This window comes from Cucurbita pepo, chromosome 14 (genome assembly GCF_057944985.1).
Source record: "Cucurbita pepo subsp. pepo isolate OVF chromosome 14, ASM5794498v1, whole genome shotgun sequence".
In the NCBI taxonomy this organism is placed as follows: Eukaryota; Viridiplantae; Streptophyta; class Magnoliopsida; order Cucurbitales; family Cucurbitaceae; genus Cucurbita; species Cucurbita pepo.
The window spans coordinates 9365087-9426547 of record NC_141811.1 but is presented as its reverse complement, the minus strand read 5'-3'; the positions used below and the strand labels follow the sequence as shown (position 1 = coordinate 9426547).

The 61461-nt window shown below is 37.3% G+C and overlaps 2 protein-coding genes and 2 pseudogenes across 3 annotated transcripts; 1 reads left to right on the top strand and 3 right to left on the bottom strand.

Annotated features, from left to right (window-relative positions):
• Positions 1 to 9411: 9411 nt before the first annotated feature.
• LOC111809894 (lactoylglutathione lyase) lies at positions 9412 to 12467 on the bottom strand. Its single transcript, XM_023696365.2, has 9 exons — positions 12364 to 12467; positions 12167 to 12288; positions 11356 to 11480; positions 11204 to 11268; positions 10911 to 11117; positions 10191 to 10238; positions 9994 to 10104; positions 9677 to 9829; positions 9412 to 9596 (listed from the first exon to the last, which is right to left on the bottom strand). Exons 1-9 carry the CDS (start codon positions 12424 to 12426, stop codon positions 9555 to 9557), a joined length of 936 nt encoding a protein of 311 aa, XP_023552133.2. The 5' UTR covers positions 12427 to 12467; the 3' UTR covers positions 9412 to 9554.
• Positions 12468 to 29336: 16869 nt separating this feature from the next.
• Positions 29337 to 32802, bottom strand: LOC147789528 (uncharacterized; annotated as a pseudogene).
• Positions 32803 to 52521: 19719 nt separating this feature from the next.
• On the top strand, positions 52522 to 56287 carry LOC111810499 (GDSL esterase/lipase At5g55050). 2 transcript variants are annotated; one of them, XM_087117349.1, is made up of 5 exons: positions 52522 to 52819; positions 53932 to 54089; positions 54256 to 54489; positions 55645 to 55894; positions 55983 to 56287. In XM_087117349.1, exons 1-5 carry the CDS (start codon positions 52585 to 52587, stop codon positions 56201 to 56203), a joined length of 1098 nt encoding a protein of 365 aa, XP_086973475.1. In that variant the 5' UTR covers positions 52522 to 52584; the 3' UTR covers positions 56204 to 56287. The 2 variants fall into 2 exon arrangements, with proteins under 2 accessions (XP_086973475.1, XP_023552975.2); XM_023697207.2 differs by having other exon boundaries at positions 52525 to 52819; positions 53953 to 54089; positions 55983 to 56281.
• A 3076-nt stretch (positions 56288 to 59363) lies between these two features.
• Positions 59364 to 60263, bottom strand: LOC147789527 (18S ribosomal RNA; annotated as a pseudogene; the record flags this gene model as incomplete).
• Between the last annotated feature and the right edge of the window lie 1198 nt (positions 60264 to 61461).

Genomic DNA, 61461 nt, shown 5'->3' with positions numbered 1-61461 from the left:
TTCGTTTAGTTGGTTATTTTGACATTACTTGAATTTCGAAAAAATCGCTCATTTCAGGGCGTTAACTAACATTTCTTGGTGTTTTTCTTTCATATTCCCTTAATTCAAACTCAGCTTAAGATTCATACTAAAATCTAAACAATTTCTACAAGTATTTCTTAAGAAAAGTCCAAGATGGCTACTAACCTTGTCGTCGATGTTGGAGACCTCTACTCTGGAACTTTTGATATTTGAATTATTCCAAATTTTCTTTGACAAACTCTTTAGAGGGCCTAGTTTCTAGAACCATAATTTTTTTTTTTCATAAGATAAGGTTTGGAATGGGTTAAAATTGAAAAAAAATGAAGGAGGGTCAAATTTTGGGTTGACAGGGTCGATTTAGTTGAACCGACCACAACATCAACTTTTTACTCTGGAGGGAAGAACACACGCCCAGGCCTTTGCACCGTCACCTGAAAACCTGCCTCCCCAACTCTGTTTTAAGAGTTTCTTCCCTCCATTTCTTTAGGAAACTTAAAGATGACATGACAGGGAAGAGCTAGAGATTGATTTAATACCTTCTCGTCGATTGTGGCCTGAGTTATACACCTTTAAAATTCACCGAAAAATTTATCCTCTCCGAAATTCAAAATATAGGACTTTTTGTTGGGCACCCGATTTTAGAGCTTTCCATGACCCAATTTCTTCATGAAATTTGTTCCTTATATTTTTGTCTAGCTAAAGAATTTGTTTAGGAGGAATGTCTTTAATTGTGTGGTCTTAACTTTTGGAATTGATCCTCAGCAACTTATCGAGAAATGCATAGGTTTGTTTCCTTGGGCAGTCTAATCTATGACGTATTAGCTATCGATTTCTTCATCAAAATTTATCTTCTTAACCTCTAAAGCTAAAGAAATGTTCAATTTTGAAGGAAATAAACGATTTTCTTGCTCTTACCCCAAAATCTTGCCCGAAAACGATTTTTTTTCAATTGGGCACGCTCCGGGACTTATTAAGCCTTCGTGGTCTTCAACCGAAAAATTTCTCGAAGGTACAGAAACCGAATGAAATAGGTTTCTCTGGATGAATTTGCGTGTAGGCTCGGATTGAATTTTCAAGTTTCAACCTCCTCCCATTAATGGGAGCTTGAATTTGAAATTGGTGTTTGAAGGTCCTTCAGCACTCAATTCCTCATCAAACCGGTGGGTAATCTTATTTAGTAGGTGTAGAAACAAGTTTGAAGAGAAATGGTGGACTATGGCTCTACTTGAATCATGGCCTTGGGTTAGGATATTGATTACTTGAAACTCAAAAGGTACCTAAAGCTTATCATTAGATAACATCATGATTACTTGAAAATCAAAGGCTAACCTTGAGCTCATCTTGAGTTTAGGTAGTCACTTGATTACTTGAAAACCAAGGGATATCCTAAGCATCCTGATTAATTGAAAATTAAGAGCCAACTTGAGCTCATCTTGAGTTAAGATAGTCTCTTGATTGCTTGAAAACCCAAGATTATCTGAAAGCTTATTTTGAGATAGCATCTTGATTACTTGAAAATCAAGAGTTAAACTTGAACTCATCTTGAGTGTGGGTAGCCTCTTAATTGCTTGAAAATCAAGAGCAAACCTTAAATTTTATCCAGAGGTAGTGTCCTAATTACTTTAAAATCAAGAACCAACCTTGAGTTCATCTTGAGTTAGGGTAGTCTCCTAATTTCTTGAAAACTAAGGCTTATTCTAAAGCTTATGTTGAGGTAGGGTCCTAATTACTTGAAAGTCAATGATGAACCTAAAGCTCATCTTGACTTAGGGCAGCCTCCTAATTACTTGAAAATGAAGCCTACTAAACTTAACATGAAGTAACACCTAATGATGATACTTTATAACATTTAAGGACTAAAAGTGAATGCAAATCATATTAAACTTCTGGACACATTGGTATCATTTACATACATAAATCTTAGAATTAACCATTAGAGGCATTTTAGTCATTTCCCTTCCGTCTTGATTTATACCCCTAGTTTGATTTAGGTTCTAAATTTTATCCAAACATCTTAAAAACTTAGGTAAACCTTTTTGTCCTTATACATAGGATTTACTTAAAATCTTAAAAAAAAAATTCACTCTAACTTGGTTTGACCCCGACATGCTAATGATTCTAAAACTTTTAATAATCTTTAGACATCATAAAATATGCCTCTTATAAAGTTTTATCGCATTTAGAGGTCATTTGGGTCATGAACTAAGTTACTTAAGAGGTATTAGGGTCATTTCACACTTGTACTTTATTTAGCTCCTTATCCTTATCCAATGACAAAAATATTTCATATATTATCTTAACACGTCATGTTATACTTAGTAATAAAGAATTAACGAGAAGCAAAGTCATGTTATACTTAGTAATAAAGAATTAACGAGAAGCAAAGTCCATTTAATGAGTTATTTTAACGTTACTTAATTGTGAGCAAAAATGCTCGATTTAGGTCCTTTACTTATTGTTCTCTACTTAATTCTTCTATAATCCTTTAAATCTTACTTGACTTAAAGTTAATATTGAAATCTAAGAGATTTCTACCGGTATTTCTTAAGAAAAGTCTAGTTTGGCTACTTACCTCATCTTTGAAGTTCATGATCTTTATTCTCGAGTTTTCAATATATGAATTATTCCAAATTTTCTTTGGTAGATCCACTTTTGAGTCTAGTTTTGGGAACCAATCAAGAATGTCTTGAGAATCGATTTAGAAAGGGGCTAGTTTTGAGAAAACCGAGGAAGGGTCTGAAATTGGGCTGATGTATTTTGGCCACTTTTAGCTCTTGAATCCTTCATGAAACTTGTGGGAAAGCTCATTTACAACGTGTGAGAATTAATTTGAGCAAAAATGCACACCATACCTCTCGGATTTAGAAGAAATCCAATGAAGTAATACCCAAAAACTAAAATCTTCTATCTCAAGTTTTAGGCATTCTCATCGTTCCATTGTTGTCTCAAAACATTGTCCAAAACTTCTTGTTTATAGACGAAGCTTACACCCATCTTGTTTGTTCCAGAATCACGTTGGTTTCAATCTTGAAACTTATGGGAGGTACATAAAAAAAATCTACTCCGATAACGATTTTGCCCACCTTAATTTTGAATATCAGTAGAGATCTAAAGGACCTCGAGAATTCTTGAACATGCTCAATTTCTAGCTTGACCCAACAATTAAATTTCAAGATATGAATGATTTGGTGTGGCTGATCGATTCTAAAATCAAATATGCAGAAAATCTAATGACGAGCTTCTTTTAGTAATTTTCTAATTTTGAACATTTAACTCTACAAAAATCCAAAATTTTTTCTAAAAATTATTTACCACTTTTTGGTTATTTTCTCTTTTCACCCTCTTGAAATTTCTTACCTGTAACAAAGTAAAAATCTGAAAGTTTTCTTAAAAATTGAGAAAATGACATTTTCGTCGTTCATGCTTACTTTTTCAGTTTTAAACCTTTTCCAAAGCCTTCCGTCTTTATAAATCCTTGTTTGGGCCATGGTATCTCAATTATTCTCCTTGCCTCATTTAAACTTTACTTGGCTTCGGCACCTTAAGCGTACCCAACTATCTTAACTTTACTTGGATACCTTAAACTTACCCGAACTTACCCGAGTATCTAAACCTAACTTGGAGGTCTTACATCAAACATCCATTTATATTTTTGCATTTTATTTTATCCCTTACCACTAATAATAGGACCCGGGGAGTCTCATGGGCATCACTTAACAACTCCATTAGGATCTTCTCTTTCTCGGGGATGCTTAATCGGTCTTGCCACATAAACCATGTTTGATGAAATCGAGAATCCTTCTAATCAATTTGCCTCTTGTTGTTGTAGGATCTTGTTGAGGTATGAATTTTTTCCTTGAGAATCTAAAGGTGGGTTGGACTGTCAACTCAGTCAATCATGTCTTGGTTTCCTTGTCAATGGTTTCTATTATGGCTCTCTACTTATCCTCCTATAACTCCTTCTAACTTATAATGAATGCAGATGAGTTAGTCGCCTTCCTACTTAAGTGCATTAGCTGCCATGTTGGTTTTACCTATAAGGTAGAGGATGTAATACCCGAAGGGAATTAGCTCCAATAAGAATAAGCCACCCAAATACAATTCAAAGGACCTAATGGAAGAAACTAAAGGATTAAGAAAGGATAAGGATCTTAAAAAAGTCATCTCTATCCCTTAGCAAGTAATATTAAGGAGTAAGATCTTTCGAAAAGGATGGGAAAGGAAAAGGATGAAAGAGTCATTTTTCCAATTTTAAGGAACTTCCGGCATTTTTATTTCCTTATCTAGAAGGAATTTCAAGATATTGAAGAAGGGAAAATTGACCAAGAAGGGACGAAGGATTTTTAAAAAAATTATGAATATTTCATGAGCAATAATAATAAAATATTCGAAAAGTGACAAATTACCAAAATACCCCTAGAAGATGGATAATTACAAAAATGCCACTCTGATAAGAATCAGAGCATCTACCGTGACTATCTACACAAAATCTCTTGAAACTCAAATCTTAGTCATTGGATCTCCTCCTAATTTGGATATGATCTCGAACACGTACAAATCATCACATCCAACGGCTAGTATTCAAAATCAAAGTTGGTAAGGCTCTTATCGAAGCTGATGTTTTTGACGAATTATCTAGAAATTTTAATCTCCGAATCACAACAATTCTGGAGCTCTGAGGTTGGAGCAACAATATGGAATAAGAATCAAGCAAGGTCAAGCTCCCAATCGAAGGTAATAAGCGTTTAGATTTTGGATCTTCTACTCTCGTATTTTTTCTAAATTTGAGAGCAATTATCCACCATTTATCTTCAAATTTGTTCCTACATTTGTTTCTAAACAAGATTACCCACAAGGTCTATGAAGGAATAGAGTGCTAAAAGTTCCCAGAAACCATGCCCCTAGTCCAATCTGCCATTGAAGAGTTTTAAGAAAAAATAAAAAATTTAATTCGAGAATACACGATAATTCAACGAGCAAGGACAATCCCAATCAGTTTCTACACCCCCAAGGAGTATTTCCATAGAAAACCACAAAGAGAAATAGCCTTGGAAGCATACCCAATTGAAGGAAATCGATTTTGGGCTTAAATTGGGGGTAAGAGCTGAATACCGATCTACAGTCTCTTTTCCTTCAAATTAAGAATTCCTTTAGCTTCAGAGGAAGACTTTGAGTAACTTTGATGAAGGAAACGAGAGCAGAAACGTCGTAGAACAAGCTACCCAAGAGATCGAAAATCAGGTGTGTGTGGTAACTTGCAGACCGAGAGCGATTTTCTAAAATTGGAGACACACGCTCAAAGAAGTTCCTCCAAAACAATTCCTTTAGCTTAAAGAAAAGATATGGAAGAGGTTCCATGAAGAGATCGGGCCTTGAAAACCCCTAGAATCAACAGCCCAATAAAGAATCTCCTATTTTTGCTCCGGTGAGAAAATTGATTTGGGACGAACTTTGGAGGTGAATATCTTAGGCTACGATCAACGAAAAGATATAAAATCAACCCCAAGATCTTCCTTGTAACACCATCTTTAAGTTTCATAAAGAAATCAAGGTGAGAAACAACGTGATCGGAGCTATGGAGATGGAGTTTTTGACGGCGTCGCGAACGGACGCACGTGTCTTCTTCCTGTCCAGAGGAAGAAGACGGTGACTAGACTTGTTCTCAAGGAAAATATTATGGTTCCAGAAACTAGACACAATAAGAAGTCCGTGGAGGGAAATTTGAAGTAGTTTGGATAATCAGAAACTCAAGAACAGAGGTCTCGGATGTTGACCACGAGGTAAGTAGCCACCTTGGACTTTTTGTTAATATATACTAGTAGGAATCACTTGGATTTTTATATGAACCCTAAACTAAGTATGAATTAAGGATATATGAAAGAAAAACTCAAAGAACTGTGAGTTAAGGCCCTGAACCGACCAAATTGCTCGGGATTTAAGTAACGTTAAAATAACTCACTAGATGAACTCTACTTCCTATGAAATTTTAATGCTGAGCATATTATAGCATGTTGAGGTTATATATGAAATTTGGTGATCATTAGATAAGGATAAGTAGGTAACCGAGAAACAGTGTAAAATGACCATAATGCCCTTAAGGTAATCCACCTTCGGTTCATGACCTAGATGACCTCCAAATGCTACGAAACTCTGTAGTAGATCTTAATTTATGTTTTTTTTGATGATGAGTTGATGTTTGAAAACTATTGGAACTCCTTAAATAGCAAAACCAAGAACTAGAGGGTAAAATGACCATAATGCCACTAAGGAAGACTACCTATGGGTTAAGCCCTAAATGACCTCCAAGTATTATGAAATGTTGTAGGAATTTTTATTTTAGGAGGTTGTATAAAGTCAATGAAGTTTGGGAGTCATTGGAAAACGTTAGGTAGCGAAACTAAGGTATGGGGAAAAACGTACATCACGATCCACATGACTTGACCTCCTAGGATAACTAACGAGGTATCCATGAAATAAGAGATTCCCCACATGTACCCCTGGTTGTTAATAGATACTACGTGTACAAGATCATATTGGCCTATTCCTAAGAAGAACTTATAAGTTCCAAGCTTGACCCAAGACGTTATGCATAAAACCTAGGATCACCAAGAATCCAAGAAAATACCTAGGTTAATGCAAATATCGAGCTTAACAAGTTGCTAGGATCCATGCTCCAAGTAACCATGATCTCCCATCATGAAGGACACCACGAGGCCCCTATTCCTCTTTATGTGGGATGCCCTGCTGTATGTACCATGAGCAGGATGCCATGATGAACTTATTATTTCCCTCACCTAAATGAGATGTCCTGCACCACGATTTGTCAATAGGATGCCACGATTATGACAACGCCACCTATGCAATTCATGGAGAGAAAACTAAGGGTTACTTTGGAAAAGTTTTCAGGGCTAAAACATGATGCATGACATAACAACTTATAAGGCTTAGTTCCTGAAAACGAAACAAGTAGTCATTTCCTAACTCAAGGTCTAGACATGCTCCAAATTACCAACTATCCTCTATAAGGGCTATTCTATATGACATGAGGATAAGTTCAAGATTTCAAATTGATAGGAGCAAGTTTGGAACCTAAACCAAGATAGAACTCAAGAAAATGCCTAAAGGAAACACCCCAAGAATCAAGACCATTCTAGAACCCTCTAAGGAGTCCATTATAAATTTATGGCTTTCCAGAATAACACATGCTAACTATTATAATGGGTTCATAGGATTACGAAGGCATGTTACAATTTAAGCCTCAATAAAATAAGAACCTTAGAAAATTACAAGATTGAGAACTAAGAACAGAACCATACAAGCTCTACAACTATCAAAGTAAGAAGAATGCCAGGTATCACTCAAAGATAAAGGATGAAAGTCCTCAAACACAAAAATTCAAGAATGCTAGGTAATATTCTAAGCATGTCCAATTGTGACTCATTACCTCCCACCACGAGGTGCTTTTAGAGGCCAATGTTTTCGCTTCTAGGTGGGATGCTCTGCACCATGTTTCCTTTGCAGGATGACATGTTTTGTCTCACGTTTCCCTCACCTAGATGAGATGCCTTGCGTCATGTATGGGTATCTAATAATTTGCAGGATGCCATATTCATGTATGCACCGATCACGCGACCTATATGGTCTATGCCAAATCACGTGACCTTTATGGTCTATCATGGAGAGGAATCTAGGGCCACAATGGAACAAGAAGAAAGTAAGTTACCTTAGCCAAGAATCAAGAACCTCCTAAGACCTTCCACCGTACATCATGTTCACGACTTAGACTATGCTGCTTGGAATGCATGAAGCCTTGAGAGTAGGTTTAAGACTGTTATTTGGAACGCATGAAGCCTCAAACACAGGTTGACAAGTTTATGACTAGTATCGTAAATCCTAAGGGGAGTGTCTTGGAGAACGAATTAAGAAACATAACAAGAACTTACGACAAGAACAAGAAAAGAAAAAGTGTGGTATCTTAGCATATCAAGGACACAATTAAGAGCCTACAAGTAAGTTGCTTACTGAGTCTTTATACTCATTCCTTATTCTCCAATTTTTTATGGTAATAAGAAGTTGGTCGAGGTCGGGAGTGGACTCTGGAGCCGGTGCCATAGACTAACCTCACTCGTCGTCCTTTAGCCCTTTTTGTCTTGTGTCGTTTCTTATTTTATACTTTAACTGTTGTGTTGTGTTTTAAATACTTTGTATAAACTTTATTTTAATATAATATAAATATAATGTATGTTATGTTTTAATCCGATTTGTTTTATTTTGTGAAAAATTTTACCCATCTCTTTGAAGTCATTGAGTCAACAGGTCTTTAGAGAGGATTTCTATGTCATAACTCTTTACCAATTCTAACTTCTTCATTTGCCTCATGTTAAGCTCCATTTAAATAAATAGATATTTAAGGCTTTTGTGGTTGGTGTATATTTATATTTACTCCCCATACAAATAGTGTCGCCATATCTTTAGTCTGAATACTACCGCTACTAACTCTAAATAATGAGTTGGATAATTACACTCATACACCTTGAATTGTCAGAAGGTACAAGTTATTACTTTTTCATTCTACATAGGCACGCATCTAACTTTTTTCATTCTACCTGGGCATGCATCTTAGACCTTAATCCAAGACATCATTGTGGACCACAAAGACTTCAAGTTGCCCGGTACTATGAGCTCTAGCACCATCATAGGCTCCTTAAGTTCTATGAAGCTCCTTTACCAGTCTTGGTTAACTATGTAAGCAGTGCTTATATCTTTGAGAATTTCTGAAGGAAATGTGTTAGTATCCCATCACAACTAAGAAACTCGTGACCTATGTGACTGAGATTGGGGAGCCACTTCACAACGACTTCTATCTCGGTCGAGTTTACTGAAATGTCTTCTCTTGATACAATGTGTTCAAGGACAACAACCTCCTAAAGCAAGATTCGACCGAAATAGGATTTTCACACTTAATTATCCTAAAATCAATCCTAAACCGTGCTATATATTATAAATTATCCAAACCAATTGTTATACCGAGTTTTGTTAGCCTCGGTTGAGTAAAAAATACTTCTAAAACAACGAAAAATTACTAAACTACACCGACTGAAGCCAAACTGAGTTGAGAAAGGCAACCTAAAATTTCTTTTTCTTAATTTGACTACATCTACTTTGACTATCCCCGATCAAATTTTCACGCTTAATGTATCTTAGTTATTTTAACTTGTATTATATTTAAGACGTGGCTAACAAATAATTATTAGGAAAGAAAATTAGGATTTGAAATTAATATAATATGAAATAACATTGTAAAATGAGCCCAACTAAATACCTATCTTCATAGTATATAAATTGCATTACAAAAGAAAAAAAAAATCATTCATAAACCAAAAAAGAAAATGATAAAAGAATAATATAAACTTTATTGCATATTATATTAATTTCAAATTACTATTGTGAAAATATTACAGTAAAGGCAGAAGAAACTGTTAATATTATAATGATCTCATGGATTTGAGCATTCTCTTTTCTACCCCTTCTTTCTAAAGCGTTCCTCTTCGGTAATCTTTGTTGTCCACCATGATCTGATACAAACAAAGGTCAATAAAGGAAATAAAAAAAGTTTAAAAAGAAATCAAAGGAATTAGGAAATGAATATAATTACCATTGTCCACCCATCTGGGTCGGTAAATCCAGTCATTTTGACGTTAATGGTAGGCACCAAAACTGGCTCCATGATTAGGTTCCCACCAAGCTCTTTGATTACCACTTTAGCAGCTTCAGCCGTCTTGTTTACGTTGTCAGTACTAATATAAACCTGAAAATACACCAATATGGATGGAGGTAATTTAGGGAATAATCGTCAGATTTATAAGTATGGAATACATCTCCATTGGTGTGAGCGAAGTCATGAGAGTTTATTCGAAGTGGACAATATTATATTATTGAAGAGTCTGATCCCTGACAAGAAAAAGGGTTTACCATTGAATAGCCATCTCGTCCATCATCACGAGAGATGTTATTTCTTTTTTCCAATTCCAGCAATGTGGTTTTACTTTGATTTGTTCCATAGCCCAATGTAGCCAATATAAACTGTAAAAAATAACAATTAACAATTACAAAACTCATTTTATAAGGGATACTTTAAGAAAAATAATTAATAATAAACTTATTTTTACCTCTCCTTTTGAATTGTTTTGCCTCTTAAAGAGTTTCATTCCCAATGCCTGCATAAATTAATTTTTCATTAGATAGAAACACTAAGAAATCCGTTTATTTTTTATTATATTTTTCTAAGTTCAGTTTGTCGAAGGTTACATAGATTTCAGGAGAGACTCTCTGGTGTATTTATTCGAGGAGAGAATTATTGAGGATGGTTGAGAAAAAATATCATATCAGCTAATTTAGGGAATGATCATCGGTTTACAAATAAGAAATACATGTCCATTAGTACGAGGCCTTTTGGATAATCCCAACTCAAAGTCATGAGAACTTATACTCAAAGGGAACAATATCATACTATTATGGAGAATCGTGATTCCTAACATAGTATCAGAGTCATGCCTTTAACTTAACCATGTCAATAGAATCCTCAACTTTCGAACAAAGAAGTTGTGAGCCTCGAATGTGTAGTCAAAAGTGACTCAAGTTTCGAACAAACGATGTTATTTTGTTCGAGGGCACCATAGGCCTCAGGGGAGGCTTTATATTGTACTTTGTTCGAGGGGAAGAGGATTGTCAGGAGAGGTTTTATATTGTACTTTGTTCGAGGGAAGATGATTGTGGGGAGTGAGTCCCAAATTAAAGTCACGGTAGGTTATGCTCAAAGTGGACAATATCATATTATTGTGAATGTCCGTGATTCTTAACAAATTTATATTATAGAATGTAGTGTGTACCTTTGAATAGAAGTTGGCGGAGAGATCCAAATTTTGTACACGAAGCATTATTGGGGAGAGAGGGTCAAGGGGTGACGGGGTTTGGATGAACTTGAACTTATACCCATCGTGATCTTGCACGAATGCAAATATAGTTTGGTTAACTTTTTCGGGTTCATGAATTACCACTGCGCCATTTGCTCGAGCTTGCTCCACAGATTTGTAGACCTACAACTCATGGATAATAGGCCATTAATGAACTGATCTAGACACTCAAATTATGAAAAGTTGGTACACTAAATAATAATACCCACATTTTGAGTAGCAATTCCAAAGTGCCCAAACTCTGTACCTATAAATACATTGCTCAATCCATCCCCTGCAACAAATGGAATCATGAAACTGTCATAATTTTTGTGTATCAAAATGGATTGAGAACAATAAAAACCAAATCTTTTTTACTCACTTTGTCTGAGTTCCAACAAAAAGTGGGTGTTTTGAGGTCCAAATCCAACAAGTGCATCTTTATAGCCACGATCTGGAAAGTTCCTTCTCTTCAAAAGCTTCATTCCAAACCCTCGCGTGTAAACTCTACAGATTTACAAAATAGAGAAGAATGTTAGGAATCACGACTCTCTATAGTTCTTATGGGCTTACTTTGGGTTTACCCAAAACACCTTTAGAAATTATGACTCTTCACAATGATATGATATTGTCCACTTTGAACATAAGCTCTCGTGGGTTTGCTTTGGGTTTCCCCAAAATGCCTCATGTCAATGGAGATGTATTCCTTACTTAGGCATGATCAGTTCTTAAATTAGCCAATGTGGACTCCCTCCCAACAATCCTCTATAATCTTCCCCTTGAACAAAGTACACTACAGATCCTTCCTTGAGGCCTATGGAGCCCTCGAACAACCTCTCCTTAATCGAGGCTCGACTCTTTCTCTAGAGTCCGCGAACAAAGTACACTCTTTATTCGACACTTCATTTTTTACTACACCTTCGAGACTCACAACTCTTTGTAAGACATTTGAGGATGCTATTAACATAGTTAAGTTAAGGGCATGATTCTAATTCGATGTTAGAAATCACGACCCTCCACAATGGTATGATATTGTCCACTTTGAACATAAGCTCTCATGGCTTTGATTTTGATAATACCATTAAAGATGAATTCTTTACTTATAAACTCATGATCATTCATTAAACTAGCAATTGTAGGACTCCCTCCCAACTATTCTCAACAAAGGAAACTGAAATGAAAATGATGCATACTTGATAGAATGGTCGAGATCGGAGACATGAATAACAGCACGAAGAAAACGACGATGGTCCTTCTTCACCCAATCTAACACATTTTCATTCAAGTTACGAGCTCCCAAACTGGTTTCGATGATCTGAAATTTAAATATATCCACAAATTAAAAAAGTTTCTAAGTAATGAGACGAATTCTAAACGATAAACAACATACCAAAGAGAAGAAGAGAAGCGAGAAGAGGATTGAGGATAGTCCCAAGTTGTTAGCCATTTTCATAGTTGAAAGCTTGCAATGAAAGGGTTGGGAGTGGAGATGAATCTATTTATAATGCGATAGTATAAGATAAGGTGGGCCTTTTACGCGTTTTGACCTGAACAATTGTGGAATGGTCAACGTTCAAGATTTTGGCCTTTTGACCTGAAGAATCTCACATTTGACTTGGTGCTTATCCTTTTATTATTATTATTATTATTTTATTTGTGTTTTATTCTTTATATTAAAATGAAATTGTGGACGATTTTGTTATTGCTTGCTTTTAGACATCAAAAACCGCCGGTGTTTGTAATATATGGTCAAAATTATAACGCGCGTGTATTATTAGAATTGCAATAAATTTTTATATATATTAAATCGGATGATGGCTGACCTACAATTATATCTATAAGTAATATAATATTTTAGAAAATTAAGTTATTCTTAAATTTTTAGAAAAAAAAACTATTCAACTAATCCCTAACACACAATTCAAAATTGGAATACATGTTATTCAATCATTCAAAAACTTACTAAATGCGAAAATTCTTAAATATTTTAGTTAATGCAAAACATTAACTACATGGTGATCACACACTTTATTGATTCATAATGGAATTTGTATAAAATAATTCTCAACTTTTGTTGCTAACCATAAGAGAGAGACTATTGGCAAGATTATTGAGAGTTTTTTATTCGAACGAGGGATTAATAAGGTTTTCTCTATCATAGTTGATAACGGAAGTTCCAATGGTAGAGCTATTTTGTATATTATGAGAAGGCTTAGAAGTTGGAATTCACTTCGAAATATTACGCAATGAGGTATTATGCTCACATAATTAACTTGATTGTGAATGAAGGGCTTAAAAAAAAAATGCATGACTCCATTTCTAGTGTTAGCAATGAGGTGAGGTATGTTAGATATCTCCTAAGAGATTGACAAAATTTAAAGATTGTGTTGAGTAAGAAAAAATTGAAGGTAAAGCTCGTGTATGTGGCAAGTCGATGGAATTCCACTTATTTGATGCTTGATTATATCTTGAAATTTGAAAAAAGCCTTCTAAGTATTAAAGGAAAAATAATTAGATTATGTTGAGTACGGTTAAGGATATTTAGTACTGAATTATAGTTTACCATATATATCATATTTGATACTTTATTATAGCTAAATATCTAGATATTTGCTTTCTTAGCATATGTATCTTTCTATTTATTGCTCTTTCTATTTATTACTCTTTCAATATCCTTATAATTTATTTGATTATAAGTAGAGAACTTTCACACCATTTAGGTATGGGGGTTTCAGCAAATATCCTCGTGGTATTAGAGCCTTTTGGGTTTAGCAACCCTGATCCTTTATTTTCAATGGCTTCTGGATCGTTTAATCATCTTCTTCTCCACCACCACGGTTGGCTTTGACGCCGCAGGGGCAGTCTGCATGGCTGCCCCAAGTGGAGTCGATTAATTACTATTCGACTCCACCTTTTTGACCTCCAAATCACCATTCGTCATACTCTGTACATACAACCTCACATTTTCCAACACAATCGGTTTTCCCTTTAGCCAACATATCCTCTTTCATTTTCTTCCTAATCTTCCCTTCATCCTTCACAGAATTTCCCTTAGCCAACATAGCCTCTATCATTTTCTTCCCAATCAACCCTTCATCCTTCACAGAAACCCTAATCTCAGGATGCTCATCAGCGTTCTCTTCGAAAATATATTGAATCTCGATAAGCCCATCAACCTTATGCAGAGATTTACCTTTTGAATCTGGGTGTCGCACTGACCTCTTCGCCAACCAAGTCGCTGCTGCCCTTCTCGCCAAAATTGGCTCCTTCGCCCATTGTGGCGACTCTTCCAGCTTCAACATTGTTTTTGTCCCTTGCTCTAGGTTTCTGTTGAGTTATGGAGTCTGCTCCCTGTATTTATAGCTTGGTCAACGGCTATATCCGGTAAACCTATATTTGGTAAAGCCATATATGGTAAAGCTATATCCGGTAAAGCTATATATGGTAAATAGCTATATATAGTAGATGGTTAAATTTGGTACAGCTATATTTAGTAGACTGAACCATATATATATCCCGTCCAGTAAAGCTTTGGAAATGTACTTTCTATTCTCTGTACTCTCTCTTGTTGTACATACCTGAAGTCATCAATAAAAAATTCTTTTAGCCAGAGTTCTCCTTGCAATTTTCTCTATCCTTTTCTTTGTGTTCATCTAGATCGAGCGTGTGCGTGGTTGTGTGATCCTAACAACTGGTATCAGAGCTAACGATTGATATTGATCCTAACAACTGGTATCAGAGCAAGGAAAAATTCACCACGATCTGTGAAGATGGAAAGTTCAAATATTGGAATTGAGAAGTTCGATGGATCCGATTTCGGTTTCTGGAAGATGCAGATTGAAGATTATCTGTACCAGAAAGATCTTCACGAACCTCTGTTGGGGGTGAAGCCGGATATCATGACCACAGAATAGTGGAAGCTCAAGGATCAACAAGCCTTATGGATGATCCGGTTGATGCTATCCAGAAACGTGCGTTTAACATCATCAAGGAGAAGACAACGTCAGATCTGATGAAGGCGCTGTCAAATATGTATGAAAAACCGTCGGCTATGAACAAGGTGTATTTGATGCGTAGATTGTTCAATCTACAGATGTCTGAAGGTGGACGTGTTGCTGATCATATAAATGAATTCAATATGATCATAAGTCAACTGGGTTTGGTGGAAATTAATTTCGAAGATGAAATTAAAGCGTTGATTTTGATGTCATCCTTACCCGAATCATGGGATACTGTTGTTGCCGTAATCAGTAGTTCCCGAGGATCTGATAAACTGAAGTTTGATGAAATTCGAGATGTAGTTCTCAGTGAAAGTATTCGCAAACGGGAAACTGGAGATTCATCAGGCAATGCTCTCAGTGTTGATCGAAGGGGAAGAAGCAAATCAAAGAGCTCAAACAAACATGGGCGTTCAAAATCAAAGAACCGGGGAAAATCTCCAAACAAACCCAACGTAACGTGTTGGAGCTGTGGGGGAAAAGGACACTTTCGGACAGATTGTACAAAACTAAAGAAGAAGCAGAATCATAAATCTGAAGATGATGATGATTCTATATACACAATAGAAGATGCTGAGGACGTTTTAATCCTTAGTGTGGATAGCCCAGCTGAATCCTAGATTTTGGATTCAGGTGCATCATTCCATTCTTCTCCAAGTAAGGAATTGTTTCGAAATTTCAAATCAGGAAATTTCGGGAAGGTGTATCTTGCCGACAACAAAACCTTGGAGATTGAAGGAAAGGGAGATGTCTCCATACAAACTCCAGCAGGAAATCAATGGACATTACAAGATGTCAGATACATTCCTGGTCTCAAGAAGAACCTGATCTCTATTGGTCAGTTGGATAGCACAGACTATGCAGCAGAGTTTGGAAAGAGTTCCTGGAAGATTGTGAAGGACGCCATGGTTGTTGCGCGTGGCACAAAATCCGGAACCTTATACACTACTGCAGAGTGTATAAACATGACTGCTGCTGCTGAGAGTGCTTCCAATTCAAGTCTATGACACAATAGACTTGGACATATGAGCGTCAAAGGAATGAAGATGCTGACTGCCAAAGGAGCTTTAGAAGGCTTAAAATCTGTTGATATGGGTCTTTGTGAGAGTTGAGTTATGGGCAAACAGAAACGAGTTAGTTTCACAAAGGCTGCTAGAGAACTGAAGAAAGTGCGGTTGGAAATGGTCCATACAGACGTTTGGGGACCATCTCCAGTTTCATCACTTGGTGGATCAAGGTACTACGTCACCTTCATCGATGACTTCAGCAGGAAGGTATGGGTTTACTTTCTAAAACACAAGTCAGATGTGTTTACCACCTTCAAGAAGTGGAAAGCTGAAGTTGAAAATCAGACCGGCTTGAAGATCAAATGCCTGAGGTCTGACAATGGAGGAGAGTACAATAAATCAGAGTTTATAACATTTTGTGCAGCTAAGGAAATTAGCTTAATAAGAACAATTCCCGGTAAGGCAAGACAAAATGATATTGCTGAAAGGATGAATAGAACATTGAATGAGCGAGCAAGAAGCATGAGGATTCATTCTGGACTGCTAAAGACATTCTGGGCTGATGCTGTGAACACAGCAGCATATTTGATTAATAGAGGACCATCAGTACCCTTGAAGTTCATACCCTTGAAGTTCAAATTGCCCGAAGAAGTATGGACAGGAAAAGAACTCAAGTACTCTCACTTGAGAACCTTTGGTTGTACTGCGTATGTTCATGTTGATCCAGAGAAGAGAGATAAGCTTGATGCCAAGGCTATGAAATGCTACTTCATAGGCTATGGCTCTGACATGTTTCGGTACAGGTTTTGGGATGAGAAAAATATGAAGATCCTAAGACACTGTGATGTGACCTTTGATGAAAATGTCATGTACAAGAATAGAGAGAAGATAAACTCTGAGACTACGAAGCAAGTGGGAGTTGAACTTGAATGGCAAGAAAATTCACGCAGTACAACAAAATCTCAAGAAACTCCTGATCCTATTGCTGAAGAACCAGACGTGGTGCAAGTTGCACCTGAGCAGGTGTTGAGAAGATCATCCAGAACTACCAGAGCACCAGATAGATATTCAACCTCATTACATTATATGTTGCTGACTGACGAAGGAGAACCAGAGTTCTTTGATGAGGCCCTACAAGTGGAAGATTCAACCAAGTGGGAGCAAGTCATGGATGATGAGATGAGCTCACTTGAAAGGAATAATACGTGGGTGCTGACTGAGTTGCCTACAGGAAAGAGAGCTCTGTTGAACAAATGGGTGTTCAAAATCAAGGTTGAACCAGATGGTAGAAGGAGGTTTAAGGCCCGGTTAGTAGTTAAAGGATATTCACAAAGAAAAGGCATTGATTATGCTGAGATCTTTTCTCCAGTTGTGAAATTAACTACTATCTGAATTCTGCTGAGTATTGTTGCATCAGAGAATTTGCACCTTGAGCAAATGGATGTAAAAACGGCATTTTTACATGGAGATCTAGATGAGGAGATCTATATGCAACAACCCGAAGGGTTTGCAGCTCCAGGCAAGGAGTACATGGTGTTTAAGCTCAATAAGAGCTTGTATGGACTGAAACAAGCACCGAGACAATGGTACAAGAAGTTTGACTCCTTCATGAGCAAGAGTGGTTTCCATAGAAGTGAAAAGGATCAGTGTTGCTACCTCAAGAACTACACTGATTCTTATGTGTTTCTACTCCTGTATGTGGATGATATACTAATTGCTGGATGAAGTATGAGGGAGATAAACCACCCGAAGCCAAGCTTGTCTTCAGTATTTGAGATGAAAGATTTAGGTGCAGCGAAGCAGATTCTTGGGATGAGAATTTCTCGAGATAGATCTGCTGGCACATTAAATCTATCCCAAGAGCAGTACATTGAGAAGGTGTTGTCCAAATTCAAGATGAATAACGCTAAACCCAGAACTACCCCCTTGGCAAATCATATTAAATTGTCAAAGGGGCAATCTCCCAAGACAGTTGAGGAACGTGAGCACATGGCATCAGTTCCGTACGCTTCTGCAGTTGGGAGTTTGATGTATGTTATGGTCTGCACTAGGCCTGACATAACACATGCAGTGGGAGTTGTTAGCAAGTACATGGCAAATCCAGGGAAGGAACATTGGGAAGCTGTGAAATGGCTTCTGAGATATCTAAGAGGTACATCCAATACTACACTTTGTTATGGCAATGGCAAAGTAGTTCTACAAGGTTTTGTGGATGCTGATCTGAGTGGAGATGTAGACTCCAGCAAGAGCATATCTGGGTATATCTACACTATAGATGGAACAGCAGTGAGTTGGATGTCCAAGCTTCAGAAATGCGTTGCTCTTTCATCTACTGAAGCTGAGTACGTGGCCATAGCTGAAGCTGGAAAAGAGATGATATGGATGACAGACTATCTAGAAGAATTAGGCCGGAAGCAGTGCAAGAAGATCCTTTATACAGATAGTCAGAGTGCCATACAGTTGGTGAAAAACCCAGTCTATCATTCAAGGACAAAACACATTAGAAGACGGTACCATTTCACTCGCAGGTTAGTGGAAGAAGGCGATATGTGTTTGGAGAAGATAGAGGGTGCAAAGAATCGAGCAGACATGTTGACAAAATGTGTTGATGTTGGAAAATTAAGGTTATGCAAAGCCCTAATTGGTATGGTGTAGGATCAGTCTCCAAGTGGGAGAATTGTTGAGTTATGGAGTCTGCTCCCTGTATTTATAGCTTGGTCAACGGCTATATCCGGTAAACCTATATTTGGTAAAGTCATATATGGTAAAGCTATATCCGGTAAAGCTATATATGGTAAATAGCTATATATAGTAGATGGTTAAATTTGGTACAGCTATATTTAGTAGACTGAACCATATATATATCCCGTCCAGTAAAGCTTTGGAAATGTACTTTCTATTCTCTGTACTCTCTCTTGTTGTACATACCTGAAGTCATCAATAAAAAATCCTTTTAGCGAGTTCTCCTTGCAATTTTCTCTATCCTTTTCTTTGTGTTCATCTAGATCGAGCGTGTGCGTTGTTGTGCGATCCTAACAACTGGTATCAGAGCTAACGACTGATATCGATCCTAACAGTTTCCCCTTCTACTTCTTGGATTAGACATATTCTCGCTAGAGCCAAGGCAGCATTGTCGCTGAGCAACCATCCCTCTTCATGGGTTAGACAAATTCTAGCCGAAGTCAAGGTAGCATCGCCGCTGAGTGTCGATCCCTCTGCAGTTTTCGATGGCCAAGAAAGTGTTTTTCTACGCCTCCTTCGAACCAGGTTGTCGACATTTTCACAAAAAGTGTTTCTCGATCTCCATATTTCTTCCATGTACGTTTTCTTAAACTTTAATTTTACTTAATTCTAAATATAATCAAAGTCGATTGTAATACTTTTTTGTCTAATTAAACGTTCATTAAAAAAAAAAAAAAAAACCTCCTATCAAAGTTTTGAGATAAAATGCTCATATCCTACTCCAACATGGAGTCTACAACTTATATGCAGAAAAACTATCTTATTTGGATTCCATGGTCTCCTCTATCTTGTATGGGTTCCATGGTCTCCTCAACGGAGCCCACTAAGTAATTGATGATCAAGATCAAAAATAAAAAAATTCGTGATTCGAATCACTCTACAAGAGGTTTGATCAATACTACTGTCTAGCATGCAAGTTATAAACACAAGAATTTATAAATTAAAAGTTTATCTCTCAACAAACCTAAAATAGAAACTCTATTATTTTTAATTTCAAAATATGATGTCTACCATGAAAGAAAAGAAGGCTTTATATAGTATTTGAGAACCTTAACCTATGTGACACATAATCTCCATATTAAATTGGCTAGTTAATGAGAAATACGAATAATCTCTTATTAAAATATCTAGTTAATGATGGAATTTGGTAACCTAGGTGGGTTACAATATAACTTTAACTCCTATATTAAAACTAGATTAAACCTGACAAATAAATACTTAAATTATAATTAAATAATACAATAAATGAAATGTGCTTATTAACTCTCTTTGGACTAATTCCATAAATTCAACTGAATTCATTAAATACAAATTAAAATGCATTGAATGCATCTCTATCTTGAAACTCAATTTTGCACAACATATAACGAAGGTCTCTAACGTCTTCTAGAATTTCTTTTGACGAGCTCACCATAGCTTGAATATAAGTGTACAAAGCTTGTTGTAACTTCTTGACTCTCGTTCTTGTAATTGAATCTTGAGGTATGGAAATTCCTTGGTCATGGTTCATATCAGTAAATGACTGTACAAAGATTTGGGGAATGCAATCCGATGCAATGTGATTCATGGTGAGACCTACTTTTCGTGACTATCTAAAGAGTGAGTTGCTTTTTATTTTTTAGTAAGGTTTGATAAATAATACTTGTAACGACCCTAAATTTCCACATATCTGGAGTCGCCACTAACGTCTCATGCTCATCTCTAATGCAGAATAAAAATCTAAGAATGCTCATCTTTATTAGCGGAAAAATTTAAAACTTCAGAATACATTTAAACATTGGAAAACACTGACGGACTTACGTGTTTCAAACATTGTGCTGGAGTTCAAAAGATAAAATAAAACGATTACAAATTAATTAATATAAATGAATGAAATGCAAACGCCCTATCTTAACCAAGCCTAGGAATTTTAAATATGCAACTATCCTATACACGCGCCACAGTCTCTGATCACGATGCCACCGTCAACCGTACATAAAAGCCTTGCCTTTACCTGAAAAACAATATGGCACACGGCTTGAGTATTTCGAAGAAATACTCAGTAAGTGACCCCACTATAGGGGCCATGCTAATGCAAACACATGCAATCATGAATAGGGACCTATCTCTAATCATCTTAGGGGTGGCCTCCAGTCTCGGACAAATTGGATGTGTAGTACTTCCCTACACACGTCTCACACGTGCGAGTGTGAGTTCCCAGGGCGCTCGCACACCCCCTAGACCTTCTGGTCAAGCTAATCTGTAGCGACGTCCGGAGGTCAGTGGAACCCCATAGTGTCATGCGCCTCATGAACACCCTCATCTGTGTGCTTTCGCACTTGTGCGCATTCGCGCTTATCATAAGGTGCGCGTCCGCACTCATCATCTCTAGGGGAAGTAGCCCTATGCTTATGAACATACATAATGCATGAGGTCCCTCTAAATCCATTGTAATGTCTCTTCTGACACAACCCTCTAGTCTCATCTCTTTGTTACTCTAGGTAACGCATACTCGTGGATATTTATATTAATATCATTTTCATGCTCTTAGGGTTGTGTCCTATGTAGATCTAACGACATGATGCAATATGGAACTCATCATCATCTAGCATGCTCAATATGGAAAACATCATCATATTGAGGTAAAAATCCTGCAATCATCATGCTCATCATAATGCCGCAACGTGCGTCAAACATATCAAGCGTCACTCAACAAAATATGTATATATTGCACATATCATCAAGCATCATAATCCACACATCATCATAACTCATACAATTTATTTAGCCTATCCTATTGTAAGGCCACTTACTTGGTTGGCCTTGGCCGAAGTACTCCCTAAATAGCTAAACGTAAGCTCCCGTTCCGTGAGAGCTGCTTCCTACGTCGTCGGGGTTTATTTTCTATCACACCGTTCACCACTTTTCGTTAGTATTTCATAATTAATTTATCTATATTTAATAAATGTGAAATACGGCTCTAAAACGACTTCGGATACCTTAATCGGGGCCAAAAACAAATCCGGGAGGGTCGAAACAGTAGAAATTGGGCTGCAAACAGGTGAGCCGAGCCGAACAGCTGCTGGAGGAGCGGCCGAAGCGTCGCCGGAGGGAGCCCAATCCGTTTGCGCCGAGCCGAGCCGAGGGACCGCCTACGCCACTATGTGACATGTGGCAGCAGTAGAGCGAGCCACGTCGCGTGGTAGCGTTGGGTCGAAGCGAGGGTCGTAGTCCGATTCGGGTCGTGGTCCGGATCGCGGGCTGCGGAGGCTACTGGGCCAAGACTACAGTTGGGCCTCGACTTATTGGGCTGGGCCGAAAGTTTTTTTTATTTTTTGGGTTGTAGGGCGGCTCGATTGGACCGTGGGTCTGGTCTCGGGTTGGTTCAATTGAACCGTAACTTCTGGGCTGGTCTGAGGTTTGGGCCGCTGTAGTTTGGCTGGGCCGAAGGCAAAGGCCGAGGAAAGAATGGGCTGACCCTCTCAGGTTCTGGGTTCAGGTCGACCCGGATCCGTGGGTCTCGTCTTCCTTACCTGACTTCGGCCGATTTTTCGACGAGCTTTCTCTCTTTCCTTGCCGCGGCGTTTCCGTTGCCGATTTCGGTCCTCTCTCTTCCTCTTCCTCTTCCTCTTTATTTGTCGTCCTTCTTTCTTGATATGAACCAAGAGACATCAATCATACAATATACTTCAATGAAGATGTGAAGAAAAGATTGTCAAAATTATCAAAAGATGTTTCAATTCATGCTACATTGAAGAAGAATGAAGTTTGATTGTTGTAAATTTTGGGTGGGTTACAATTTAGAATAATTTAGAGTTATTGTATTTTAAGACTTTTTTATTTACTTTAGGTTACATTTACATAATTGCTAATTATGGTCATTAAGTATGAATGTTACAACTTTTGGTATGCCTTTAATAGTTTCATTTTGTGGCTATATAAAGCTATGTATGTTGTATTTGTAAGCAGACTTGGAAAATATAGAAAGAAGCATTTGTGCTTTTCTTTAGCCAATGGCTAAGTTTCTTTGCAATTCTATGTAGTTTAGATTGCATGTAGAATCATTCAAGCTCGACATGATCAATCTTGCTTGTGGAGTGATTCGAATCTCAATCAAGTGTTCTTGCGTTGAGATATTTGATCAACAAGAATCATTCAAGCTAGACATGATCGATCTCGCTTGTACAGTGGTTCGAATCTCAAACAATGTTCTTGCCTTGAGATATTAGATCAACAAGGTAATCCGAATCTTATTCCCCTTGTATTGATTCCTTATCTTATCATTTCTTTTCTGGAAGTCTTGCAGCCTAAAGGTTCCTAAAACCACAGATCTATGAACGATTAGGAAAAACTCAATTTTCCGACCTCGGTTACCGACTATGGCGTTTACGAAGAAGCACGGAACGCACCTTGAGTTATCGTGCTTTCGTTAGGGACCCTTCTCGTGGTGGTAACAGGTCGTTTGGTGTCGATTTGAGGGTGGTTTGAGGGTTCGTCGGAGAAACTGGACACTCGCTGATTTTTTTTCCAAAATCTCTCTCTCTCTCGTAGTTTCTGTCTTTTCTCTCTTTGCAGGTATCCTGATGGTGCTGGGTGTCGTGGGCTGAGGGCTGGGCGTGCTGTGGGCGCCGTTTCGCGTGGGTTCCCCGAAACTCGGCGGTCGCCGGAAAACTCTTGGGTTTTCCGGCGACTGAGTTTTTGTTTTTGTTTTTTTTTTTTTTTTGTTTTCTCGTTTTCCTTTTTTTATTTATTTATTTTTTTTATTATATATATATATATATTTTTTTTTTTTCTTTCTTTCTCGAGTCATTACATTATCTATCCCTAAAAAGAACTTTCGTCCTCGAAAGTCTCAAACTCTTGTACCAACTCGGGGTATTTCTCTCTTATTTCGTCCTCACGCTCCCACGTGGCTTCCTCACTCTAGTGATTCCGCCACAGTACCTTAACGAACGCAATGCTCCTGTTGCGTAAGGTTCTTACTTCTCTAGCTAAGATTCTTACTGGTTTTTCCTCGTAGCTCAGATCTTCATTAAGTTGGAGTGGTTCGTAGTCTATTACGTAGATAGGATCCGTAATGTACTTCCTCAGCATCGACCCGTGAAATACATCATGTACTCCTGAGAGGGCTGGAGGTAAGGCTAACTTATACGCTACCGGACCAACTCGCTCTAGGATCTCGAATGGTCCAATGAATTTAGGACTTAACTTGCCCTTATGTCCGAATCTTAACACACCTTTCATAGGTGCCACCTTGAGGAATACTGGGTCCCCTACCTCAAACTCCAGGCTTTTACGCCTTACATCGGCGTAGCTTTTCTGTCTACTTTGAGCGGTACGCATCCTCGCTCGAATTTTCTGGACAGCCTCATTGGTGAGTCGAACCAACTCGGGTCCTACTAATTCTCTCTCTCCTACCTCATCCCAACATAGTGGGGACCTACACCGTTTCCCGTACAGGGCCTCAAACGGTGCCATTCCAATAGTTGCTTGGAGACTATTGTTATACGAGAATTCCATCAGGTGGAGTTTGGAATCCCAACTTTTCTTAAAATCTAGTACGCAAGCGCGTAGCATGTCCTCTAGAATTTGGTTTAAACGCTCCGTTTGTCCATCTGTTTGGGGGTGAAAGGCGGTACTAAAGTCGAGGCGGGTATGTTGGTTATAAACTTGTTTTTATTATTTGTTTTTTATTATTATTTTATTTCTGTTGTTTATTTCTCCATGAAAAAAGGTCGGAAATATTGTAAGTAGGGGAAGGAAATAGTTTGTAGGAGTGGAATAGTAGGAGTGGAAGGAGTGGTGGAGTGGTTGCTGATTTGTAGCAGAAATAGGTAAATTTTTTAGTATATAAAGAAAATGGTGCCAAGTTCTAAAGACACCACAAAAAGAAGAAATGATTTGTGTGTCTTCGTTTATTCTCCTCCCCTTCTAATGCGTTTTTGTTTTCTTACAATTGGCATCAGAGCGTTAAGATCAAGGCCAGTTTTCAATCATATCTCACTTAGAGATTGAGCGGTCAAGAAGGGAGAGAGATCAAAAAATGAGACAGGAATCGAGTGACAGGAGCCAAAACACCGGTGCGATAGAAGGTGATGCCTCACATGAGGTGAGTGTACGGATTCAAGAAAATGAGAGATCTGTCACACTCAAATACCCGATGATGACAAAATGCAACTATGTAGCTTGGGCGATTAAGATGGAGGTATTTGTGATGGCACAAGGTGTTCGGGAGGCAATTGAGTCACCCGAAACAGTAGATAACCGTAAAGATAAGATGGCTTTAGCAGCTAGTTATCAAAGTATTGGAGAAGATACGTTGCTACAGTTGGGTGCCAAGAAAACGGCCAAGGAAGCCTGGATCATGCTGAAAAATATGAATCTAGGTGCGGAAAGAGTAAAAGAAGTTAGAACGCAGACTCTCTGGCGGGAGTTTGAAGCGTTAAGGATGGGTGATTCAGAAAGTATTGATGAGTATTCTGGAAAACTCACCATTATTGTCAACAAATTGAGAGGCCTCGGCAATACTGTGGATGATATCCAAGTAGTTAAGAAACTTCTACGATCCACCTCTGCAAAGTTTCTTCAAATTACCCCAACGATTGAGGAGTTCAGTGATCCCAAAACGAAATCTGTTGATGAGATTATTGGATCACTCAAGGCACATGAAGAAAGGTTGCAAGGGTTTGGAGAAAAAGATGAAACCGTTCTCCTCACTCATGCAGAATGGAAGGAATGAGAGACTGCAAAATCCTCAAAGAAAGAATGGAAGGATCAAGGCAGTTCCAGAGGAGGCAGGGGACGGGGGCGCGGAAGATGGAGAGGCTGTGGGAGAAGTGACTGGCATCGAGGAGATGAAGGAGAGTCGCAAACTCAAAAGAAGAGATTTGACAAGAGTAAAATTAAATGTTTCAGGTGTCAGAAAATGTGACACTTCGCATCAGAGTGTTCCACAAAAGACGAACAACTCAACCTGATAGAGATGCAAAAAGATGAGGAGTCTTCACTGCTGATAATAGAGGCGTGTGAAATTAAAACCACACATGACAAAGAGTCTAATTTTGTGATGTTGAATGAAACTATAGTGCTGCCACCAGACAATATTGGAGATGAAAAATCTTGGTTCCTAGATACTGGAGCAAGCAACCACATGTCAGGAGAAAGGAGGGTGTTTCGTGAGCTCGACACATCTATTGTTGAAAGGTACGCTTCGGTGATAACTCTGTAATAGACATTTGTGGTCGAGGAATAGTGCTCTTCAAATGCAAAACGGATGAGCACTTGATCTTATCGCAAGTCTATTACATACCTAAACTCAAGAGCAATATTATATGTTTGGGACAACTGGATGAGAGTGGAAATAAAATTGTCATAGAGAACAGTGTGATGAAGATATATGACAGAGCTAGGAGCCTGATTATTATGGTGACCAGACAATCCAACAGATTGTATGTAGTAAAGCTGAAGCTTGCGGATCAGGTGTGTTTAATGACAAATATCAGTAACAGTGGTTGGCTCTGACACGCGAGGTATGGACACCTAAATTTTCACTCTTTAAAGCAATTAAATGACAAAAGAATGGTTGAAGGGTTGCCGAGAATCACCCAGGTCAATCAATTATGCGATGGGTGTTTAATTGGAAAGCAGCATAGTACTCCTTTTCCCCGAACAACAACATATCGTGCGATGGAGTCATTGGATCTTGTCCATGGAGATCTATGTGGACCTATTTCGCCAATGACGTATGGAGGTAACAAATATTTTATGTTACTAGTGGATGATTGTTCACGATTTATGTGGGTGTTTATGTTGAAAAACAAGAATGAAACACTGCTAGTGTTTAAAAAATTCAAGATCAGTGTGGAGGTAGAGAAATGCAGGAAGATTAAGAGCTTTAGAACGGACCGTGGAGAAGAGTTTGTATACTTCTTTTAAAGACTATTGCGAGAATGAAGGCATGAAGAGACTTCTTACTGCACCATTTTCACCACAGCAAAATGGCGTAGTAGAAAGGCGTAATCGAACGGTGGTAGAGATGGCCAGATGTATGTTAAAGAGCAAAGAGATGCCTGCAAAATTTTGGGGAGAGGCTATCAAAACTGCCGTGTATATTCTGAACAGATCGCCAACAAAAGGAGTTGCAGATGGTACACCGTATCAAGCTTGGTTTGACAAGATACCAAAGGTTCATCACTTTAAAATCTTCGGGTGTCTTGCTCATGCCAAGAATACATATTCACACCTTCCTAAACTTGTTGATAGGAGTGTGAAGACAATTATGTTAGGATATGAAGATGGAACCAAAGCTTACCGACTATTGGATCCATAAAAGAATAGAATTATGGTGAGCAGGGATGTGGTGTTTGAAGAGGAAAAAAAGTGGTATTGGGAAGAAATCACAAACGGTGATGATGAACAAAGAGGAACTTTCACCGTTCAAATTTCAGAAAAACAGAGTAGAACAGAGGAAAGGAATATTGAAAATATCGAAGTTGATCCAGACGAAAGACAAAGGGAAAATTCGTCCTCAACTTTATCAACATCGGACAGTACCTCAAATGCATCATCGTCAAGCTCATCAACGCCGAAAAAATTCAGGTTTCTAGAAGATATTTATAGAGAACTGAACGAAGTAGAGGAGGAAGCAATGGACCTTTGTTTTTTTTCTATAGAGGAGCCAACCTCATATGAGGAAGCTGCTAAGAATGAAAACTGGAGGAATGCCATGATGTCTGAAATTCTCTCCATCGAAAAGAACAGAACGTGGGAACTCACAGACTTGTCGAAGAATCATAAAGCAATCGGCATCAAATGGATTTTCAAATTAAAGAAAAATCCAGATGGAGAAATCATGAAACACAAGGCGAGGCTCGTGGCAAAGGGATATGCACAGCAGTTGGGTGTAGATTATAGTGAAGTATTCGCACCAGTGGCCAGGTTAGAAACAGTGAGATTAATTCTTGCCTATGCAGCCATTAAGAACTGGGAAGTATATCATATGGATGTAAAGACAGCTTTTCTGAATGGCGAGTTAGAAGAGGAGGTGTATGTTGTTCAACCAGAAGGGTTCGTTGACAAAGAAAATCCAAACATGGTGTTAAAACTACGTAAAGCCTTGTATGGATTAAAACAGGCTCCAAGGGCCTGGAATTTTAAACTTGATCAATGTTTGCAGTCACTTGGTTTTGTTAGATGTCCACAGGAATATGCTATGTACAAGAAAATTAATGGAGTTGAAGCAATGATAATCGGCACATATGTGGATGACTTAATCATAGTCGGCTCAAACAAACAAGTTATAGCTAAGTTTAAGGAAGAGATGCACCAGAAATTTGAGATGAGCGATTTTGGACTTTTGAGCTATTACTTGGGTATTGAGGTACGACAAAGCAGTGAATCAATCACTTTATGTCAGGCCGGATATGCAAGAAAAATTCTAGAGAAGCTAGGAATGGGGGAGTGCAATCCTTGTTCGATTCCCATGGAACCAAGAATAAAGATGAGCAAACATGGAAATGGAGAACCTGCGGTTGACAAAACACTTTACATAAGTGTTATTGGAAGCTTACGCTATCTAGTTAATACCCAGCCCGACATAGCCTACTCAGTTGGTGTGATGAGTAGATACATGGAGACACCAACAACTTCACATCTCACAGCAGTAAAACAAATATTGAGGTATGTGAAAGGTACTCTAAGTTTTGGCTGCGTTTATAAGAAGCTATTGAATGTGGAGCTGGTAGGATTTAGCGACAGTGATATGGCTGGGGATATTGATGATAGGAAGAGTACAACTGGAGTGTTGTACTATTTGGGAGTAAATCCAATAACTTGGATATCACAGAAGCAAAAGGTGGTGGCTTTGTCATCATGCAAGGCTAAGTATATAGCCGCAACTGCTGGAACATGTCAAGGAGTATGGTTGGGCAGGATTTTGAGTAACATCAGTCAACTTCCAGTAAAACCCAAGCTTAATGTTGACAATAAGTCAGCTATAGCGTTGGCGAAAAATCCTGTTTACCATGATCGAAGTAAACACATTGATACCAGATTCCATTTTATTCGCCAATGTGTACAAACTGAAGCTATTGAATTGGAATATGTGAACACAGATGAACAGTTGGCGGATATTCTGACAAAGCCGTTAGCAAGATAACGGTTTCTAGAGTTAAGAGAGAAGATTGGCTTGAAGAAAGTCGATTCAACATAGTTAAACAAGTTTAGAGGAGTGATTGTTGGTTATAAACTTGTTTTTATTATTTGTTTTTTATTATTATTTTATTTCTGTTGTTTATTTCTCCATGAAAAAAGGTCGGAAATATTGTAAGTAGGGGAAGAAAATAGTTTGTAGGGAGTGGAAGAAGTGGTGGAGTGGTTGCTGATTTGTAGCAGAAATAGGTAAATTTTTTAGTATATAAAGAAAATGGTGCCAAGTTCTAAAGACACCACAAAAAGAAGAAATAATTTGTGTCTTCGTTTATTCTCCTCCCCTTCTAATGCGTTTTTTTTTCTTACAGGGTACCAAGTGCTTTTTGAAGTTCGCGCCAAAACGCTGACGTAAAGCGTGGATCCCGATCCGACACTATAGACACTGGGACTCCATGTAGTCTTACTATTTCTTTCACATACAATAGTGCTCAATTGTCAACTGTATATGTAACCTTCCCATGTAGAAAGTGTGCCGACTTGGTCAACCTATCGACAACTACCCAGATCACTATATAGCCTTTGGGCGTTTTGGGTAAACCTACTATGAAGTCCATGGCTATGTTTTCCCACTTCCACTCCGATATGCTTAGGGGCTGCAACAACCCCGCTGCCTTTTGTCTTGGAGCTTTCACTTGTTGACAAACTAAGCACTTGCTCACAAACCCGGCCACATCTCTCTTCATGCTCTTCCACCAAAAGTGTTGTTTTAAATCTTGGTACATATTAGTACCTCCTGGATGCATGGCAAATGGCGAGTTGTGAGCTTTCATCAGTATCTCCTTCCTTAAATCTTCTATTGCCGGAACACATAAGCGTCCCTGATACAATAGTCCTTCATCTGATGACTTCGAGAATCCATCTACTGGACTTTCGTCTAGCTGTCCTAGGACTTTCTGTGTTAGGATCCTCTCGTTGGGAGGTAATAATTCTCTGCCTAAGCGTAGGTTGTACCGTGAGTCGGGCCAGCTGTGCTATGACTCCCTCAGTCGCTACAGCTATGTTGGCTCGCTCGAACTCTCTTTGTACCCTTACTTCCCTCGTAATGAGGGCCGACGAGTGGACCGTCTTCCTACTCAAGGCATCTGCGACCACATTTGCTTTTCCAGGGTGGTACTGGATATCTACGTCATAATCCTTCACCAATTCTAACCACCTTCTCTGCCTCATGTTTAACTCTTTCTGGGTGAAGAAGTATTTCAAACTTTTGTGGTCGGTAAAAATTTGGATTTTCTCGCCATACAGGTAATGTCGCCAGATTTTCAGCGCGAACACTACAGCGACCAACTCTAGGTCGTGGGTAGGGTAGTTCTTTTCATATTCCTTAAGTTGACGAGATGCGTATGCGACAACCTTGCCGTGTTGCATTAACACACATCCCAGTCCTTTCATGGAGGCATCACTATAGATCACATATCCTTCTGAGCTCTCGGGTACTATGAGTACCTGGGCGGTTACCAATCTCTCTTTTAGGTTCTGGAAGCTTGCCTCACAAGCATCATCCCATCTAAATGGCACCACTTTTTTTGTTAACTTTGTTAAAGGCAAGGATATTTTAGTGAAGTCCAGCACGAACCTTCGATAATATCCCGCCAATCCTAGGAAACTCCTTACTTCCGTTACCGTAGTTGGGCGTTCCCACTTTGTGATCGCTTCGACCTTGGTGGGATCTACAGATATTCCGTCCTTTGACACCACGTGTCCTAGTAAAGAGACTTGTCGTAACCAAAATTCGCATTTGGAGAACTTGGCGTACAACTTGTGCTCTCTCAGGGTGGTTAGGACTTTTCGGAGGTGTTCCTCGTGCTTTAGGTCTGTTCTCGAGTATATGAGGATGCGTCAATGAACACAATCACGAACATGTTTAGGCATTCTTTGAATACCCAGTTCATTAACTCCATAAACACAGCTGGGGCATTGGTGAGGCCAAATGACATCACTACGAACTCGTAGTGACCGTACCTTGTCCTAAACGCTGGTTTTGGTACGTCTTTTTCATTAATCCTAATTTTGTGGTAACCGGACCGAAGATCTATCTTAGAGAATACAGCTGCCTCTCTGAGTTGATCAAACAAATCTTCTATTCTAGGCAAAGGATATTTGTTTTTTATGGTTCTCTTGTTTAGCTCTCTGTAATCGATGCACAGACGCATCGATCCATCTTTCTTCTTAACAAACAACACTGGCGCACCCCAGGGGGACACGCTAGGTCGAATGAATCCTTTATCTAGTAAGTCTTGTAATTGCGCCTTGAGTTCCTTTAACTCTGCTGGCGTCATGCGATAGGGTGCTTTGGAAATAGGCCCAGTTCCCAGCTCGAGTTCGATGACGAAGTCGACCGCTCGGGAAGGGGGTATTCCAGGTAAGTCATCCGGAAATACATCCGGGAACTCGTTTACTATTGGCACGTTTACTAGGGTCTTTTCCTTTCCTCTTACGTCTACAGCACATGCTAATATAGCCCATCCACCTTGTTGGACTAACCTCTTTGCTTTCATCATCGAGACTACCTTGGGGGTAATCCCGGTATTTGTGCCTTTAAATTTAAAGGTAGGTCCTGTCGGTGGTGAAAATTTTACTTCTCTTTTGCGACATCTATACTAGCTTGATTTTTAGCTAACCAATCCATGCCTAGTATGACGTTGAAATCTGTCATGTTTACCACCATCAGGTCAACGCTTAAAGTTTGGTTCCCTATGATTACTTGGCCATCCTTTACTCTATCCCTAGATACTAGGTCTACCCCTGCAGGGGTGCTTACAGACATTTCATGCAATAAGGGTTCTAATTCAAACCTTGCTTGTACAACAAAAGGCATGGAAATAAAGGAATGCGTGGAACCATAATCAAATAAGGTAAAAGCGAAATGACCTAAAATGGATAGTGTACCTGTCACCACGGCGTCGGACCTCCCAGTGTCCTTGTTGGTTGACGCGTAGGCCCTAGCTTGAGCTCGTGGTGGGGCTGGTTGATCCGTTTGCTCTACTACTCTGGGCGGGTTGGCTTGTGCTGCAGCATTTCCGGCCGTGCAGTTCACGACGATGTGCCCCTCTTGACCACATCTATAACACGCTCGGCTGCCAGCCATGCACCTCCCACCATGTAGTCTTCCACAGATAATGCACCCTTCCTCTCTCCTCCCTCTGGCCCCATCTTGATTCCTGGGGTTCCTGTCAGTACGTCGGGGAGGGCGTCGCTCATCCCATCTAGGAGCGAGTTTGTTATTGGAACGGTGCCTACGTGTTGGTGGTGGACGGTCAGAGCCTTCTGATTCATGAGGACGCTTCTGCTCAATTATAACTAGCTCTTCACGTCGTTTCTCATCCTTTGGTCTACTAAGAAACCAATGAATGGTCGAGGGTCGTATCTCTTGAAGTCCCTTATCCAGTTTGAACATCTAACAGGTTGTGGAGGGTTTACTGGGGCATTGGCCTGAGCAGTGGCCTGTGCCTGTACCTGTGCCAGTGCCAACGCCTGTGCCTGGGCCTGTGCTTGGGCTTGTTCCTGGGCCTGTTGTAGACTGGCTTGCTGATTGGTTACCAAGGTTTGAATTAGGGCTTGGATGGAGTCACACATTAACCTAGTATTAGCATCTACTCCGTCCGCTGGGGGTGCAGCTTCAGGTGCCACTTGGAGTGGTAGGGTAGGCTGGGGTGGATGTTCTACTTGTGGTGGAGGCTCTACTGGTGGTGGAGGCTCAGCTTGCATTGGAGCTAGAGGAGGTAGCTCAACTGGTGGTAAGACTGGGGGCGGCGTAACTGTTACCGGCCCAGTCTCTGATCTTTCTTGAGGTGGGCCCTCTACTGCCACACCTCGTCCTACTTCTCTACGATGGGGTCGCCCCCATCCTCGTCTTCCTCTTCCTCTTCCCCTTCCTCTTCCTCGTCCTCTGGGCATAGTTCTACAAACCAATATAAGGTTACTTAAGTCTAAGGCCTTAATACTATGCATATATATAAATAACATTACGCACACTATGCAATACATCGTAACGCCAAAGAAGTAAACATTCATCATGCTAAGCATCATATCATGCTACTAACAAAATTACTCAGCATGCAACACATGACATCATACTCTTAAATAAATACGTGAAATATCACAACCATTTCAGTAATGTCAACATAAAAAATGAATGCGAGTTTTAAAACGTTTCTCTTTTCTTATCTTATGCAAGGCGTACCTGACGGTGACGGGGAATCGACGTTGAGATCGTGTAGCGTGCTAAGCCTACATCGTAGGCTAGTCTACAGAATCTAAAACCTAGAGCTCTGATACCAACTGTAACAACCCTAAATTTCCACATATCTGGAGTCGCCACTAACGTCTCATGTTCATCTCTAATGCAGAATAAAAATCTAAGAATGATCATCTTTATTAGCGGAAAAATTTAAAACTTCAGAATACATTTAAACATTGGAAAACACTACCGGACTTACGTGTTTCAAACATCGTGCTGGAGTTCAAAAGATAAAATAAAACAATTACAAATTAATTAATATAAATGAATGAAATGCAAACGCCCTATCCTAACCAAGACTAGGAATTTTAAATATGCAACTATCCTATACACGCGCCACAGTCTCTGATCATGATGCCACCGTGAACCGTACATGGGAGCCTTGCCTTTACCTGAAAAACAATATGGCACACAGCCTGAGTATTTCGAAGAAATACTCAGTAAGTGACCCCACTATAGGGGCCATGCTAATGCAAACACATGCAATCATGAATAGGGACCTATCTCTAATCATCTTAGGGGTGGCCTCCAGTCTCGGATAAATTGGATGTGTAGTACTTCCCTACACACGACTCACACGTGCGAGTGTGAGTTCCCAGGGCGCTCGCACACCCCCTGGACCCTCTGGTCAAGCTAAGCTGTAGCGACGTCCGGAGGTCAGCGGAACCCCATAGTGTCATGCGCCTCATGAACACCCTCATCTGTGTGCTTTCGCACCTGTGCGCATTCACGCTCATTATAAGGTGCGCGTCCGCACTCATCATCTCTAGGGGAAGTAGCCCTATGCTTATGAACTTACAAAATGCATGAAGTCCCTCTAAATCCATCATAATGTCTCTTCTGACACAACCCTCTAGTCTCATCTCTTTGTTACTCTAGGTAACGCATACTCGTGGATATTTATATTAATATCATTTTCATGCTTTTAGGGTTGTGTCCTATGTCGATCTAACGACATGATGCAATATGGCACTCATCATCATCTAGCATGCTCAATATGGAAACATCATCATATTAAGGTAAAAATCATGCAATCATCATGCTCATCATAATGCCGCAACGTGCGTCAAACATATCAAGCGTCACTCAACAAAAATGTATATACTGCACATATCATCAAGCATCATAATCCACACATCATCATAACTCATACAATTTATTTAGCCTATCCTATAGTAAGGCCACTTACTTGGTTGGCCTTGGCCGAAGTACTCCCTAAATAGCTAAATATAAGCTCTCGTTCCGTGAGAGCTGCTTCCTACGTCGCCGGGGTTTGTTTCCTATCACACCGTTCACCACTTTCCATTAGTATTTCACAATTAATTTACCTATAATTCAATAAATGTGAAATACGGCTCTAAAACGGCCTCGGATACCTTAATCGGGGCCGAAAACACATCCGGGAGGGTCGAAACAGTGGAAACCGGGATGAAAACAGGTGAGCCAAGCCGAACAGCCGCTGGAAGCCGCCGGAGTGTCGCCGGAGCCGTTTGCGTCGAGCCAAGCCGAGGGACCGCCTGCGCCGCTATGTGACACGTGGCAGCAATAGAGCGAGCCACGTCACACGGTAGCGTCAGGTCGAAGCGCGGGTCGCAGTCCGGTTCGGGTCGTGGTCCGGGTCGCGGGCTGCGGAGGCTACTGTGCCAAGACTACAATTGGGCCTCAGCTTATTGGGCTGGGCCGAAATTTCTTTTTTGGGTTGCAGGCCGGCTCGATTGGACCGTGGGTCTAGTCTCGGGTTGGTTCAATTGAACCGTAACTTCTGGGCTGGTCTAAGGATTGGGCCGCTGTAGTTGGGCTGGGCCGAAGGCAGAGGCCGAGGAAAGAATGGGCTGACCCTCTCGAGTTCTGGGTTCGGGTTGACCCGGATCCGTGGGTCTCGTCTTCCTTACCCGACTTCGGCCGATTTTCCGGCGAGCTTTCTCTCTCTCCTTCCCGCAGCATTTCCGTTGCCGATTTCGGTCCTCTCTCTTCCTCTTCCTCTTTATTTGTCGTCCTTCTTTCTTTTCTGGAAGTCTTGCGGCCTAAAGGTTCCTAAAACCACAGATCTATGAACGATTAGGAAAAACCCAATTTTTCGACCTCGGTTATCGACGACGACGTTTACGAAGAAGCACAGAACGCACCTTGAGTTATCGTTCTTTCGTTAGGGACCCTTCTCGTGGTGGTAACAGGTCGTTTGGTGTCAGTTTGAGGGTTCGTCGGAGAAACTGGACACTCGCCGATTTTTTTTTTCGAAATCTCTCTCTCTCTCTCGTAGTTTCTGTCTTTTCTCTCTTTTCAGGTATCCTGATGGTGCTGGGTGTCGTGGGCTGAGGGCTGAGCGTGCTGTGGCCGTCGTTTCGCGTGGGTTCCGCGAAACTCGGCGGTCGCCGGAAAACTCGCGGGTTTTCCGGCGACTGAGTTTTTTTTTTTTCTCGTTTTCTCGTTTTCCTTTTTATTTTTTTATTTTTTTTATTATTATATATATATATATATATTTTTTTCTTTCTTTCCCGAGTCGTTACAATACTTCTCTGCACATTGTTCATGTACGCATACATAAACCTACTAAATATGCTCATATACGTGTAATATCAATTTATAGGAAAGATTATGATAATAATGAGTTATATGGTGTTAAAGTTTGACATGCAAGTAATGAATAAATTTGAACGTCTAAAGAGTAGTTTTGAAAAAATAACTTTAAAAAGGTAAAATTGAAACTTTTACCACCTACCGTTCAAATTGTCCATTCTGATGTTTAGCTAAATTTGAAAACAGAACCTTACAATGAGAAAATTAGTTTTGAATGTCAAAGTTAGCAATTTAAATTCCATACTCAAGTGTGGTAATGGATAATTACAAATTTTTGGGTTAAAACTTAAAAGAAAAATGGAGGGATAATCACAAAGGATGATCATTTGGTCACTTGGCCAATGGGGGCTGCTAAATGGATGGAAACACACTCCCTACCCGAATAGTTATATACTGTTCAGCTGTAGTTGTTGTCTTTGCTTGCATGCTATATAACATCGTTTTCAATCTCTCACTAAATCTAGCTTTCAAACTCTCTTTTTAAAATCTCTCTACTCCCATTTTCTAAAACCTTCTTTTAAATCAGGGCTAGAGGCTTGAGCATACGTTGTCTGTCCGTAGGCGACGCGCAAACGAATTGACTTAACTCACTTATTACTGAGAAGTGAGTACCGCACAATCACAAGTCCGTTGCCAAAAAAGGAGCGATTGTGACCCGGGGTCGCCTCCGTCCATTTTTGGGCTTCCAAGACAAGGCCATATACAACTTTCAAACCTTGTGTACTCTCTTCACATACCAAATTAGTGTCCCTAATTAGTCTCATTAGAAAGAGAGGAAAGCAAGGACAAGACACTCATTTGACCATTTTTCATGAGGACCAAAGAATTGCACAAATTCAAAGATTTTTTTTTTTTTTTTTTTTGGTATTTCTATTATTTTTTTCTCAAAATTCTTCTTCCATAGACCGTTTCTAAGTCTAATTTGGACTCGTAGGTTGAGAGGAAAGAAATCTAGCACGTTCAAGAAGGAATCAAAAGTTGAAAAATGAAGGGAATGAACTTTTCATCACTTACTTGAAATATTGAGAGCCATTTTGATTTTATTAAAAATTTTAAAAGAGCAAATAATATGAAATCATCGACTTTACCTTTGTAAAAATTGTGTCTCAGCAAGTCTCTTTAGTATATTTCATTTTATAAAAGTTCTTCCGCAAGATCTTTTTTTGTCGTAACTTAACACAAAGCCAAGACATAAAAGTCTCTTGAAAAAAAATTCTGGAGGTATTGAATAAGGAGAGTTGAATTCCAACAAACAAAAAATTTCAATTTTCTTTTTTTTTTTTTTTTTTCAACACAACGTCATATTAATAGGTGATTTGGCACAATTTTTGACCGATAATATATTTAGATATCTAATAAATTAAGATATAATTTCTTGTTTAAATTATATTTAAATGTCACAAAATATTTCAAAATATATTTAACTAATTTGAATCTTATTCAAATTTTAATTTTTTTTTTCTTTTTTTTAATGTATCTATCTTATTTATCTAATATATAATTTATCGAATACAATAAATATATTTTTCTTTTTTATATTTACTATCTATAATATATTAAATATAAAGAGTCGAAAATAATACTTAATAAATTAAATATATTAAATATAAATAATAAAAATACATTTAATTTGAAGTTCTCAAATCATTATTTAATAATATTAGATATATTAAATACAAAAGAGAAAAAGTATATTAGATTTTATGAACCTACAATATAAAATTAATTAATTAAACAATTTTCATTTCTTAGCCACCATAGACCTATAGTAACATTTTGATGCACGGTAGGAGTGTCTATTGATATAATAATTATAAACAAGTCTATATTTCACGAATTGTTTGTAATTACAATTGGGTCAAAAGTTCGTTTTACCACTAATTCTCTCATGAACAATTTATTTATGACCCAACCATAAATGAAGTGCTTAATTCTCTCATGAACAATTTATTTATGACCCAACCATAAATGAAGTGCTTAATTCTCTCATGAACAATTTATTTATGACCCAACCATAAATGAAGTGCCTCTTGGGCTAATGAGAGGGGGAATACCGCATTGTTTAAGTCCTACAATCAGCATTGAAAGGAACTACTCATCCATTTACCCGATATGGGAAGGAATGAATTCCATCTCCTAAAATTATGTTCTTAGTGCGTTAAGTCTCTAAAATGGTAGGCACATTGAGTAGGCGAAAGAAATTCTCACCCATACAAATCAAAGGATAAGCCCTCACATGTATGAGTTCATAAGACAGTTAAGATTAAGATCAAATCGCATATGATCATCCCAATTTATAAAAAAAGATTACATATTTCGTAGTCCAAACTTATACAAACTCATTATACAAGAGTAGCATATGATCATCCCAATTTATAAAAAAAGATTACATATTTCGTAGTCCAAACTTTATACAAACTCATTATACAAGATACTCTCATTCACATATCCATATGAATGAGATTTAATCAAACTATTAGTAAAAAATTACAAAATGAATTGTATCAATAGTATTACTGGGATGAGGCACCAACCTTATCCATTTATTATGAACAATTTATGTTATTTACGTAAACATGATCTTTTTGTATGTCAACCACATAATAACCTTAGATTTTTTATACCAAGGATAATATTAAATTATAAATAAAATAATAAAAATTATTATTAAGAAATAAATAATTAACTACGAAGATTATGAGATAAATCTCAATAGACAACCTAGAGCTAAAATAGAATAGAAAGAAGCCATTTACAGGAGTTGAAACTTCATCAGGAGGGCGTGCCAATTGGTGTCCTAAGGTAGACAATGTTGACTTGGTCGGTTCGCCATGTCACTTATTTTGACTCCTATTCATTTATTCATTGATTCAACTGGTTCACCTAGTTTTAGACTAGTTCTCATGATAATTTTTTATGCTCCTCAAACTATACTAAATGTAGGACTTTGTTTAAAATTTTTTAGAAAATTCCAGCTTCATAAAGGCCGTGAAAAGTGCACCCAAAGACGATCTTTTAAGTAAGTAACCACCTGAACTGTTTCTCAAGCAAAACTGGTAGGAGTCGATTAGGACATTGGGTTAAATGATTAGAAAGCATCAACGTAGGTCTATTCAATCAAGATATAAGCTTGCATGTTCAGAACTTTGATTAATCCTATGCTTACAAGAGGACTCCGGCATGTCTCTATGATTATTAATCTTTTGGTTGAGCATGTTGGATATTATTATACGTATGTATTGTATATAAAAGCATGTTATAGAGTTTAGAGATCAACATAAGCCCAATTAATATAATGGTTACTCACTATGTTCTTTAGAGTGTCTTTGTATATGAACGATTATGAGCTACTATTTTACATTTTTTCTTAGAATCATAGAATCTATATTTGGATCCCATAGGCATTTTGGGTTGATTAGGTATCAAGTATGGATGATTGGGGTGCAACCCTTAATTAAGTAGTGTAATTAGGGCGTACTTGGTACATAGAGTTTGATTGTCACCCACAAGGGGATTCCAAGAGTCGTAGAAGGTATTATATTGGTGAGCACCTAGTAGACAAACATGTATGAGGTATAGACACTCAATGTACTTGCTTGTTTATAGAGCACGACTTACCTCATATACACGATGCTTACCCAAGCGCCCATTACAAGGTTAAGTCGACTCATGCGCATTTAGCACCTTTACAAGGTCAAGTTGACTCATGGGCATTTAGCACAAGGCTAAGGATAGACTTCTATGAAATGGAAAATATAGAGCTAAGACCATCCTAAGTGCTGCAGTATGTACCTCGAAGAGGTTAGGTATACACCTTTTAAAGTAGAAGTGTCTAGGGTTTATGTGCATATAAGCCTCGTAGGACTAACACAGACTAGAGCCATGTTATTAGCGGTCTTTAAGAATCATATCTGACCATATACTTAAGAATATGTTATATGAGATAAGTCCAACGAGATCATACAGGTAAGTTGCTTAATAAGTATTTTTATACTTGCTCTTGCTACACTTTATTTTTCAGGTGAATAGTAGAACCATGATGGGAGTGTGCTAGATTGTTCGCCTATGGAGGGGCCATGTCCCTAAATCTTAACTTTTGGTTGTAAACATATTTATTTTATAAGCCATATTATTGTAAATCATAAGTGTAAATGTGATGTCCCACATCAGTTGGGAAGGAGAACGAAATATTATTTATAAAGGTGTGAAAACCTTTTTCTAGCCGACGTGTTTTAAAAACCTTGAGGGGAAGTCCAAAAAGGGAAAGCCAACGAGGACAATATCTACTAACGGTGGGTTTGGGCCATTAAAGTTAATATCAGAGCTAGACATCAAGCGTGCCAGTAAGGATGTTGGGCCCCTAAGGGGGATGGATTGGGGGGTCCCACATTGATTGAAGAAGTGCTGGGTCCTGAAGGAGGTGGATTGTGAGATCCCACATTGGTTGGGGAGGAGAATAAAACATTATTTATAAGGGTCAGGTGGATTGTGAGATCTCACATCGGTTGGGGAGAAGAATGAAACATTCTTTATAAGGGTGCCAGTAAGGATGTCGGGCCCCTAAGGGGGATGGATTGGGGGGTCCCACATTGACTGAAGAACTGCCGGGTCCTGAAGGAGGTGGATTTTATAAGGGTCATAAACTTCAGAACGAGACATTCTTTTCTTTATAAGAGTCAGGATTTTATAAAGGTCATAAACTTAAGAAACATTCTTGATAGGGTCAGGTGGATTGTGAGAAAGGTCATAAACTTAAGAAACATTCTTGATAGGGTCAGGTGGATTGTGAGATTATAAGAGTCAGGATTTTATAAAGGTCATAAACTTAAGAAACATTCTTTATAGGGTCAGGTGGATTGTGAGATCTCACATCGGTTGGGGAGGAGAATGAAACATTCTTTATAAGGGTCATAAACTTCAGAACGAAACATTCTTTATAAGGGTCAGGTGGATTGTGAGATCTCACATCGGTTGAGGAGGAGAATAAAACATTCTTTATAAGGGTTAGGATTTTATAAAGGTCATAAACTTAAGAAACATTCTTTATAGGGTCAGGTGGATTGTGAGATCTCACATTGGTTGGGGAGGAGAATGAAACATTCTTTATAAGGGTCATAAACTTCAGAACGAAACATTCTTTATAAGGGTCAGGTGGATTGTGAGATCTCACAGGATTTTATAAGGGTCATATACTTAAGAAACATTCTTTATAGGGTCAGGTGGATTGTGAGATCTCACATCGGTTGGGGAGGAGAATGAAACATTCTTTATAAGGGTCATAAACTTCAGAACGAAACATTCTTTATAAGGGTCAGGTGGATTGTGAGATCTCACATCGGCTGGGGAGGAGAATGAAACATTCTTTACAAGGGTCAGGATTTTATAAGGGTCATAAACTTAAGAAACATTCTTTATAGAGTCAGGTGGATTGTGAGATCTCACATCGGTTGGGGAGGAGAATGAAGCATTCTTTATAAGGGTCAGGATTTTATAAGGGTCATAAACTTCAGAAACATTCTTTATAAGGGTCAGATGGATTGTGAAATCTCACATCGGTTGGGGAGGAGGAGAATGAAACATTCTTTGTAACGACCAAAAAAAAATTAAATAATTAAAATAATTAAAATAATTAAAATAATAATTTTCCCTAAACTACGCTCCACTGACCCCTCCACTGACCCCTCCACTAACCCCTCCACTAACCCCTCCACTAACCCCTCCACTAACCCCTCCTTCCTCTCCCAACTCATCAGTCAATATCCCAAATCAGAATACTGGATCATAGGTGGTTCCTACAATGAAAAAAAAAAAAATACAAACAACCAGATTTACAAGGAGAGCTGGAGGTTTAATTTGGAGAGAGATCGTGTTGTTATTACAGTCATGTTTCAGATCTCTGATCTCTTTTTAAGTCATGTTTCAGATCTCTGATCTCTTTTTCATTCTTTATAAGGGTCAGGTGAATTGTGAGATCTCACATCGGCTGGGGAGGAGAATGAAACATTCTTTACAAGGGTCAGGATTTTATAAGGGTCATAAACTTAAGAAACATTCTTTATAGAGTCAGGTGGATTGTGAGATCTCACATCGGTTGGGGAGGAGAATGAAGCATTCTTTATAAGGGTCAGGATTTTATAAGGGTCATAAACTTCAGAAACATTCTTTATAAGGGTCAGATGGATTGTGAAATCTCACATCGGTTGGGGAGGAGGAGAATGAAACATTCTTTGTAACGACCAAAAAAAAATTAAATAATTAAAATAATTAAAATAATTAAAATAATAATTTTCCCTAAACTACTCTCCACTGACCCCTCCACTAACCCCTCCACTAACCCCTCCACTAACCCCTCCTTCCTCTCCCAACTCATCAGTCAATATCCCAAATCAGAATACTGGATCATAGGTGGTTCCTACAATGAAAAAAAAAAATACAAACAACCAGATTTACAAGGAGAGCTGGAGGTTTAATTTGGAGAGAGATCGTGTTGTTATTACAGTCATGTTTCAGATCTCTGATCTCTTTTTAAGTCATGTTTCAGATCTCTGATCTCTTTTTCATTTATCCAAATCAGATTTCCTTTTCGTTTGTCTAATTATTCAGAATTAGATCCCTGTTCTCTTTGCCCAGTTATTTAGATTTTTGGTTATGATGGTAGGTCATACAAAAATAACTTGAACCTATTTTCTTTTCCTTTGTTTAATTATTCAGAATTAGATCCCTGGTTCTCCTGCCTAGATATTTAGATTTTTGGTTATGATGTTAGGTCATAGAAAATAACTAGAACAGGCAAATATTTGTCAATAAAATAAAATACAACAGATAGAAAAATAAGTACAAAATAGAGAGTAAAAGAGAAAATCGGAACAAAAAATTAACAGGTAAATAAGAAAGGAAAGAGAAAATAAGAAATGAAAGATTTGGAATGAAAATTTATCTGTGAATTTTAGATTTTAACAAAATTAAATGAAGAAAAAAAAACATATAAGATAAAGGAAAGATTTGGAAAGAAGAATTAATTAGAATACAAAAAAAACATGAGATGAGGCTAGAAAGGCCAAAATACTTTTAACAAAATCAAAAGAAAAGACAAAAAAATATATATAGATAGATAGGAGGCCTAAACAAAATCAAAAGGAAAGAGAGAAAAGTAGAAATGCAGAGAAAAGAAAAAAAAAAATAAAGAGCAGGAAGTAAAGAGAAAATACAGAGAGCATGAAAGAAGTAAAAGAAAAATACAGAGAGCAGGAAAGAAGTAAAAGAGAAAATACAGAGAAGCATACAGAGAAAAAAAAAATAGAGAGAAGTAAAAGAAAAAATACAGAGAAGGCATACGGAGGAAAAAAAAAAAAGAAAAGGCAGGGAAGAACTAAAAGAGAAAATACAGAGAAGGCCAGAATAGAAAATCAAAAGAAAAAAATACAGAGGAAGAGAAAAATGCAGAGAAAAGAAAAAAAAAAATAAAGAGCAGGAAGTAAAGAGAAAATACAGAGAGCATGAAAGAAGTAAAAGAAAAATACAGAGAGCAGGAAAGAAGTAAAAGAGAAAATACAGAGAAGCATACAGAGAAAAAAAAATAGAGAGAAGTAAAAGAAAAAATACAGAGAAGGCATACGGAGGAAAAAAAAAATAGAAAAGGCAGGGAAGAACTAAAAGAGAAAATACAGAGAAGGCCAGAATAGAAAATCAAAAGAAAAAAATACAGAGGAAGAGAAAAATAAAAGGGGAGAGTTGAGAGTAAGAATGGATCCGAATTGACCAACAATATGATTAAGTAAGAATGGATTAAAAATTGGTCAAGAATATGTCTTGAACAAAAATGGAGAGAAAAAGCAAGAATATCAAAAGACAAGAGAGAAGTCCATCGAAATAAAAAATAGAAAATGAAATCTTAATATAAATAGAATATATATATAATATGTGTATATCTATTTAGAGGTATATTATAACGTTTCAAGACTTTATCTATGCAAAGTCTTTAATGCTCGCATGAAGTTTAGCACATGAACCATTTTAAGAGTTAGAGAATTTAACATGAAATTGATGTCATGGATTCTTATAGGTTGGCTTGGATACAAAGGGAAAAATCGAACTTTCATTAAAGATAAATTGGTGACAACCGTAGAAGCTAATCAGGTAAGTGGCCTTACTATAGGATAGGCTAAAAATTGTATGAGTTACGATGTTGTATGAACTATGTCGTACGATGCGATATGAGTTATGATGATGTATGACTTATGATGATGTGTGGGTTATGAAACCTGATGATGTGCTCAGTATATATATATATTTTGATGAATGTCGTACTTGATATGTTTGATGCACTTTGTGGCAATATGATGAGTATGATGATTGCGTGACGTTTGCCTTGATATGATGATGTTTTCCCTATTGAGCATGTTATATGATGATGAGTGCCATATTGCATCATGTCGTTAGATCGACATAGGACACAACCCTAAGAGCGTGAAAATGATATTAATATAAATATCCACGAGTATGTGTTACCTAGAGTAACAAAGAGATGAGACTAGAGGGTTGTGTTAGAAGAGACATTATGATGGATTTAGAGGGACCTCATGCATATTGTATGTTTATAAGCATAGGGCTACTCCCCTAGAGATGATGAGTGCGGACGCGCACCGTATGATGAGCGCATATGCGCACAGGTGCGAAAGCACACAGATGAGGGTGTTCATGAGGTGCATGACACTATGGGGTTCCGCTGACCTCCGGACGTCGCTACAGATTAGCTTTTGACCAAAGGGTCCAGGGGGTGTGCGAGCACCCTGGGGATTCACACTCGCACGTGTGAGTCGTGTGTAGGGAAGTACTACACATCCAATTTGTCTGAGACAGGAGGCCACCCCTAAGATGATTAGAGATAAGTCCCTAAATCATGATTGCATGTGTTTGCATTTGCATGGCCCCCTATAGTGGGGCCACTTACTGAGTATTCTTTAAAATACTCCGGCCGTGTGCCACATCATTTTTCAGGTAAAGGCAGGGCGCAATTGTACGGAGGACGGCGACATTGTAAGCAGAGACTATGGCACGTGCATAGGGTAGACTCATTTAAATTTCTAGTAAGTTAGAATAGGTTGTTTTGCATTTCATTGTTTTAAATTATTTTGTATTTGTTTTTGTTTTCTCTAAATTTCAGTATTTCATATTTAAACACTAAGACTATGGCTGTGTTTTCCCGAGAAGAAGTTGTTTTAAACGTTTTTTGAAGTTTATGTTATCAATTATGTTCATGTAAGAGTTATATTTCCGCATTGCAGATGAGCATAAGTCGTTAGTAGCGACTCTGAGTATGTGGAAATTTAGGGTCGTTACATTCTTTATAAAGGTCATAAACTTCATCTTAAAACATTGTTATGATGAAATAAAAAAAATATTAAAATTGAAAAAAAAAACACCCTAGTCTAATCTAAGTCTAACAAAATAAATACAACTACCATATACATGTGTCATGGTATCAAATTGTGATGTCGTTGTCGGCCTTACAATGGAAACACATTGATAGACGTATCATATCAATCTATATTTCTTAGGCGACTATACTAAGCCGGTTAATTGGATGTATATTTAATTTTCTACACATGGTCCCCCGATGCATGAACAAACAATGATGCATGAGGTTTCAATATTTTTCCTTTCATTATCATGTATAACAACCCCTCTAGAATTTTCCTTTATATCATATCATTTTATCATAATTTTTCATGTGTATATCGAGGTTGTGTGTCATACCAATTCATTATATTGCATCCCATTCATATCATATATCATTCATGTTGAGCATATGCCATATCATAAACATGTCGTGTCTTCTAATGTATCATATCATTCCATGCACATATCGTATCATTCATTGTATTAAAATATACGTCGTATCATCCATTATATATATTATAATAGATATCATAATATTCACATATCATATCGCGAGCATGTCATCAAGCATATCATATCTTAACATATTATATCGTAAACATATCATTTCACCATATATAGCATAACATTCACATATCAGATCATACACATATTGTTTCATAATCATTCACATATCTGAGTACATGACATGTGTCAAGCCACGGGCAAGTGTCATCATACAACATACAATTTTAATCAATCTAATACTAAAGTCACTTACTTGCTTGGCCTAGACCAAAGCTACAACGACCCTTTGATACTAGGTTCATGCTGTTCTCTGAAATTTAATTTTGGGTGAGGAGTCCAACAGGAAATATAACTCTTACATGAACATAATTGATAACGTAAACTTTAAAAAAAAAACATTTAAAACAACTTCTTCTCTGGAAAACACAGCCATGGTCTTACGTGTTTAAATATGAAATACTAAAATTTAGAGAAAACGAAAACAAATACAAAATAATTTAAAAAATGAAATGCAAAACAACTTATTCTAACTTAAGACTAGAAATTTAAATATGAATCTACCCTATGCACGTGACACAGTCTCTGCTCGCGATGCCGCCGTCCTCCGTACAAGTGCGCCTTGCCTTTATCTGAAAAATGATGTGGCACACGGTCTAAGTATTTCAAATAATACTCAGTAAGTGGCCCCATATAGGGGCCATGCAAATGCAAACACATGCAATCATGATTTAGGACCTATCTCTAATCATCTTAGGGGTGGCCTCCAATCTCGGACAAATTGGATGTGTAGTACTTCCCTACACACGACTCACACGTGCGAGTGTGAATCCCTAGGGCGCTCGCACACCCCTGGACCCTCTGGTCAAGCTAATCTGTAGCGACGTCCGGAGGTCAGCGGAACCCCATAGTGTCATGCGCCTCATGAACACCCTCATCTGTGTGCGTTCGCACCTGTGCGCATTCGCGCTCATCATACGGTGCGCGTCCACACTCATCATCTCTAGGGGAAGTAGCCCTATGCTTATGAACATACAATATGCATGAGGTCCCTCTAAATCCATCATAATGTCTCTTCTGACATAACCCTCTAGTCTTATCTCTTTGTTACTCTAGGTAACACATACTCGTGGATATTTATATTAATATCATTTTCACGCTCTTAGGGTTGTGTCCTATGTCGATCTAACGACATGATGCAATATGGCACTCATCATCATATAGCATACTCAATATGGAAAACATCATCATATTAAGGTAAACGTCACGCAATCATCATACTCATCATATTGCCACAAAGTGCATCAAACATATCAAGTACGACATTCATCAAAATATATATATACTGAACACATTATCAAGTATCGTAACTCACACATCATCATAACTCATATACCGAATTGTACAACAAAGTTCATACATCATCGTAACTCATACAATTTTTAGCCTATCCTATAGTAAGACCACTTACTTGATTAGCTAATACGGGTGTCACCAATTTATCCTTAATGAAAGTTCGATTTTTCCCTTTGTATCCAAGTCAATCTATAAGAATCCATGACATCAATTTCATGTTTAATTCTCTAACTCTTACAATGGTTCATGTGCTAAATTTCATGCGAGCATTAAAGACTTTGGATGGATAAAGTCTTGGAACGTTATAATATACATCTAAATATATACATATTCTATAGAAATATATATACATATTCTATATATATTCTATTTATATTAATATTTCATTTTCTATTTTTTATTTCGAGTGACTACTTTCTTGTCTTCTGATATTCCTGTACTCCGCTTTTTCTTCCTGTACTCCGCTCTTGTACTCCGCTTTTTCTCTCAATTTTTGTTCTGATGATCCTGTACTCCGCTTTTTCTTCCTGTACTCCGCTTTTTCTCTCAATTTTTGTTCTGATATTCCTGTACTCCGCTTTTTCTCTCAATTTTTGTTCAAGACATATTCTTGACCAATTTTTACTTCCCTTTTATTTTTCTCTTCCTTCTCTATGTATTTTCTCTTCCATTTTATTTTTCTCTTCCTTCTCTATGTATTTCCTCTCCTCTTTCTTTCCTTCTCTCTTTATTTATTTTTTTCTTTTTTTATGTATTTCCTCTTTTCTTTCTTCTTTATTTTTCTTTTAAGTTTGTTAATAGTATTCTGGCTTCTCGGGTCTTCTCTTTTTATTTTTATTTGGTATTCTAATTAATTTTTCTTTCCCCATCTTTCTTTATCTTATCTGTATCTTCTTCTTTTTTTCTTCCTTTAATTTGTTAACCTTTAAAATTCACAAATATCACACATAAATTTTCTTTACGAATCTTTCCTTTCTTATTTACCGTTAATTTTTTACAGATAAATTTTATTTACGAATCTTTCATTTCTTCTTTCCATCTTTCCTTTCTTATTTACCTATTAATTTTTTTTCACCTATTCTTCTCTTTTCCTCTTTGTTCTGTGTTTACTTCCTATCTTCTTTGTTTTTTATATCTGTTTTGTATTTTTTTATTCTGTTCACAAATATTTGCCTCATTTATTCAGGTTATTTTCTATAACCTAACATCATAACCAAAAATCTAAATAATGTGCAAGCGAACAGGTTATTTTCTATAACCTAACATCATAACCAAAAATCTAAATAACGTGCAAGCGAACAAGAGATCTAATTTTGAATAATTAGACAAAGGGAAAGAAGATAAATGAAAATGAGATATGAAATATGACTTACAGTAATAACAAAGCAAGATCTCTCTCCAACAATTAAATCTACAGCTATCCTTGTAAATCTGGTTGTTGGTATTTTTTTCTTTCATTTTTTTTTTTGTAGGAACCACCGAATGCATCCTGTATTCTGGATTTGTGAGTTGGTTGAGGAGAGATAGTCTATGCATCATGTATTCTGGATTAAGATTTTGACTGGTGAGGTGGTTGAGGAGAGATAGTTTGGGAGGGGAGGAGGGGTGAGTGGAAAGTAGTTGAGGGAAAATTATTATTTTAATTATTTAATTATTTACTTATTATTATTATTATTATTATTATTGGGTCGTTACATCATACCATAGAATTCTACTCTGGAAATTGGTTAGTTTTGCATAAAATAATTTAAACTTACGCCTAATAATTTAAACTAGTTAGGCTAATTATGCATAAATACTTTAAATTTGACTTCAAAAATTTAAACTAGCTAAAAGGTTGCCATACTAACCAGATCAGCCAAATGCTAGTCTTGAGTGTATCAGGACCAAATTGGATCAGCCAAATGCTAGTCTTGAGTCGTCAGAAAGTGTATTCTCCAACCAGCTTTGAACCATACAAGTGACCTCCCTTTTAATATTGCTCTTTGTAATTTAATTTTGCGTCAGGAGTCCAACTCAAGCCTCATGCTACTACATTTTTAAGATAAGGCAAGACACCCCTGTAAGGCTGACAGAGACACGCAACCTGACAGAGACACGCAACCTGATCGCTTGTGGATGTATATAATAAAATGATGTAAAATTCACAAGAATAAGTGCAAGTATATGTTGGATCGATATGACAACCCTAGAGGAGGTGAATAGGGTTTAAATCATGTAATTATTACTTTCTTTTTTTTTTAATAACAATAAAACTTATACCATGCAATAAAACATAACAATAATTTAGAATTTAAATAGGAAAATAGTTAGAAAATATAACACGTTAGTATTATAGTGGGTTCGGTCAAACTCGACCTACTCCACTTCCCAAGCGCCTCTTGGAAATTTGAATAAAACTTTCTGACTTTTTCCTCGGATCAGAGCCAACCGCTACACTGCTCTTTTTACAAGTGCAAGAGCAAACTCAATCCTTTCCACGGCTCAGGATCAAACTGGTACACCGCTCTTTTTACGAGTTCAAGAGCAAACTCAATCCTTTCCACGGCTTAGGATCAAACCGGTACAACTGTCTGAAATTTTATAAAAACACACCACACCACAACTCTCTGAAGTAGTAGATTTACAATTTTCTCACACAACAATAGACATGTTCCTCAGAATAAGATAAACAAGAAATAAAATTGGAAACTTGTAGAGAGCAACAATGGAGGCTTTTTTTAAAAAAAAGTTTAGATCGAAGAAACTATGGAGCTTGTGTATGGTGAAATATTCTGTGTTGTGTTCTGAAAAATATGAAGAGGTGGGTTTAAATAGTGATCAAGTTGTAAAAATAGGAATTTATACGGACCACTAAAACGTGAACTGAAACGTAGACTACGAAAAATAATATTTATTTATTTTTAAATTTATCATAAAAAATTATAGAATACATTTTTTCATTTAAATATATATATATATATTATATATATATTATTTTAAATAAATATTAAAAACATTTTAAATTCATTTTTATTATATATATTATTTTAAATAAATATTAAAAACATTTTAAATTCATTTTTATTATATATATATAAACATATTTAAATGTAATAATATAATAAAAAATGTTAATGAAAACCATTGTTACTAAAAAAGTTTTATAAATATAATTGAAATCATTATAAATACTCAATTTAAAAGTGAATTAAAAGTTTTATAAATCTAATTCAAATCGTTATAGTATTTGAAATAATTTTATAATTCAAATAATTTTCTTTCTTAAAACATTTTTCAGATAGATAAATGTATAATTTCTTTCATTTTTATAAATGTAATCGAAATGAATTTATAATTCAAATACTTCTCTTTTAATTTAAAAGTAAAAGAAACTTTTATAAATGTAATTGAAAATTCCACCATTTGTTACTCTACTAAAGTTATAAATGTCATACTTCAATTGGTCTATGATGTCAATTTTACCGCTAGTCTATGATGTCAATTTTATCACCACATCATCATGTCAGGTATCTTGTTTTGAATTTGATTGGTCCATGATGTCAATTTTGCCGCCACATCATCACGTCGGGTATCTTGTTTTGACTGAAACTTCTTCGTTTTATCTCTAATTTGAGTGAACCAAAAAAGACGTTGAAATCGTTATTCCCAACCTTACACTGTGGACAAAATACTGAGAATTGTTAATAATTGAAGGTAGGTTTGTTATCATCAAAACATCAATTAATGAATTAATTTGAGATTAAGGGCCAAAAAAAATTAATTAATTAATTTGAGATTAAGGGCCAAAAAGCCAACAATAGACACTATCACAACTTAATAAGTAAATTATCGATACCATAGGCAACCTATCTTTTTGGTTAATTTAATCACTGGAAATTAGGTGAGTTTTTTTTTGTAACATTCAAGTGGGCGTTGATGATTTTAACTACTTAAACAAAACTAAAACAGAGTGTCACTACCGTCTAAAAACAGAAAATGATGAGAAAATCAACTATAATGAGGAAGGTTCGGCTAAGAGAGATTAAATAGATAAGTTGTTGAGTTTTGTGGTAGATTTTAGTTCCTTCTAATAGATTACCAAGCGGTAGATTTTAGTTCCTTTTAATAGATTCACAAGCCCACTCTCGAGGGTCATGAATGGTAATTATTTCCATAATCGTTGTAATTTCTATTAACAAGGCTCTACGAGAGAATTATTCCTAACCCTTCTATTACCCTTCAACAAGTCTCCTTGCTATGGAACTAGAATATTAAAGAGGATTTCATTGCTCCCTCTCTTCTCCCGGATAAGAGAACAACTATGTGTGTAAAAGTAACTAATTAAACACACATGTAAATCATTAACAATAACTCTTTAATAAACTAAAATCATACCGTCAACATACTTAAACTATATAAAACTCTCTCGTCTCCCCTATAAAGTTTAGCTCTCCATACAAACTGAATTAAACAGAGGAATCCGCATCTCAATCATGTAAAATTGATGGAATAAGAAAAGAGAATAAGGAAATGGAGAGTTATCTCGGTTTGTTGTCGTTCGTCAATGGAAGTTCCCTTCTCTTGACCTCTCACGCCCACCTCTTTGCCCTAATCAATCTTGTTGGTATCATTTTCCTTCTGCTGTCAACCGCAGCTGGATTAGGGTTTTCTTTTTCTTCTCTGGTTTCACAGCAGTTCACTGCATTAGAGGCTGCTACTGTGTAATTCGATTTTTCTCCCCAAGTGTGGCTCCCTCCTCTTGGTCTTCTTTTTTCCTTTTATATTGAGCATGGGTTCCTTTTAGGGTCGAAAAGGAATAAGTAATCCACATATGATGTTCCTCATTGGGTAGTCGATGACTCACTTGGACTGCGATTTAAAATTTCCATGTCATCCCCCATTTGTTTCCAAATTTGCTACTCCCTCGTGTTTTAGTATAAATGTCTGAAATTTTAGCACATAACTCAATTAAATGTACAACTAAGATCGATTTATGCCAAATCATATTTTTTTTCATGTTGAACGGCAATAAACGATTTCATGCTCACTAAGTAGAATAAATGGGGTAATAAATGAGAAAATGGTGAATAAGAGTGCAATATTAACTACAAAAACACTTGATATGACTCTACTTTTAGAGAGTTATTACAACTCCAAGTCCGTGACACACACATAGGATAAGTTCGCATTTTAAATTTAATAGTATAGGTTAGTATAGAGTGAGTTATATTTGCATTTGATAATAGTATAGATTGGTATATGTTAAGTTGTATTATATTTAATAAAATATAGGTTGGGTTGCATTTATATTTAATAAAGTATAGGTCAGTATAAATTGAATCGTATTTATATTTAATAAATTAGAGGTTAGTATTGAGCATTTAATTCAATAACATCTTTCTTTCCTTCTTTATATTTGTTTATGAATTTATAATAATAATAGTTCATTAAAGTAATTGGAAAATTTAGGGTAGTTAATTGACAGGGAAACAGGAAACACAGGTAATAAAGATTATTGGTGAAAAAAATAAATCCCATTTCCCAAGTGGGCTTTGTAAGTGTGGTGTATTTATATATATAAAACTGAAAAATATAGAGAGAATATTGAAGTGTTTCTAGCAATGGCTTCAAACTTCTCCTTCTTCTTGACTTTGTTGAGTAACTATTTGACATTTTTGGAGGCCGCTTTGGTTCCAGCCATGTATGTGTTCGGAGACTCTTTACTGGACGTTGGCAACAATAATTATCTTAATTTTTCTGCTCCCAAAGCCAACTTTTATCCTAATGGCATCGACTTTCCCACCCGGAACCCCACCGGAAGATTCTGTAACGGCAAGAATCCTTCAGATTTTCTCGGTATGTTTTATTTTTGTTGTTCTGTAATTGCTACCATGCTTTTTTTTTCTTTTTTTCTTTTTTTTTATTTTGGTATTAATCTTTAACTAAAATGGGATATTTATTTTGGGAAATGGAAAAATAATAAGTTTAAAAACTTTGAGGGGATCTCCAAAGGGAAAGTCCCTAGTAGTGGGGCTTGGATCGTTACAAATGGTATCAGAGCCAAACACTGGACTATAAGTCAGCGAGGAGGTTGTTCTTCGAAGGGGGTAGACACGAGGCGGAGTGCCAATAAGGATGCTGAGCCCCGAAGTAGGGTGGATTTGGTGGGGGGTCCCACATTGATTGGAGAAAGGAACGAGTGTTAGCGTCGAGGGTAGACACGAGGCAATGTGCCAGTAACAACGCTGAGCTTCGAAGGGGGTGGATTTGGTGGGGTCCCACATTGATTGAAGAAAGGAACGATTATCAGTGAGGACGTTGGGCCCTGAAAGGAGATGGATTGTGAGATGGGAGTGGATTTGGTGAGGGTCCAATATCGATTGGAGAAAGGAACGATTACCCGTGAGGAAGCTGAGTTATGAAGAGGGTGGATTGTGAGATCTCACGTTAGTTGGGGAAGAGAAAATTTTTGAAAGGAAACTCAAAAAGAAAACAAAAAAAAGACAATATCTACTAGCAGTGAATTTGAATCGTTACATATTTGAACAACCGTACGTTGTCTCAGTAAATATGTTAGATATGGAAAATAAATGGAGCTTCGCCTATATGGCTCGTAATTAAATATGAGTCTTTGTTTCATTCACCAACCTTCTTACAAGAAAACCAAACAAAATTGATGAGACATTTAATGCGGCAAGGGAGCCTTCAACCAACTTATCGTACGTTGGGTGTTGGCGTAGCTCATAAATTTTTTAGTTGTTTAAAGATCGACTAAAATAATAAAAATATTTTTAAATTTTGCTAGATTTTTAAAACTCTCAATAATATTTTTATATTAATGTAAATTATTAATATTTTGTTTAAAAATATACTTGAACTATCAAAAATATTTTTAAAGTATTATCAAAGTTAAATGTTTTTTTTTTTAATGAACTCTTGTGATTTTTCATATATTAATTAATTGATAGATTGTTTTTTACATGGAGTAGCTGAAAAGGTGGGGTTAACCAGTGCGCCGTCGTATCTTTCGATTATTAAGAATAAAAACCGTACATACAAATTCAACATCGGCGTCAACTTTGCCTCTGGAGGAGCCACAATCATTCCTCAATCAAATCACATATTTGTAAGTAACAAATAAAATCTTTTAAACTTAAATTACAATTCAAGAAAAATATAGAAAATATAAATAATACGATTATAAAAGTCATTTAAACTAATTTGAGAGGGAAGCTTTGTGCTTCCTTGCATCCTTTAGGTCTTCATTCTAACGCTATCACTAATTATTGTAGGTTACATCAATATCACTGACTAAACAAGTGGCGTTCTACGGCTCAGTTTACGAAGCATTAGTGAAAGATTTGGGAGTGAATAATGCAAAGGAACATGCATCCAAATCTCTATATTTGATAGAAATTGGAAGCAATGACATATTTGAGTACTTTGGATCATCCAACCTTCGCAAAACCTACACTCCTCCCCAATATGTGGACCTAATGTGTTGCCATTTCGAGAAGCAATTAAAGGTACTCTATGCCTAATTTATTTTATAAGAAAGCAATCATTATTATACCTTATTGATGCACAATTGAGCAAAGAGAACACACACTTGATTTGCACGTAATGTATCTGTAAAACATGATGACATGATTTGCAAAGCTTAAATAAAAAAGGGAGGAAACTCTTAGCAAACTTTAGGGTTTGAAAATGAGAACTCGAGTTCTCTTGAATAGCTTTGTTGGAGTGAATTTACTTCTTCTGCTTTCTTCGTAGAGTAGACAAACATCCTTTTTGTTTCAAGTCGAGATGAACAACTTACCATTAGTCTAACTTAATTAGATTCCTCAAGTTTCGAGCTTTATATTCAAAACTTATTGAATATGATATAAAATTTCTTTCGAACTTTGATTTATATATAATTAAACAAAATTTAAATGTAAAACAAACTTACCTTTTAAGTATAATTTTGTGGGTCTTTAATCTTCTTGTTCTTCAAATCCAACCAAACAAAATCTCTACCACAATATATTTCCGGCTATGAATAGAATACAAAACCATGAGTGGTGGGAACATCTGGAAAGAAAAAACCACTAGAGATATTGAAAGAGAGAAATTTCACGATACTCTTTAATTATTTTAAGGAGGAGACGTGTCTTTGGTTCAATCCAAGGGTCTTCTTAGGTAAGAACTTTTTCTAAAAATTAAACAATCATTAACAACAAAATGTATCCATATATTATATGTTGGGATAAGGAGTGTGATGCCTAAATCTGGTAGAGATATATTTGAAAAATATTTCGTAAAGATTGATAGAGATATATATGATAGATATTTGGTAAAGATTTGATAGAGATATGATTATATCTCGTAGTTTAAACACTAAATTGAAACCATATATATATACCAATGCTCTCAAAACTTACTTATCTTCATTCTCTATATTCTATCTTTGTTGTATACTTGAAGTCATCCATATAAAACCTTTAGCCAATATTCTTCATTATATTTTCTCTCTCCTATTCTTTGTATTCATCTTGATCGAGTGTGTGCGTTGTTGAGCGATTCTAACAATTGGTATCAGAGCTAACAACTGGTATCCATCCTAACATTATAAACTATTTATATTTATATTTGCACAGCATACTCAAAATTACACTAATAATCTAAGATTTTTCACGTAGCGATTGTATGAAAAGGGAGGGCGTAAATTGGTGGTAATTGGTGTGGGGGTAATTGGATGCACTCCAGCAATGAGATACAAAAGCATCACAGGAGCATGTAATTCCGAAATGAATTGGATGGCATTTGTGTACAATCAACATCTCATATCACTGCTTAAGAGACTCAAGGATGAGTTATTAGGGTTTCATTTTGCATACTTCGATGGCTTCTCGATCATGCTTACCTCCATTCACAAACCCTCTTCTTTTGGTATGCCATATTCTCTATCTCCTTCTTCCTTTTAATTCTTGGAGGCTTAAAAAAAGTTATCTTCTTTGACTTCATTTTTGGGTTGCAGGATTTAGTGAAGTTAAAGCAGCGTGTTGTGGGTCTGGTAGACTGAACGCTGAACTGGCTTGCATTCCAAAGGTATCTTATTGTAACAATAGAGACGAGCATTTGTTTTGGGATAGATACCATCCAACACAACAAGCTCATCGCTTTTTTTCTGATTTAATATTCAATGGCCCACCAACGTACACTTTTCCCATCAATGTTCAAACCCTTGTAGCTATTTAATCAATCAACTTTTGAGGCATAACTTTGAGATAACTTGTGTATGAACTATAACACTTCATTATTCTTGTAGCTTCTCTCTTTTTAAATGGTAAAGGAATGGTTTGATTTTTTGACATAATATAGAAAAAAAATGATTGAAAAATATTGATATTCATCGCGTTTAAACTTGTTCAGTGATCCTCAATAATTAAAAAGCTAACAAGAAATCTAGAGAAGATAATAGACATTGTGTGTAACACGCCGAAGTAAGGGCAAAAGAAACTCAAAAAAGTTTAAGTTGCTCATCTAAAATCCAAAAGAGGTAAGGAAAAGAATTAAGACATTCAAACCCGTATAAGCTTTTAAGAAAGTCATTTCAATACCCTAACAAGTAATTTTAGGGAGTCAAAGTCACATGAAAAAGTAAGCATAAAGAAAAAAATTCAATTTCCAATTTTGAAGGAACTTTGGAGATTTTGAATTCCTTACTCAAAATGGTCAACAAGAAGTAAATATAATTTTTTTTTTTTTAAGTTCCAATTTTTTAGAAAATAATAATAAAATATTTAAAAAATGAAAAATTATCAAAATATCCTTGAACTGTGAAGTAATTAGGAAAATTGCATGGATCAGACAATCAGATCCGCCCCATTTAGCCGTCCTTAGAAAATCTTTGAGGCACACCTCATCACATCCAAGGACTAGAATTTAAAATGGAGGTCGATTGCTTTCTAATTAGAGAGGATATTTTCAACATAAAATATAAAAAAAACCCAGACTCCAATGATTCTAGAGGTTTCAAGTCAGTTTAAGCTCCCTCTATAAAGTATAAGTATGGGCTTTCATTTGGAAAAAGAATCGAGCGAAGTCGAGCTTTCAATCGTGATTTATAGCCATTGAAATTTTGGTTTTCCTACTCCCACGTTTCTTCCAAATTCGAGAGTCATATCCACCATTTTCATTCAAACATGTTCCTACGTCTTCTAAATAAGATTACCCACAAGTTTGTGAAGGAATCGAGTGTTGAATCCCCAAACACTAATTTCCAACACGGATTGCCATTGAAGGAGCTCAAAGGAAACTTAAAAATCCCATCTCATCAAGGAAAACCTATCCCATTCGATTTCTACACCTTCAAGGAGCATTTCCATAGAAGACCATAAAGGCTAACAAGTCCCGGAGCTTGCCCAATTGAAGAAATTTGTTTGCGGGTACAAATTGCGGGTAATGATCGATTCCCATATAAGTCCATTTTTCTTCAAATTTAGTCTTCTTTTAACTTAAGAGGATTAAGATGAGTAACTTTGATGAAGAAATCGAGAGCTAAAACGTCTTAGATCAAGTTGCCCAAGAAAGTGGAATTCTGTGTTTTTCGGTGAATTGCAGTCCAAGGAACAATTTTTAAAATTAAGGCCACACATTTAAAGACGTACCTCCAAAACAATTCCTTTAGCTAGGGAGAAGAATAAGGAAGAAATTCTATAAATAAATTGGGCTTTCAAAAGCGCTAGAATCGACTGTCCAATAAAAATTATCTGAGTTGAGCTCCGACGAGGAAAAGGATTTCCATCAAACTTTGGAGGTGAATATGTAACAGCCCTAGATTTTAACGAATCTAAAGTCGATGCCATCTTCATCACATAACCTCTTATGTAGAAATACTCGTTTAAAAATATCTTCATAAACACGGGAATGGACTTGCATGTTTTAAAAAGTTTTTAAAGCAACATAATGAACTATTAAGTAAAACAAAATATTAAAATCGAAAAACATCCTATACTAATCTATGGTCTAAGAGTTTAAATGTAGCTATCCTATGCATGTGCCGGTCTTTATTTGTGATGCCATTGTCAATCGTATAGGGGTGCCTCGCCTTTATCTGAAAAATAGAAGTAGCACATGACTTGAGTACTTTAAGAAATACTGAATAAGAGACCCCATTATTGAGGTTAGGGAATGCAAACACATGCAACTCATGATTAAGAACCAAGAGTTAAAACCATCGTAGAGGTGGCCTCTAGTCCGGACAAAATTGGTTGTATAGTACTTCCCTACACACAACCACATGTGTGAGCATGAGTCCACCAGGCAGTTCGCACCCCCTAGGCCCATCATAGTCGGGCTAGTTGTCTGTAGCTGGACGCCGAAGGTTAGTAAAACCTCAAATATCATGCAAAACATGACGATGATGATGATCACCATCATATTGTATGCGTCCGTACTCATAATCATAAATGGGGAGGTAACCCAATGTAAATGTATAAACAGTATGCATGAGGGCCCTATGGTTTTCATCTTAAATCATTATTATGACACAACCCTATACATCATTCGTATATTACTTTAGGTAACATGCATATATTGGTTTCATACATTCATCGTCATTAACATCATTAGGGTTATTTGTTAGAAAACTCTTCATCATAATGCAACATTTCTTTTTCTAATTTGCTTCCAATTTTATTTCTTTTACATCTTACTTGAGAGAGATGCTTCTAATTTTTTATTTCTTTTTCTAATTTGCTTCCAATTTTATTTCTTTTTCATCTTATTTGAGAGAGAAGTTTATTGTAGTGTACACAAATATTTGTGAGTGATGAAAGTAAATCTATTCTTTTAAAGAGTGGTGGTGTGTTCCTACAAAAATTCAGACACTAGTTTTATTTCTTTTTCATCTTATTTGAGAGAGATGTTTATTGTATTGTGTGGAAATAGTTGTGAGTGATCAAATTGTAAATCTATGAGAGTTGTGGTGTGTTCCTACAAAAATTGAGACACTTGTACCGATTTGATCCTGAGTCGTGGAAAGGATTGAGTTTGCTTTTGAACTCGTAAAAAAACCGGTATAGTGGTTGGACTCTAATCCGAAGAAAGAGTCGGTGTAGTGGTTGGGCTCTAATCCGAAGAAAGAGTCGGTGTAGTGGTTGGGCGAGAAAGGTTTATTCAAATTGGTCTTTAATATGAAGAAAGAGTCGATGTAGTAGTTGGGCTCTAATCTGAATAAATAGTCGAGAAAGATTTATTCAAATTCACAAGAGTCGCTTGTGGATAACTCTTTCCTATTTAATTTCAAAATTATTAATAAATCCTATTTAATTTTAAAATTATAATTAAGATTTATGGCATCTTTCTAAGTTTTTATTTATAATTGTTTAGGGTTATTTTTACAACTATTTTATTGTATTAATTATCATATTCTACTCTTTTTTTTTTTTTTTGTTTTTAGTCATAATTTGAAAAATTAATCACATTTAAATAATTTAATTTTATTATTAAAACCCTATTCACTCCCTAGGGTTGCCATATTGATCTAACACTAATTTCTTCAAAAATAAAAGAGCCAGAGGCACGACTCGACCAGTTAAGGCCAGGAGCGCATCGCCGACAGAAGGGACGAGCCAATCGGTGCTCACCATAGGTGGACTGATCGACGCAACCCAAGGTCCAACTACGAGCTTTTTAACTGCAACAACTTAAATATACGCTATTGGAGCTAAAATTACTGCAGCTGCTGGCACCAGACTTCCCCTCCAATTGATCCTCGTTAAGGGATTTAGATTGTACTCATTCCAATTACCAGACTCGAACAGTCCGGTATTGTTATTTATTATCACTACCTCCCTATATTAGGATTGGGTAATTTGCGCGCCTACAGCCTTCCTTGGATGTGGTAGCCGTTTCTCAAGCTCCCTCTCAAGAATTCAACCCTAATTCTCCGTCACCTGTCACCACTATAGTAGGTTAGTATCCTACCATCGAAAGTTGATAGGGCAGAAATTGGAATGATGCGTCATCGACACGATGGTTGTGCGATTCGTCGAGTTATCATGAATCATCAGAGCAACGGGCATTGCATGCGTCGACCTTTTATCTAATAATGCATCCCTTCCAGAAGTTGGGGATTGTTACACATATTAGCTCTAGAATTACTACGGTTATCCGAGTAGCAAATACCATCAAACAAACTATAACGAATTTAATGAACCATTCCCAGTTTCACAGTCTGAATTAGTTCATACTTACACATGCATGGCTTAATCTTTGAGACAAGCATATGACTACTGGCAGGATCAACCAGGTAGCATTCCGACACAACTTTGCATACCACTTGCCACCACATTTCACCATCTCCCCCTCCCAAGAGAGTGTGAGAGACGCAACAATGGGGGCAATGCGGGAGCAAGCGTCATTCCTTCATGCTTCATTTACCAATACATAGGCAACATGTTTGAGGGCTTTTCCTAGCACATCATGCCACCAAATGCACGGCATCCGAGAGTGAAAGCAACTGAGATGCATTTCGCGACAAGCCATGCAAAGGTTGAAGTGATATGCGAAGTGAGCTTCTAAATTCATCATGCACCCAACAAAGGGTGCTGATAGAAAGGGACTAACAAGACTCAATGCTACCTGTGCATGAGGTAATCTATGCAAGAATTGATGGACCACGGTCACTCAAAATACTTTGGGACACACCAATGAGGAGGAGATGGAGACTACAGTTTGATGCCCGAGCATCAAGCCTATAGACCCAAGCAACCAAATCACCACTCGTGCGCCGTTCGCTAAAATGAGCTTGGACGATGATCGACTATTCACACTCGCCGCAAGAGGGGGTGCAAATTCATCGTGCGAAGCCAAGCCAAAAAGGTCGTGTGCGGTCAAGCCATCAACCATCGTCAAGCCAGCCCAAGTTAGAAGGCAACATTCGGTGCTTAACGAGGCTCATGTCGCACGCCCAAAGGCACTTGACACTGCCCCACCGTGCATGTTTCATCGTCGTACCAATCATCAACCATCCTCAAGCCAACCTAAGTTAGAAGGCAACATCGCAACATTCGGTGCTCAACGAGGCTCATGTTGCACGCCCAAAGGCACTTGACACTGCCCCACCGTGCATGTTCTGCCAAAACATAGGGCTGGGACAAGGATGGGCCAGAGGCATCACCACAACGTCACACACTCAACGAGGTTCAACGGATGACCGAACGCACCCAGCTCCACCCTACCTTACATGTTTCATCGTTGTACTAGCCATAAACAATCCTCAAGCCAACCCAAGTTAGAAGGCAACATTCCGTGCTCAACGAGTCTCATGTTGCACACCCAAAGGCATTTGACACCGCCCCATCGAGCATGTTCTGCCACCACGCAGCCTTGAAAACAAAGGGTTGGCCCAAGGAAGGGAGGTATACCACAACAACGTCCCACACTCAACGAGGTTCATGCCGCACGCCCAAAAGAAACTGACACCACCCCCACCTTGCATGTTTAATAAT

Bases quoted from the DNA above. Each gene is read 5' to 3' on its own strand.
- LOC111809894 (XM_023696365.2), bottom strand. From the start codon at position 12,426: ATGAAAATGGCTAACAACTTGGGACTATCCTCAATCCTCTTCTCGCTT. The intron at 11,269-11,355 runs GTGAGTAAAAAA...CATTTGTTGCAG, and splicing joins TTTGTTGGAACTCAGACAAA to GGGATGGATTGAGCAATGTA. The intron at 10,239-10,910 runs GTACACACTACA...TAATTTATGCAG, and splicing joins CCGCCAACTTCTATTCAAAG to GCATTGGGAATGAAACTCTT.
- LOC111810499 (XM_087117349.1), top strand. From the start codon at position 52,585: ATGGCTTCAAACTTCTCCTTCTTCTTGACTTTGTTGAGTAACTATTTG. The intron at 54,090-54,255 runs GTAAGTAACAAA...TAATTATTGTAG, and splicing joins CTCAATCAAATCACATATTT to GTTACATCAATATCACTGAC. The intron at 55,895-55,982 runs GTATGCCATATT...TTTGGGTTGCAG, and splicing joins TCACAAACCCTCTTCTTTTG to GATTTAGTGAAGTTAAAGCA.